The following is a 60948-nucleotide window of genomic DNA, read 5'->3' on the forward strand; positions in this document are numbered from 1 at the left end:
GAGAAGGTTGATGATTGAGATTCCAGAAGCATCACCCTGTTACCCGACCATCATCCAGTCAGAGAATTGCGCACGAGCTGATCAGGCACCCTGTAACCCACACCTCTAACCTTTAAAAACTTTCCACTGAGGGAGTTCCCACTGTGTCTCAGTGGGTTAAGACTCTGACATTGTGTCCGTGAGGATGGGGGTTTGATCCCCCCGGGCCTCACTCAGTGGGTTAAGGATCTGGTGTTGCTCAATCCGCAGCACAGGTTGCAGATGCATCTCAGATCCAGTGGTGCTGGGGCTGTGGCGCAGACTAAGACTTTCAGCTCTGAGTTGACCCCTAGCCCGGGAAATTTCGTATGCCGCAGGTATGGCCGTAAGAAGAAAAACAAACAACAGAACGCCCCCCCCCCCCCAAAAAAAAACCCTTTACTGAAAGCCAACTGGGAGTTCAGGTCTTTCGAGCACTAGCTGGCTGTTCTCGTAGCTTGGCACCCTGAAATAAACATTACCACAACCCAGTGTCAGTAGATGGGTTTTACTGCATGTGGGTGGGTGGATGCAAGTCTGGTTCAGTAACAAGGGCAAATGTTTATGGCCACTTAGTATGAAAAACAATTATAATTTTAAAAGTTTTTATCACAGCTTACGTGTTCCTTGAAAAATTTTTGTTAGTAATATGTAGTGTATGTTTTATCACATGCATCACACTTTACAGCTGTAGTATAGACACGTATCATATGCATGAATAGGAGTTCCCTGGCGACCTAGTGGTTAAGGAGATGTGGCTTGGGTTTGATCCCTGGCCCAGGAATTTCTGCATTCCGTGGGTGCAGCAAAAAAACAAACAAACAAACAAACAAAAAACATAAAAATAAGCAGGAGTTCCCGTCGTGGCGCAATGGTTAATGAATCCAACTAGGAACCATGAGGTTGCAGGTTCGATCCCTGGCACCACTCAGTGGGTTAAGGATCCGGCATTGCTGTGAGCTGTGGTGTAGGTTGCAGACGAGCCTTGGATCTTGCGTTGCTGTGGCTCTGGTGTAGGTCGGTGGCTACAGCTCTGACTCGACCCCTAGCCTGGGAACCTCCACATGCTGTGGATGCGGCCCTAGAAAAGGCAAAAAAAAAAAAAAAAAGTAAGCGGAAGTTCCCATTGTGGCTCAGTGGGTTAAGGATCCAACGTTGTCTCTATGAATATGTGGGCTTGATCCCTGGCCTGGCACAGTGGATTAAGCATCCTACATTGCTGTGGGTCATAGGTTTCAGATACGGCCCAGATCTGGTGATGTTGTGGCTGTGGCATAGCCTTGCAGCTGCAGCTATGACTTGACCCCTGGCCTGGGAATTTCCATATGCTGTGGGTGCAGTTTAAAAAAAAAAAAAAGTAAGTGTATAGGCCGTGAACATGCAAAACTTTTCTGATGGGGGTATAAGATGAAATGCTGTGATACCCAGTGGATGAGTGAGCCCTGTACCCTCTGCATATAGACTGGAACATAGCATTTCAACATGACAAAGTTGTGGGTGGAAACTCTTTGGAACACCACATGAGTGATTTAAGATAAAAGTAAGACAGTTTTGTTTGTTTGTTTCTCTTTGGCCACCCAGAAGCATATGGAGTTTCCAGGCCAAGGATCAGATTGGAGCCTCAGTTATACTTAAGCTGCAGCTGCAGCAACACCAGATCCTTAACCCACTGTGCAGGGCTGGGAATCGAACCTGTGTTCCAGCGCTGCAGAGATGCCACTGATTCCATTGTGCCACAGCGGGAGCTCAAGACAGTTTTGTTTTGATCAAAAAGATTCTCCCTTTTCATCACGAGGGACTAGCATGAGACTTATCCATGTACACTTTCTCAGACGTGTGAATTCACCCACGGCATCTACATTGTGTGAAGGTGTGTGTAGAACCATTTGGTGCAAGCCCTGGTTCTCTCACCCAGGGTTGTTCTGGGCTCTCAGTAGCAAGGGGATGGGAGCTAAAGGGATGGATTTGATTGATGCTGATAGTGAAAGAGCATTTAGGAGTTCCCGTCATGCCATAGCCGTTAACGAATCTGACTGGCATCCATGAAGATGCAGGTTTGCTCCCTGGCCTTGCTCAGTGGGTTAAGGATCCCGCATTGCCGTGAGCTGTGGTGTCGGTCGCAGATGCGGCTTGGATCCTGCATTGCTGTGGCTGTGGTACAGGCCGACAGCTATAACTCTGACTCTACCAAGCTAAAAGCACCCTCACTGATTGCCGCAATCAGAATTTTCAGACCGGAAGGATCGAGGACCTAGAGAACAGACCTGTGGTTGCCAGGGGGGAGGAGGAGGAATTGGGACGGAAGGGGAGTTTGGGGCTGGTAGATGCAAACTATTCCATGTAGAATGGATGGGCAATGAGGTCCTGCTGTCCAGCACAGGGAACTATATCCAATCTCTTGGGGTTAGAACATGATGGAAGATACTATGAGAAAAAGAATGCATATATAGGTCTGACTGGGTCAGTATGCTGTACAGCAGATATTGACACAACCCTGTAAATCACTCTACTCCAATAAACATTTTTTTAAAAAAAGTAAAGCCCAGATCTAACGCCAAAGTCATAGTCATTTTTTTTTTTTTTGTCTTTTTGCCATTTCTTGGGTTGCTCTCACGGCATATGGAGGTTCCCAGGCTAGGGGTCCAATTGGAGCTGTAGCTGCCGGCCTACACCAGAGCCACAGCAACTCGGGATCCAAGCCGCGTCTGCAACCTACATCACAGCTCACGGCAATGCTGGATCCTTAACCCACTGAGCAAGGCCAGGGATCGAACCTGCAATCTCATGGTTCCTAGTCGGATTTGTTAACCACTGAGCCACAACAGGAACTCCAAAGTCATAGTCATTTTTAACATCAAAGTCGCAGTCATTTTATTTAGTGACTCATGGGAGCTGGTTTTTACCTACCATCTGTTTTTTTTTACACAGGGAAGCAACAAGAGTTTATGAAAGACCTGAATAAAGCTGAACATGGTCATATTTAATTTCACCAATAATTTCATACCTACACATTCAGACTTTGTCATTGGTTGTTTGTGGATCCAGGCTGGCTGCTGACCAGAGAGGAAAGTGTGCAGGGATACTGATTATCAGCAATCTGGACACTGGCGGACAGAGCTGTGTGTGGTCCGCCATCTAGCAGCTAATGGGGAGAGGGGGTCACCCCAGGAAGTACAGGCTCAGGCTGTGTAGCGTGCAGGTCCATACCACCAGGGAGACGAAGCCTGAGAAGGCAGAGAAGGGTGTGCTCTGGGCTGGGGAGAGAGAATCAGTGGGAAGGCTTCAAGTCTGCTCTTTTTTTTTTTTTTTTTTTGGTTTATTTTATTTTATTTATTTATTTATTTATTTTTTTATTTTCCCACTGTACAGCAAGGGGGTCAGGTTATCCTTACATGTATACATTACAATTACAGTTTTTCCCCCACCCTTTCTTCTGTTGCAACATGAGCAAGTCTGCTCTTGATAAATTCCTAAGGAAATTCATTCTCCAAGGCAACGTACCCTTGAACTGAAATGCAGAAACGCAGGTGGGCTGGTGGGAGGATGTGGGGAAGTAGCCAGAATCTTGCAACTGAGATATGGTGAGCTCTGTGCTGATGGGACTGGCTCCTAGGATTGACGTTTGGAGGTCATGGATTTTAGAAAAAAGAATATTTGTTTCATCACTATGGGCTTAACTGATAGGGTTTGCCTTCCTACTCTGAGGATGGTCCTGAGAGAGAGAAAGGGAGAGAGGGAGAGGAAGAGGGAGAGGGAGAGAGAGAGAGAAAGAAGGAGGAAGTGGTGGAAAGGGAGGCTGGGGGAAGAAAAGAAGAGAGAGAAAGAAGGAGAAGGAGAAGAAGAAGAAAGATGAAGAAGCAGGAGGAGGAGGGGACAGAGAAGGAGGGGAGGGGGAGAGAAGGAAGAAGGGAAGGAGGAGGAAGAGGAAGGAAAGGAGGAAGGAAGGGAGGAAAAAAGAAAGAAGCAAAGGGCCAGCCGACCCTACTGACTACTGCAATTATCCTAGCCCTCCCAGTGCACATCACTACTTGGCCTTTGTGGCCATGTTTCTGCCACTGCCTTGGCTTTATCTCCCAATTCCAGTTTCAGGTTTGCCCCTTAGATTTAATGGTAGATCCGGCTTTTCTGGTCCTCCCCTTTGGTGCCCCCCAGAGCACCATCCGTTCCCATCCTGGAGCTCGTCCTGCTCTTGGCCTCTCACCCAGGTCTACCGTAATCTACGTGTACCATTGCTGAATTAGATAAAGGCTTCCTTTCTGTGTGAACACTCCTGGTTTGGCAAAGGGCACATAAACTGGTCTTTAGCTTTGATGTGACCCCACAGCTGGGTGCTCTTGTGCCTGGTGTGACTCTTACAACTGCGCCCCACAGCCTTAAGACAACCATGCAGCCTGCTCAAAGCCTGGGCCTTGGACCCCACCCAAGCCATGTGCCTAGATCGGCCCTCAAGTCAGCCAGGGTAAATAACTCTGAAGAATTTCACATTTCCAAACCAATCCTTGTGGTGCTGTTTATGGCAGACACATAGGAGGCACATAATAGGTTCTCAATAAAGGAATAACCTGGCTGCCTGAAATGAGCATGGTCACACAGCAAAAAAAAAAAAAAAAAAAAAAAAAAAAAAATGCTTTTTACTCCTTAGGAGGAGATACACTTGGGTACCTAGGAGAAGAACAGGAAACATGTAGGGGCAAGGTTGTTTATTTTTCGAACGAGAAGGGCGTAATCCCCCTTCATCTTAACCTTGGCACTGACTTCTTTGAAGGCAGTATGTCATTCCTACATTAACAAGCATGACACTTACAGGATTAGACATGAAACTTCTTTGTGAAAGAATTGTTGGTGACAACAGGGTACCGAGTGCAATTTTTGAATTAGGTCCAATATATAAGAGGCATTAAGTAAACAACTGAAGTGGTTTGACCCCACGAAGACTGATTTAATGTCAAGAGTTATTCTAGTTCTTCTTGGAACTAGACCAAGTGTCAAGGGTAGACCCAGAAAATGGTCTGTCATGTCCAGGTCACAGAGCTGCCCAGGGACCCAGCCAAGACTTTAGCGCTTTGCTCTCTCCTCGTTGCTCCTCTCTTTACAGAGGGCAGGGTATTTCCTGTTGGACAGAAAGCTGAACAAAGGTGACAAAGCAAGGTACACATTCCGGAAAGTTTGGGATTTTAGTCGAGAGCATCAGGGTGTGTCTAAAGAAACTTTTTCTTCCTCTCTAGTTAAGCTGCTGACTGATAAGAAATGAAGACTGATGAAAAGTGAACCTCTTGTTGAACTGAGGAGTCCTTTCAAACTCCTACAAATGGCATATCCCATTAAATAAGTTGACTGAAAGAAGCTAGCTCATGTTTATGCCTGTATTTTAAAAAATCCTGGACTTATATGTACATTTATAAAAGTATAAAACACTAGAAGTATATACATGTTAAATTCATGATTGTGTTTGTTTCTGGGAAGAAGGGATTGGAATGCCAATGGGTATGAAACACGAAGGAATTCTACTATCCTTGAGGCTAAGCTCTATGTCAAAGAACTTACTGCCTATGTTTTCTTTGAGGAGTAGTTTATTTTCAGGTCTTAAATTTAAGTCTTTTTTTTTATAATTTTCATTTTATTAAATCTATACTGGCCTTCATGACTCACCTATGTCAACAGAATGCATTGAAATGCTCTTACGTAATTTCTGCCTTGATCTCTTGGAATGCTTGCTCCTTTTTTTTTTTTTTTTTTGCCATTTCTTGGGCCGCTCCCACGGCATATGGAGGTTCCCAGGCTAGGGGTTGAATTGGAGCTGTAGCCACCGGCCTATGCCAGTGCCACAGCAACGTGGGATCCGAGCCGCATCTGCAACCTACACCACAGCTCACAGCAACGCCGGATCGTTAACCCACTGAGCAAGGGCAGGGACCGAACCTGCAACCTCATGGTTCCTAGTCAGATTCATTAACCACTGCGCCACAACGGGAACTCCCCCTAAATTTAAGTCTTAAATCCATCTTGAGTTTATTTTTATATAGGGTGTGGGAAAAAGTTTGAATTTGTTCTTTTACACACAGCAGTCCAGTTTTCCCAGCACCACTTACTGAAGAGACTGTCTTTTCTTCATTGTATATTCTTTTCTCCTTTGTTCTAGATTAATTGACCATATGTGTGGGGGTTTATTTCTAGTCCTTTTGTGTTCTAATGACAGGTACATGGAAGGATGCTCAAAATCACTAATTATCAGGGAAAAGTAAACCAAAACCACAATGAGATAGCATCACACACCTGTCAGAATGGTTATCATCAAAAAGATTAAAAATAACAAGTGTTGGTGAGGATGTAGAGAAATGTACACTGGTTCACTGTTGGTGGGAGTGTAAATTGGTGAAACCCCTATGGAAAATAGTAGGAATGCTTCTCAAAAAATAAGAGAGAGAATTGCTATATGATCCAGCAAGTCCACTCTGAGTATTATCCAAAGAAAAGAAAAACAGTAACTCAAAAAGACGTATACGCCCCAATATTCATCACAGCATTATTTACAATAGCCGAAATATGGAAGCAACCTGAGTGCCCATCAACAGATGAATGGATAAAGAAGGCGTGGAATACACACACACACACACACACACACACACACACACACACACAGTGGAATACTACTCAGCCACGTAAAAGAATGAGATCTTATCATTTACAACAACATGAATGGACCTGGAGGGTATTATGCTCAGTGAAATAAGTCAGGCAGAGAAAGACAAATACTGTACATATTTCACTTATACGTGGAACCTAAAAAAACAAAACAAATGAACAAATATAGCAAAACAGAAACAAGGTCACAGATACAGAGTATAAACTAGTGATTACCACAGGGAGAGGGGTGTGTGTTGGGGGGGACGGGCAAAAGAGGTGAAGGGAATTCAAGAGCTACAAACTAGCAGTTATAAAATGAATAAAATCACAGGGATGTCCTGTACGGCACAAGGAATATAATCAATATTTTATAATAATTTTGTATGGTGTATAATCTATAAAAATATCAAATCATCACATTGCACACCAGAAACTAATATGATCAAGCATACTTCAAGTAAAAAAAAAAAAAAGTGAGTGAGGAATGGTGGCAGAGACCCTACTCTTTTCTAGCTGACGTTTTGGATTGTATTGTACTGCAGGGAGTGGTCTCACATTCATTTATAATATTATTTATTCATTTAGTGAACAAATATTTGGTGTGCCCACCAAAGAGTAGCCACGGGATGTAGATTAGTGAATGAAGCAGCTTTGGTCTCTGTGGTCATGAAACTTACAATTACTTGGAGATATTCTTTCTTAAGACTTACCTTAAGACAAAGAGGCAGTTTTCTGTGGTTCCTACAAAAAAATCTGACATAGAGGAGAGGCTGAGTGTCAGAAGCAGACAGATCTGGGGTCAAATTCAAGCACTGCTTCTTCCAGGTAAACTGATTGACTCTCACAAGCCTCAGTTTCGTCGTGTACAAACTAAAGATAATACTACTTATTGCATATAGTTATCTTGCGCTATTGTATATGATATATGGTATATAGGTAACTTATTGCCTGTAGTTATTTTGAGTTAACCAAGAAAACACAAATAAAATGTCTAGTACGATACCTGGCCACGGGGAGGGGCTGATAATGTGCCCCCCTTGCCAAGACATGGTTATTGGATACATGATTTAAATCAGTACCATGTAGCTATAATCAGCTTCTGCATCAAACCATGTGTTTTGTTGAGTTGCTTCTGGTGAAGTCAGAACTGGGGCCAAGTTTGTGATTGTTTCTAAACGAAACAGCAGACGCTGTATGTGTAATATCATGTGGTGAACACTAGAGGCCGCCAGAACAGACAGCATGCCTAGGTTTTCAACCACCTGCTGTACCTACTCACCCAGTTCTTTCTTGAATACTAAGCATTCATTTAATAGGCACTTCAGTTTCCCCAATTAGGAATACCAGGATCTTTCTGTAAAGCAGTACCTGCTACACATCAAAATAAGTTCCTGGTATATAACAGCATTAAGTGTGAAGAGCACAACTATGAAAATTAGAAGAAAACAGAGTTAATAATTGTATAATTAGATGAGGAGAAACTTTCAAAGCATAAAAGCAGCAGAAAGGAAAAGATTGACAGGAGTGTCTACATAAAAAGACAATTCGGTGTGTAAAAATGCCATAGACAAAATTAAAAGGCAGTAATATGCTGGGACTAATTTTACAATATGTGTGAGTGACACAAAGATAAATTAATATAGTTAGCATAAAATAAGCTCATAAATAAGTTAGGAAAGATGAGTAGCTTAATGGAAAACCTGGCATGAACAAATGATTCCTAAAAGAAGAAAAAAGTGATCTACAAAACAAACTCACTAGTAATTAAATAAGTACAAAAAATAGTGCAATGAGATGTCATGATTGGCTTATCAAACTAACAGAGATTTAGTATTAGTCTTCCTCTTTATGGCTGCACCTACGGCATAAGGAAGGGGCCAGGGGTCAAGTCAGAGCTATAGCTGGAGGCCTACACCACCTGGATCCGAGTTGCATCTGCAACCTATGCCGCAGCTTGTGGCAATGCCATATCCTTATGCTAGTGAGCAAGGCCAAGGATTGAACCCACATCCTTACAGATACTATGTTGGGTTCTTAACTGGTTTAAAAATTTAAAAATATAACTGATATTGGTGAAGGCACTGTCAAATGGGTTCAAATGGGGAAAAGCTTTCTGAGAATTATTTTTCAATATTTTTTCATAGCCTTAATATTATTAATATACTGAAGATTCAATAATTACATTTCTAGGAATTTAGAGTCAGAAGGATGCATCAAGAGTCACATTTAAGGATATTCATCTCAGTGCTTTAAAAATTGAGATGTTGGTAACAGCTTAGAGAGTCAACAATAGGGAAGGTTTACATCAACTTGAAGATGTAAATTCTCACATTTTCCTAATACTTAACAGTTGACATATTCATGAGCATTTTCTCAGGTTGAACACAATATTCAGTATAAAAATCAATCTATACAGTATCATTTTAACTTTGTAAAAATACCTGTGGAAGGAAACCCGGAAGTACTCCCTGGTCTTTCTTCTGTGTTTTCTTTCACTGTTGCTCTTTCCTCTGGACGTGGGGCATCGGCGGGATAGCATTCTTATTGAGGAAGTGCAGAGAACAGGACTCAAGTCAGTGCTTAGCTTTTGCAGTTCAAAACAGACTTTTGGGGTGGAGGAAAGTGGGTGATGAGACAGAGACGATCTTGGGCCTCCCGGGTGGGGTGGTGGGTTCAGAACTCACAGAGAGCAGGGAGAACTTGAATATCCCAGTTGTCATCAGAGGGCGGATGGTGGCTGAGAATAAGGAAGGACATTTCCATGGATGCCTGCCATGAACCAGTTGTCACCCTCTTTGATACTATGATACTATTCAAGCCCCTCAAACTCAGATATAACCTCCAGATGAGGGATGGGAAGGAAGAAATTCAGAAAGATTTATGAGTTTAAACATAACTGATTTTTCTTCCCCCCTAAGTTGGACTGAAGTTTGAAATAGGTTTAAAGAGTCTTTTTTTTTTTTGCTTTTTAATGGTTGCACCTGCAGAACATGGAAGATCCCAGGCTAGGGGCTGAATCAGAGAAATAGCTGCTAGCCTATGCCACAGCTACAGCGACATAGCATCTGAGCCATATCTGCAATCTACACCGTAGCTCAGGGCAACCCTGGATCCTTAACGCACTGAGTGGGGTCAGAGATCGAATCTGCATCCTCATGGATACTAGTTGGGTCCATAACCACTGAGCAACAATGGGAACTCCAGATTTAAGCACTCTTAGAGAAAAACAGTTATATGTTTTTAATCTACTTTAGATTTTAATTTAGATTTAGGATTTAGAAGTTCATACTATATGTATATATTTCTGTATGTATATCTAGCTACATTCATATCAATATTTATATGCAAATCTTTAGAAAAAAAGCCCTAAAAAGGAAACTAAAATATTAGGAGTAAATGTCTTTGTTGTGGGGTTATAGGTGATTTTTATTTTCTTATCTTTAATTTTTTGTATTGACAAAAATTCCACAGTAAACAGATGTGAAATTTATAATGAAAACTCTATTATTATTATCACTAATACTATTATTATTTAAATATAGCATCAAAGGCTAATGACAACCTTAGCCTTTGGAGCTATATTTTTAACTCATAATATAGCAATATATTTGTAACTCATAATACAGCAAAGTTAGTATTTTCCACTTAACAAAGGATCCCTGTCAATCAAAGAGAAAGACCAACAATCCAATAGAAAAATGGACAATGGGAGTACCTGTTGTGGTGCAGCAGAAATGAATCCAACCGGTGTCCATAACGATGCAGGTTTGATCCCTGGCTTTACTCAGTGGGTCAGGGATCCAGCCCTGCTGTGAGCTGTGGCTGTGGCCAGGAGCTGTAGTTCTGATTAGACCCCTAGCCTGAGAACTTCCATATGCTGTGGGTGCAGCCCTTAAAAAAAAAAGATAATGAAAAGATAATTCACAAAAGAGGTAACATAAATAGCATTTCTGCATATGAAATCTTGCTTAATTCCATTCACCATAATAGAAAGGCAAATTAAAGCTATTCCAAGATCCTATCTTTCGCCTATCAGATTGGCAAGGGCACAAGCTTGGCTGATGCATTGTGTTGATAAAGCTTGAAGAGACAGGTACTCTCACACATTATTGATGCAAGTGTAAATTGGCACAACCTTAATGAAGGGTGATTTGGCAACACCCACCAAAATTATAGATGCAAAAGCTCATTGTTCCAGCAGTTTCTCTTCTAAGAGTTTATGGGACAGATATATCAGGATATGTAGAATTATGTAATAATAGCAGATGTGTGTAATTATATACAATATTATATAACAGCAAAATATTTCTAAATTAAAGTTTATAATAGCAAAATATTAGAAATACTAGAACCAAGTGTCTTTGGCCAGAAGATTGATTACAAAAATTATTGGCCCAAAGACTGCTATAAAGAAACTCTTTATGTGTTGATATGGAGTGGGCTCTAAGATACCTTGTTAAGAGGGAAAAGTGAGGGAGTTCCCACTGTGGCTCAGCAGAAACGAATCTAACTAGTAATCTATGAGGATGCAGGTTCGATTCCTGGCCTCGCTCAGTGGGTTGGGGATCCGGTGTTGCTGTGAGCTGTGGTGGAGGTCGCAGATGCAGTTTGGATCCCACATGGCTGTGGCTGTGGCGTAGGCTGGCAGCTGCAGCGCTGATTCGACCCCTAGCCTGGGAACCTCCATATGCTCTGGGTGTGGCCCTAAACAACAAAAATAAATAAATAGAAAAAGAGGGAAAAGTGAGTTAGGTATATACATTATGTATATTATGCTACTGTTTGTATAATGAACAAAAACGTAGCTATACATGTATCCTCGGGTGTATAAATAATATAACCCCCAATGCTTATCACATAAGACGTGGTCAGTCGTTGTCCTCAGTGCTTTACAAGTATATACACGAACTCATTCAATCTCACAATGGCCCTATGAGGTTGGCTCTATTATTGTCATAATTTCCATTTTATAGATGAGGCAATTCAGGCCCAGAGGAGTTAATACTGGAAGCAGAGGGGAAGGTAGGTGAGAGGCAAGAGAATGGACTGGTGGGACCCGGGAAGGGGAAAGGAGACGTCTCTGTCGACGCTTTTGTACTTTTCCCATGTGAATGCATCACCTGTCCTTAAAAAAAGGACTGAAAAGGATGTGCCTGCCGTGGACATTAGCGTATTGCTCTTACTCAGAGGTGCCCATCTGCAGGGATGGAGTGGCGGAAGGAACACTGGACCAGGAACAGAACATCTGGGTTATGGATCCAACCTATCACGAATGTGCCTTTTTGGGCCTTGGTGTCCCCCTTCTGCGGAAAAAAAGTGCTTGAGGGTGATGGTGGTGGTGGCACTACATTATATCAGCGTTTCCTAACGTATGTGATAATCTGAGTCACCTGGGAAACTTTAAAATAAAAACCTTTTCAGAGTTCCTATTGTGACTCAGTGGGTTAAGGGCCTGACATTGTCTCCATGAGGATGCAGGTTTGATTCCTGGCCTTGCTCAGTGGGTTAAGGATCTGGCATTGCTGCAAGATGTGGCTCTGATCCGGTGTTGCCATGGCTGTGGAACAGGGCTCAGCTGCGGCTCCGATTCAGCCCCTGGCCTGGGAACTTCCATATGAGACAAAAAGAAAAACAAACACACACACATAAGCCCCCAAACAAATTCTCAAATTTCCAAGAGAACATATTCTGATCTGACAGGACTGGGGTGCAGACAGGGTCTCTTGTATTTTTCAAAAGCCTCCACCTTAGGCAATTCTGATGCAAAACTGGGTTCAGAAACCCTGGACCACATGATCTTTTGGGGCTCCCCCAGTTCTAAAATGCCACATCCTGTGAAGTGCTGAGCGGAGCGAGCGCTATAGCAGATCCAAGTAACCCGTTCTCCCTCGCCCCCCTCCTCCCCCAGTTCTCAGTCCTTTAGCCCTTCTTGGAGACTGCCTCACCTTCAGCCTCGTCCTTTTCCAAAGGAGAGGAAAATTAAAAAGGAGATGCTGTGTCCTTGGACCCAGCTCTGCATACCCATGGGCACCTTCCATCCCCACCTCCCACTGCCCTTTCTCTAAGTGCCACCCACCAAAGGTGGAGTCTTCAGGCTCCAGGGCTGCCATTGTCATTCCAAGAGGATGACAAGGTACCAAAACTCAAGATGGAGACAAGGAATTTTGACTCATCTCAGAATTTACACATGGACCTGAATCCACCGTGGATTCTCGTCTCTTTCCAAAGGCATTTTCTTCTCCAGGATGATACTTCTGGGTGTTTTGTATGCTAACATCTTATTCTGCTAGATTGTCTATGAAGGTGGAGCTCTTACTAAAAGGGTACCTCATTCTTAAGGTGATGTTTTGGATATTCAATGATTGCTACTCCCTCCCTCCCTCCCTTCCTTCCTTCCTTCCTTCCCTCCCTCCCCCACCTCCACTGGCACCACCACCAGCATCACCTCCCCCTCCTTCTATCAAGGAGTGTTGCAGGCTCTACCCACTCGAACCCATTTGGAGGGAACTGTGAGCGTTCCTTTCCAGTGCAGCTCAGAGGGAACGGGGCTCCCCACCTCTGGCAGTTTTATGATGAGTCTCTCTTCATTTCATAGGGCAGTTATGGATGGTGATTGATACTCATCCACCAAGTCCAAACACACGTGCAGCCCACTCCACATACCACACACACACACACAAATATTTGCCTTGCTCCCGTGAGGATGCCATTTCCACCTGGGAGGAGACACGTGACCCGACCTTCCATTGCAGCCTCTGCCTGCGGCAGAAGGCACAGGGCATCCAGCTTTTCTGGTTCTGGTTTTCTAGGATGAGCATCCATGTCAAAAGGGTCCACTGCCAACTCGCCCCTAGAGAAGATGTGACAGAGCAGCACCCATTCGAGGAGCAGCGTCTAGGGCCAGCTTGCCCGCCTCTCTCCAACCTGGGCTAATGACAGCTGGCCCCTGTTTGGCCATGATGACAGGTGTCCTCCGAGATGTATTTTTACCCTCTGGACAAACAGCAGTTGGGAGGAGTGGGGCTTTTTTTTTTCTTTTATGAGTTGAGGTACTCAGAGCTGGAAAATAAACAGACCGGCTAATGAGACGCTCTTATGCAAACAAGCATAAATAACAACAAAGACAACATCCTGTCGCGGAGGCCAACACCCTCCTTGAGGGGATATAAAAGCTGCGGTCGGGCAGGCGACCGGCACATTTGGGGCACTCCGGTCGCGTTCCGACCCGCGACCTGACCTTCGGGGACCATGGGGTGCTGCCCGGGGGATTGCGTCACCTGCTGTCCTCAGGAGCAAGACTGCTGTGAGGTGTGCTGCTGCCAGCCCGCCTGCTGCGGTTGCTGCGACTGCTGCGCCTCCTGCTGTGGTTCCTGCTGTGGCTGCGGTGGCTGCGGAGGCTGCGGAGGCTGCGGAGACTGCGGAGGCTGCGGAGGCTGCGGGGGCGGCTGCTGCGGGTCTTCCTGCTGCGGATCGGGGTGCGGGGGTTGCGGGGGCTGTGGAGGCTGCGGAGGCTGCGGGGGCTGCTGTGGATCCGGTTGCTGCGGCCCTTCTGGGTGCTGCGGCCCGGTGTGCTGCCAGCCCACGCCTGTCTGCGATACCAAATGAAGATCTTTCGCCCACCTCTGCCCGGAGGCTGCCTCCATGTGCTCCAGGGGGAGAACCTTTGTCTCCAGGCTCTTCCCGGCCCCCGGGGACAGTGTCCTGCCTCTCGATGTCATTTGTAGCAGAAGACTTGTTCTCCAAAGCCTGCCTGGGGTTCGCAAGGCACTGAGAACCCAGAGCCAAGTGCTGGTGAGAAAGGAAGACGGGGTCTCATCTAAAATGGTACCCGAAGCTCAAAGGGTTGAATAATCCCCATGATTTTTTTTTTTTTTTTCAAGACGTTAAGAGAGCATCTTCTCATTCAAGGTGCCTTTAGGACTGACACCGCCTCCGCCCCCCCCCCCCATGCTTTCTGCTGCTTTTGAGATGCAAAAATTCCTCTTTGTTAACTTAATAAATGCAAGCATGCTGCCATAACTCAATTAGGCCTCCTGCCTCTTCCTTGGCGCCCTCTTGGGCCCTGAGCCAGGAATATTTACCCTGGCATCTACAATGGGGTTTTTGAAATGTGGTTTGTGGACCACCTGCATCAGAACCACCTGGGGGCTAGTTAGAACTGTGATTCCAGAGCTCTCTTTGGAGACAAGCAGGATCAGAATCCACTGGGGGTGGGGGTGTGGGTGTGGCCTGGCAATCTGTCTTTTAACAAGACCTGGAATATAGATGAAATCTCCTCTGATTGACCTGGGGAGGAAGGTCTTCAGGCTTCCCTGCCAGAGGTTTCATCCTTAACTCCAGAGTGGGAGGCCCTGGGACTTACCTTTTCAAAAGCTCCCAGGGAAATGCTAATACTGGCCAAGTTTCATCCCGAGTGAAGGCCCCTCTTCCTTCCGCATCCCGGTTCTGCAGGAAGACTTCAGGTTTGGGAGGGACTTTCTGGCTAAGTCAGGCAAGGAGGCTTTGGTAAAACCTGCATGGTTCTGAATGGAAGGGATTCCTGTGGCAAAACCTTATAAACAGACAGGTTCTAAGGATGTTCTGGAAAGTCCAGGACCTTCCTCCAGCCTCATGCTTTGGTGAAGTCTTCCTTCTCTGGGTTGGCTTTTCTTGTCCTGGAACCAGCTGTGGGTTTCTTTTGCTTGAGTCCTCAGTGTGAGAGGACTGAGTCTATATACGCTAGATAGGGCCTGACCCAGGTGTGTGAGAGACCCAGCTCGAAGGTTAAAATTCAAAAGATAGTTAATTCAGCTATTCGCACAACAGAATCTTAAACTGCCTGTGGAATAAAACTGATGCTATTCTTGCCTTGGGAGAACAATATTGATTTTCATTCCCACAAAGCAACATGTCTTTCATTCAACAAACAGGTTTTTTTTTCTCCTGATTGTAAGCATAGCAATGATCCCTAAAAATATGAAAAAAAATACAGAAAAATATAAAGAAGAAAAAAACGCCACCTGAATTATCACCCCTTAGAGTTTATTACTGACATACCTTTTCCCACACTCCTAAGCATATTTAAAAATAAAACTGGGATTATGATGTTTTTACTTTTTTGCTCCTTAAATTTTTGTTTCATTTTTTATAAGCCAACTTTGAGATACAGTTTACATATGGTAAAATACTCCCATTTTTAGTGTGCAGTTCAGTGAGATTTGATGATTGTATATACTTAAGTAACCACCATGGGACTCAAGATACAGAACTTCCTATCATCCCTCAAATTTCCCAGGGCTCCTTGGTAGGTAATTCTCCCCACTACCCACCCCAACCATAGGCAACCATCGATCTATGGCTTATATCATTTTATGTCACTATAAACTTTGCCATTTCTATAATTTTGTGTAAGTGAAATCATACAGGGTAAATTTTTTCACTTAGAATAACAATTTTTATATTCATCCATGCTGCTATACTATCAATGGTTTATTCCTTTTTATTGAATAGTATTGATTGCATTGTACAAATAAACTACATTAAAAATATTCCTCTACTGATGGGCATTTGGGTTGTCTTCAATTTATCTGCCATTATGAATAAAGCTGCAATGAACATTCATGTCCACATTTTATGTGGACATATATTTTCATTTATTTTGGATAAATAGCAATGTGTTGGACTTCTAGGTAAATAGTGAATATTCATCTTTCTAAGAAACTACCAATCTGTTTTAGCAGTCCTATACGTTGTGTATTCCCACCAGCAATGTTTGAGAGTTCCAGGTGCTCCATGCCCTTGTTAACGTTTGACATCGTCAGTCTTTTTATTTTTAGCCATTCTAGCTCAGTGTATAGTGGAGGCTCATTGTGTTTTTTTTCTTTCTATCTGTCCTTTTTTGTTTGTTTGTTTCATTAAAAAACCCAGCAGGATTGGAAGTGTCTTGATTTTGTAGAGAATTTGAGATTTGACTCTTCTGTGATTGAGTTTCAGATTGTATTATTTAGGTCATTTTGGATCTGGCTGAAAATTGACTCTTTAACCCCCAAGACAAAGTCAAAGCCAGAGCAGGAGTGTGGGACAAAGTTGCCAAGAACTCATTGGGTTTGCATTGAATGGTTGTGATTCACAGCGGCCAACTCTTCCCTTGATCATGGCCATCGTTTCCCAGATGGATGAGTAGAAGGTAGTAATTTCTTTGAATAATTGATGGAGAACTGACTGTCCTAGCTGTCCACAGAGGTCCTCATTCATTCATTCAATAAATATTAATTGTAACCCTCCTATGTATCAAACACTTCTCTGAATGATGGTTATACATTAGTGAGTAAACAAAATCCTTGCCCTCCTGGTGCTTAGATAATGTCAAAGAGGCAAGAGCTATAAAAAAGAATAAAGGAGAAATGGGCTAGATAGTTAAAGGAGTGTCTTATTTCTTTTAGCAGGGAAGCATTCTTTGAGGAGATGAAATTTTAGCAGAACAGATAATGCTGTGTAGGCTTCTTTACTGAGAGTTTGTCAGTCAGGGAGTTGTTGGGAGGAGGGCCAGGTCCACCTGGAATTTCACTGCTGGTTTAGCTGAGGAAGAGAAGGTGGATGAGGTGCAAATCAGGATCCTGGGGACTCCACCTCTGCTTACCTTTTGCAAAACTGTCCAAAAGTTCTCTTTCTTCACTGCCTGAGAGACACATCTCAAAGGATGGCACTTCCTATTCCTAATCTTGCACTTTCAACCACTAAATCCTGTAGATTCTGTTTCATATTGCTGTAGTTCCCAGGCACTGCCCACTTCTGGTTGTCATCATGAAGCTTTAGGATAATTGCTCTAGACCCTAATGGTCTCCTTACCTCCAGACTTGCCCTCCTTCTCCAGTCCCTTCTCCACGGAGAGAACTTTCTAAAGGGCAAAGCTAGTTAAGTTACTCCCTTACTTCAAACTCCCAAGGGTCAGCATAAAATCCAACATTAGATCATGATCCACAAGGCCTTTCATGAGTTCCTAGTTACCCCTCTAGTCTGGTCACTGTCCCTTTCTGCCCCCTTGTACTTCTCATTCTGGCTATAGAACACTTTGTTGCTCCTCAAATGTATCCCGCTCTTGTCTTTGGTTTCTGTAGCTGATTCTTTTGCTACCGCTACCATCCCCTTTTATCCTCCTTCCTTGAGGATTCAATTTGGTCATCCTATTACTTGAGAAATCTTCCCTAATTTTCCCCAAACCATGTTGGTATTTCTCCTGGGTGCCCTCATCACACCTCGTGCATCTATGTATTACAGCACTTGTACGTATACTGTACCATGATTATTTATGTATGTATCTGTCTTTCTTCTAAATTTGGGCTCCTTGTGGTAGGAATTTCAAGTCTCTCTTTTTGCATCCCTCACAGAGGATCCAATGATGGCTGAATTGAATGGATGAATAAAAGAAAAGTTGAGTGAAGGAGTGCATCAGTTAATAAATGAAGGGAGCGATGGTGAATGGTTGGTACAATGGTCCAGCTTTTCTAAAGGAGAGCTTGCCTTTTGCATTGATATTGAAAGCACATAGCAAAAGCAAGGTGAGTCCTTCATTCTGCAAGGATGCCAGGCCTTGGGGTTTAGAAACCTAAGGTTCATTTTTCACCTCAGGTCTGTCTCAAGTGGTAGCAATGACAAAATTCTTTGGGAAAGCCTTTGTGTTCTTCAGTTTTGTTCACTCTGTCTTTGTGAAAGATCTCTTATCTTTTATGTTTACCCTTTGGATCTTGTCTTTCTTTTAGTAGCTGTTAAAATCATCCAAGTCAAGAAGGACTCTGGAGGTCCACGGAGTGCTTGAGAAGGGGGTGGGTAGAAGAAAAGGAGGGAGGAAAAGCAGAGAGGACAGGTCAGGTGCTTTCCAGGGTCAGGTAGAGCCAGTGTTTTAGGGTAGGGCTGCTCACAGAACAGAATGGAGGAGAGCATTGTGGGCTGAGCCTGTGACATGTGGCTCTTGAGAAAGGTCTGTCCAGACAAGATGGTGAAGAGGAAGAAGAGCAGCCCTAGATGAGGAGGCAAGCAGTATGTGATCTTTAGCAGGTGACAAACTTTCTGATTCTAACCCCCTTTCTTTCTCTTCACCCATAGTGGGGGGAGATGAATCCCTGACTCACAGGACTTATGATAGTTTTAAGTGAGATTGTTGCTGTGAAGTGCAGTCATTTAAAATGCAGCCCAGAAGTTCCCTTGCGGCTGAGTGGGTTAAGGGTCCAGCTTTGTCACTACAGTGCTGCTGTGAGGTGGGTTTGATTCCCGCACTGGGAACTTCTGCATGCCATGGGTGTGGCCCCCCCAAAATGCAACCCAGATATCCCCTCTCCCACAGAGCACATCACTGCTCCTCTCTGCTATTCCCTTTAGTCTACTGTTGAGTTTATTGTTGCATTGCAATGAGTTTGCTTGCATGCTTGCCCAGCAGAGAGTGGGATCCATGGGAGTGAGTCGATCTTATTCGTGTGGGTGTCCTTTGTGTCCAGCCCAGGGCCCGGTGCAAAGGACGAGATGATGCTTAAATTAAACGTTCCTTTCCTCTCCCCTTGCTCCTGAGGCCCAGAAACACAGACCATTCAGCTTGGAGGCGATGGTACTTATTTCAAGATGACCTGTAGCTCTGAGGAGTCCCACTTTAGCAAGTCAGTAAACAAACAGCTCCCTTATGAGTAGATACAACTTCAAGATCAACAAACATGGACTTAATAAGCTGCTCCTCCGCAAACTGGCCCAAACAGCAATGAGGAAAAGATGCAGGGGCTCAAAACAGCACGTGCCAGGAAGTAGGGGTATAAAAGTGAGGGCCCTGGAGTGCTGCCCCAGTCAGGCAGCAACCTCTCAGCACTCACGAGGGGGCAGAGGTACCTTCACCATGTCTGGAAACTGCTGTTCTAGGAAATGCCCCTCTGTGCCAGCCATCTCCCTCTGCTCCACTGAGGTGAGCTGCAATGGGCCAATTTGCTTGCCCAGTTCCTGCCGGAGCCAGACGTGGCAGTTGGTGACTTGTCAAGATAGCTGTGGATCATCCAGCTGTGGCTCCCAGGGCTGTCAGCCTACCTGTTCTGTGAGCAGCTGTGTCCAGCCCGTGTGCTACGAGGCCACCATCTGTGAGCCCACCTGCCCCGTGAGCTGCTGTGTCCAGCCTGTGTGCTGTGAGGCCACCATCTGTGAGCCCACCTGTTCCGTGAGCAGCTGTGCCCAGCCCGTGTGCTATGAGGCCACCATCTGTGAGCCCACCTGCCCCGTGAGCTGCTGTGCCCAGCCCGTGTGCTGCGAGGCCACCATCTGTGAGCCCACCTGTTCTGTGAGCAGCTGTGCCCAGCCTGTGTGCTGCGAGGCCACCATCTGTGAGCCCACCTGTTCTGTGAGCAGCTGTGCCCAGCCCGTGTGCTGCAAGGCCACCATCTGTGAGCCCACCTGTTCTGTGAGCTGCTGTGCCCAGCCCGTGTGCTGCGAGGCCACCATCTGTGAACCCACCTGCCCTGTGAGCAGCTGTGCCCAGCCTCTGTGCTGTGAGGCCACCATCTGTGAGCCCACCTGTTCTGTGAGCAGCTGTGCCCAGCCTGTGTGCTGCAAAGCCCCTTCCTGCCAACCAGTCCTCTGTGTGCCCACTTCCTGCCAGACCATCCTCTGCAAACCCAGCTGCTGCCAGCCAGCTGTGTGCACTGTGCCTACTTCCTGCCAGCCAGTGATCTGTGAGCCTGCTTGCTGTCAGCCCGTGTGCCCCAGGCCGAGCTGCTCTCCATCTGTCTGCTCTGTGGCCAATAGCTGCCAGTCTGTCTGCTGTGACTCCAGTCCTTGTGAGCCATCCTGCTCGGAGCCCAGCATCTGCCAGCCAGCCACCGGCGTATCTCTGGTCTGTGAGCCTGTCTGTGTCCGCCCGGTCTGCTGTGTCCCAAGCCCTTGCGAGCCACCTTGTGTTTCCAGCACTTGCCAGGAGCCCTCTTGCTGCGTCTCCAGCATCTGCCAACCCATCTGCTCTGAGCCCAGCCCCTGCTTGCCAAAAGTCTGTGTGCCCAGGCCATGTCAGCCTACCTGCTACGTAGTTAAGCGTAGTCGGTCCATCTGCTGTGAGCCTGTTTCCTGCCAGTCTGCATCCTGCCGACCCCTCTGCAGCCGTCCGGGGTCTTCTGCATCTGCCATCTGCCAGCCAACTTGCTCTCGAACTTTCTACATACCCAGCTCTGGCAAACAACCTTGCACGACTTCCATTTCCTACCGCCCCATCTGCCGCCCGATCTGCTCTGGGCCCGTCACCTACAGGCAGCCATGCTTGACATCCATCTCCTACCGCCCGGCCTGCTACCGCCCATGTTACTCCTTCCTGCGCCGCCCGGCCTATGTCACCTCTGTCTCTTACCGCCCGGTCTGCTCCCGCCTATCTTGTGCTGAATCCTGCACACGGGATTGCAAAAAGTCCACTTCCAGTCAGCCGGATTGTGAGTCAATGCCCTGCAAGTCAGAGGTCTCAGATGCCAGTCCCTGCCAACCCACTGAGGCCAAGCCCACCAGCCCAACCACCCCTGAGGCTGCAGCCAGCCAACCTGCTGCTGCCAAGCCTGCCAACTGCTGACCTGGCCTTGGTCCACAAATTCCTGCCATTGGTACCTCCATGGAAAATTTGACCTCCATCCCGAAAGCTCATTCTGACTTAGAATCTCTTTCCTTTTGTACCATCACTCGCCATCTGCTTCAAATAACTCATCAGAAATGTCAGTGTCCCCACGGTCCAAATGAAAGCCTCCTGGGAGTGAGCCGGGGGACATTCTGGGATCCTGTCTGCTGCTGCCATCGAGCTGAGAAAGGTTGCTTTGCCACATCATCTCAAATCTCTTTCCTGGCATAATTTTTTTTTCTGTCCTCATGAAGATGCTTCCTTGCTGTGTGTGCTCCTCTTTCTTGGGAACCTCTTCCATGGCATAAAGATGTTTAACTGTCCAATAAACACATCCAAGCTGAAGTGACACGCTGTTCTCTTTGCTCTCTTGTTCACTTCTTATTCTCATCAGCTGACTTGCTTCATCTTGGAGGTCAGCATCATTCACTCATCCCTTTACCCATCCATCCATCCATCCTTCCATCCAACAAGATTTAGTAGAGACCTCTTAGGTGCCAGGGACTAGGTTGGGTTCTAGGTATGGGAAGCCAAACATTTCAACCCCACTCTCAGGAAGCTTACTCTCTGATGGGGAGACAGGCAGGGAGACAATGAGTCCCATTGTCCTGAGTCCTGGGTTAGAGGCAAGCATAGAGTGCTTTGAACTCAGCAGGGCATAGGGAGACAGGGAAGACTTCTTAGGGGAAGCTGAGTCTTGCAGCACAAGTAGGAATTAACCAGTTAGGAACCAGGAAGGAAGAGCTTACCAAGCAGAGGAAATATATATAATAGGGAGACAGGGAAGACTTCTTAGGGGAAGCTGAGTCTTGCAGCACAAGTAGGAATTAACCAGTTAGGAACCAGGAAGGAAGAGCTTACCAAGCAGAGGAAATATATACAAATAAATGGGACATATGAGCACACTGTTTAGCAGGCAAAGCTGGGGCAGAGGTGTTCTTAGAGAAGTGATGAACTCTGAGATCAGATAGGTAGACAGTGACCCACCCTCATCCTGCCTTGCATGCTAGACAGAGGCGTCTTGTACAGAGCTGACATGAAGGCATTGAGGGACCATATGCAGGGCAGTGACGTGACCACTGGGTTTTGGAACATCCCTCTGGCCTTGCTGTGGAATGCTGAATGGAGGTGCATGGACTTGGATATAGGGAGACTGAGGGGGATGCCAGTGGCTTCTGGGGCCACAATGGGATGAAAACAATGGGGGAGGTCATGCTTACTGTAAGAAAGGTAAGCTGGATTTCTTATGCAAGAGCTTTGATATGTTTTCTTAGTTCCTGTAGGACATACTCTTTGCATAAAGTCCGTACATATCCTCTTACAATATCCAAAGACAGGGTCTCTTCAAAGTAGTCACCCCTTGCACTTAGTGTGATAGATTGAATGGCTAGTCCTTGTCCTCAAAGTGCAGCTTGGGCTATCCCAATCACAAGAGAGAGTAGCCCAGAGCTTTTCAAATTTGGCGCCATTGACATTTGGGGCTGGGTAATTCTTTATGGTGGGGACTGTTCTTTGCATTGTAGGATATTTAGCAATATCTCTGGCCTCACCAGACTAGATGCTAGAAGCATCTCCTGAGTGTGTTGACCAAAAATATCTCCAGACATTGGCGAACATCCCCCTGGTGGGGGGAGGGTATAAATCATCCCTGTGGGAAAACCATTGGGTTAGGCAATTGGCAGAGGGAGAAAGTCAAAACTGAAACATCCTGCACATTGGCCTTGAAGTAACCATCTCACTAGGCCATTGGATTTAATCTCTATCTCCTTCCAGAGTCAAAAGATTTGTCCAGGTTTTTAAATCTCTGTGCCCAGCACAGACTCAGTGTTTCATGTAAATCACAGAAATTCTGTAAGGTATGATTTCTTTTTCTCCATTTTGTAGATGAAGAATAAACAAACAACTCAAAGGCCTATCAACAGAGATAAGAAAGTTGTGGTATATTCACTCACATAATAGAATATTATGTTGTAGTGAAAACAGCTGAACATTGGCTACATGCAACAAAATGGGTGAACCTTACCAATGTAATGTTTATTGATATAAACAAGGCCCAGAGATCATGTATGTGTTTAAAGTTCAAAAACCACACACGCATATGCATAATACACATATGTATGAATATACATACATGTATATATACATACAAAGACACACGTTATAAAATACATATTATATATATATCTAATGTGTAGATATCTGTAATTATCTGTCTGTCTGTCTCTCTATCTGTCTATCCACAAGGGAATGACAAACACAGAATTCAGGATAGTCACAGCTAGGACTAATATACAAATGACTAAAACCCTGTTTTGTCCAAGTTTGCGTTTTCATGCCATGACTTATTTCTTGGTGTGATCACAAGAGCTCTTGGTGATACACTAGATGTCTTGAGCGCCTTGAATCATGGCAAAAGGGAATTTTTTCTTTTTTTTTCAAGACAAATTTTTGTTTCTATTCAGAGATTTATCGCCCCCAGCTTTATACAGGGATAATTGACAAATAAAACTGTGAGATAAAGTATACATTGTGATGATTTGATATATATATATATACGGTGAAAGGATTCCACCCATCTAATTAATTAACACATACATCACCTCACATCATTTATCTTTTTTTTTTGTGTGTGTAAGGATATATAAGTCCTTTTAGCAAATTTCAATTATACAATACACATTATCAGCTGTGGTCACCAGGCTCTACATTAAATTCTCATCTTATTCATCTTAGAGCTGAAAGTTTGCACCTTTTCCCCAACCTATTGAGATGTTTCTTTAAGAGGAAAGGAGACAAGAGCAGAACAAGAGAAAAAAGGATGAAAAGATGAATTGCTTTGGGAGTTCCCGCTGTGGCTTGGTGGTAATGAACCTGACTCGTAACTGTGAGGAAGCAGGTTCGATCCCTGGTATCACTCAGTGGCTTAAGGATCCTGTGCTGCTGTGGCTGTGGTGTAGGCTGGCAGCTGCAGCTCTGATTCGACCTCTAACCTGGGAACTTCCATATGCTGCACAAGTGGCCTTAAAAAAAAAAAAAAAGATTGCTTTGAAACAATAAAATTGTAAGTATGGGTATAGGGCATTGGTATCGTTTTCAGATTGAAATTTACATTCTTTCTCTCCATCTCTCTCTCTCTCTCTTTTTTTTTTGGCTTTTTAGGGCCACACCTGCGGCATATGGTAGTTCCCAGGCTAGGGGTCAAATCTGAGCTTCAACTTCTGGCCTACATCACAGCCATAGCAATGTGGGAGCCGAGCTGCATCTGTGACCTACACTACAGCTCATGGCAATGCTGGATCCTTAACCCACTGAGGGAGGCCAGGGATGGAACCTGTGTCTTCATGGATCCTACTTGGGGCTCGTTACTGCTGAGCCACAATGGGAACTTCTGACACACTTTCTCAAACATGTTCCTGTTCCTGTTTTGACAGACCTATTTAGTAAGACCAAAAGCATTTCCTCTTGAGAGATGAGAGTTTTGGAATGTAGACTTTCAGGCATAAAACATACATGGTGCAGGGATCCCTGCACTTTGCAAGATGCTGAAATGAACAGCAATGACATGGAGGACAAAAGAAGTGATCAATGCCACGATGGGAAAAGCAGTGGTTGAGGAAAGGAATTTTAGGAACAAGGGTAAGGGTTTTTCAGGCATCGCTGTGAACAGAAAAATTTCTCTTCCTTTTAACACAAAAGCTAAGAGAAGGCATGTTGTCACTGATACTTTGGAACGTAACTTCTAGACTTTCTAGCCTTTTCAGTAACTGTTAGGCAGACCCTAATAGTAAAAATAACCTGAATCGTAGATCTGCAGTTGATAAACTCTCACTGCTTGGAACACTTGGGTAATGAGCTCACAGGCCCAACCGAGTGAGTTGGCCACAGGACCAGGAATGGAAACCACCCCTGTCTGTGTCCCAAGCCCACGATCGCTCCATTTCATGTATTTCCAGCGTGATCCAGGCCAGGACGTGGACTGGTGTGGGAGGCTGGAGTTGGTTGATGATGCAGAGCCAGGACCAGCCCAAAGGCAGAGAGGAAGACTCGGCAAAGCGCCTCATGAATCTCTCTTGGAAGCGGTTAACACAAAACCCACTTTGCAGCCAAGTCCTTATTTCACTTCTAGGTGTGTTTTATTTTTTCTTTTCTATGCACACACACACACACATGCATATATATATATATGTATTTATTTTGCTTTTTAGGGCCCCACCCATGGCATACAGAGGTTCCCAGGCTAGGGGTCAAATCAAAGCTACAGCTGCTGGCCTACGCCACAGGCACAGCACCACCAGATCTGAGCCGTGTCTTCGACCTACACCACATCTCATGGCAATGCTGGATCCTTAACCCACAGAACGAGGCCAGGGATGGAACGCGCAACCTCATGGTTCCTAGTCGGATTCGTTTCCACGGCGCCATGACAGAACTCCTCTCCTTACATATTTTTAAATCGAATTAATTTTTAATTATAGTTGATTTACATGGCAGCATCAGTTTCTGCTGTACAGCAAAGTGACCCAGTCGTACACACACACACACACACACACACATTCTTTTTCTTATAATATCTTCCATCATGTTCTATCCCAAGAGACTGGATATAGTGGCTTGTGCTGTGCAGCAGGACCTAATTGCTTATCCTTTCTTCTTTTTGCTGTCTTTTTTTTAGGACCACACCTGCGGCATATGGAAATTCCCAGGCTAGGGGTCGAATCGTAGCTGTAGCTGCTGACCTACCCCACAAGCCACAGCAATGCGGGATCCGAGCCACATTCGTGACCTACACCACAGCTCATGGCAACACTGGATCCTTAACCCACTGAGCAAGGATAGAGATGGAACCCGCATCCTCATGGATACTAGTCAGGTTCGTTGCTGCTGAGCCACAATGGGAAATCCCTGCTTATCCCATTCTAAATGGAATAGTTTGCATCTACCAACCCCAAACTCCCCATCCATCCCACTTCCTCCTCTCTCTCCCTTTGCAAACACAAGCCTGTTCTCGATGTCTGTAAGTTTCTGTTTTGTACATAGGTTCATATGTATTTACAGACTTCATACACTATTGACTCCATATTATGAGTTTCATTTTTTTTTTTCTTTTTCTTTTTATGGCCACACCTGCGACACATGGAAGTTCTGGGGTGAGGGGTCAAACTGGAGCTACAGCTGCCGGCCTACACCATAGCCATGGCAACGCCACATCTGAGACGCATCTGTGACCTACACTGTAGCTCGTGGCAATACCAGATCCTTAACCCACTGAGCAAGGCCAGAGATCAAACCCATATCCTCACAGAGGCTATGTCAGGTGCTTAACCCGCTGAACCACAATGGGAACTCCAGAGTTTAATCTTTCTTGAAGAAACATTTTGTGGTTTTAAATTTCCCAAAGAAAAGATTATCTTTGGGGGTACGGATACCAGTTTGATCTAGCTGAGGATTACAGCCCCTGAGGGGGCAAATGATCCCCAGCACAGGACCTGGACCACCTGCCAATGAACCAGTGTTGCTGTACAAATGTCAGCCTTTAATCACTACCTTAAATTCTCCCCCTCTACCTCCAAAGTCGGGAGGTCTCTGGAGGTGGTTGAGATCAGAGGTTTGGGGCTCTGGCCCACCTGGGTTTGAATTTTGTTTCCACCCCTCATTACTTACATAATTTGGGGACTATGATTTAAACGCTGAATTCGTTTTGCTACTCGACATAGTGGTGACAATATGGGCCTACTCAACTAGGATCACTGCCAAGATTCAGTGAAAAGATGGAATCAAGGACTTGGTACATAGTAAGGATGCTATAAATGGAAGCTAAAACGTAGTATTTGTGGTCCTAGTAAAGCTGAGCTTCAGGAAAACCAAACAGGAACGTTCTAGAAAGAGGTGGAGACACAGAAGTGTCCCTGGGATGCACTACCTGATTTTCTGTTTGCCGTCTCTGATACCATCCTCTCTGAACTGGGTCGGCGCTTCATTTCCTGGTTGTCTAAATGGTGCGGATCTGCATTCCTGGCGGAAGAGCGGGCTGCTTTGGCTGGGCTCTGGCCTCTTGATGAGAGGTTAGTGTGGGGAGAAGCCTGCTTCGGGGAGGCTGTTAAAAAACACAGCTTAGCCCAGAGCCGGAGCAGCGGCTAGGAGCCCACACTCAGCCACAAAACGCCCAACTCAACAGACGAGTTTTCAAACTGGAGACCCCTCCCAGGCTCCCGAAGCCTGCTAATCAGATGTTTGTATGCGAATGGGTGGAAACAATAACAGGGAAAGATGCTTTGCCCCGCCAACACCCCCAGCAAAGGACTATAAAAGCACCTACGGATTCGATGTCTTTCAGGCTCAGGTAGACGGAGATGCAGCCTCCTGGCAAGGTTAGCACCGGCACCATGGTGGACAACTGTTGCCCTGGAAACGCTGCTGCCATTCCAGCTGTGCCCACCATCTCCATCTGCCCAAAGGACGGCAGCTTCCGCGATGCTATCTGTTTGCCTAGTTCCTGTAGGAGCAGAACGTGGCAACTGGTTACATGCCAAGAAAACTGTCAGCCGTGCAGCAGTGCCCCCAGTGGCTGCGAACCTGCTGCTTGCCAGCCTCGCTGCCTTCCAGCAACTTCTTGTGTGGGCTTTGTATGCCAACCCATTTGCTCCTGTACTACCTGCTATGGATCTGGCACTGGTCAGTCTCCTTGTCCGGTTAGCTCGTGCCAGCCCTCCTGCTTGGAGTCCACCAGTAGTCCAGCAAAGGGCGGCGAAGCCAGTCCCTCCCAGCAAAGCTCCTGCCAGGAGCCTGTTTACCTGTCCGGATCGTGCCAGGCAGCTTGTGGCCAACTGGTCTGCTGTGACATTAGGTCCTGTGAGCCATCCCACTCTGAAGGAACCTCCTGTCCAGAAGCATCTTGCCCACCAACCATCTGTGCAGCAAGCCCATGCCAGCCAACCTGCTGCCAACCAGGTTCATGTCAACCCATTAGTGGTGAAGACCAGCCCTCTACCTCAATGTATTACCAACCTATCTGCTACATTTTCAAGCTTTGCCAATCAGTTCCCTGCCTGTCTATTCCCTGCCAGCTCTCTACTTGTGTGTTCAGTTCTTGCAACCATACTTGCTGGGCGTCCTCCCCTTGCCAGACCCTCCATTGCCAACCAGCTCCTTCCATATCCTTCATCTGCCAGCCAGTGGCTAACTGCCAGCCACCTTGTTCTGTCAAGAACCCTTACACACCAGCTTCCTGCGGCACTGTGCTTTCTGGCCAACCAACCTGTGGCGAACCCACTTCCTGCCATCAAAGAGGCTGCAAATCTCCTTCTTGCCAACCAGTCTGCTGTGTGACAGGTTTTGGCAAATCATCCAGTGGCGGCTCCAATTGCTTCCAACCCACTGCCCCAAGTCTCTGCAGAGCCAGCACCTGCTTGCCGACCTCCTGCCCACCCAGCCAGGACTCCAGCTTCTGTAAGGCCACGCTTCCTTGAGGGACATTCGTCACACCTCCTCTGAGGTATGATGGTGTCTACAAGTCCACTGCCACCCCGTATGCCTGCCTCCTGCCAAGCACAAATGCCGCTGCTTGCTAACTTTACTCCAAGTCCAGCCTCATATTCCCCCCAGGTGCTGATGGGGGAACGTATCCAGCCAACCCTAACCCTAACCCTATATATTATATACATATATATTCATTAAATGTATAAATAATATATATATTCGTTAAATATGTAAATAATAAATATATATATTCATTAAAAGGAATTAGGTCATGCGATTATGGAGGCTGGAAAGTCCACATCTGTAGTATGGATTGAACTACGGGCTGGCAGGCTGGGGACCCCGGAGAGAAGGTGGTGAAGGTGAGGTCTGAGGTCTGTCTGCTGGAGAATATGCACTAAACAGAGTAAAATAGGAGTTTCTGTTTGTAGCTCAGTGGGTTAAGAAAAGACATAGTGTCCATGAGAATATGAGTTCTATCCCTGGCCTTGCTCAGTAGGTTAAGGATCCAGCATTGCCATGAGATGTGATATAGGTTACAGATGAGGCTTGGATCCTGCCTTACTGTGGCTGTGGTGCAGGTCGGCAGCTTCAGCTCTGATTTGACCCCTAGCTGGTGTACTTCCATATGCTGCAGTTACAGCCATAGAAAGAAAAAACTAACAAACAAAAAACAGACTAAAGTAGCTGCCTATAGGAAGAGAACAGGGCATAAGGTGAGCAGGAATTAAATGTATCTGTAAGTACATAAAGAAAAAACACCTAGGAGTTCCCGTCGTGGCTCAGTGGTTAACGAATCTGATTAGGAACCATGAGGTTTCGGGTTCAATCCCTGGCCTTGCTCAGTGGGTTAAGAATCTGGTGTTGTCGTGAGCTGTGGTGTAGGTCAAAGATGCTGCTTGGATCCTGCGTTGCTGTGGCTCTGGCGTAGGCCGGTGGCTACAGCTCCGATTGGATCCCTAGCCTGGGAACCTCTGTATGCCGCAGGAGCGGCCCAAGAAATGGCAAAAAGACCAAAAAAAAAAAAAAAAAAAAAAAGAAAGAAAGAAAGAAAAAGAAAAAACACCTAAGAGGGCATTTGCAAGGACCCAAAATGATAATGTGCCACCTAAGAAATATAACTGATTGAATTATTTGCAGCTGAAATCCAAACAGAAAATTACAAAGAAGGAAAAAGGGGGAGAGGGCCCTCGCCATCACAAAAGAATTACCATGGATGGAATGTCTTCTAGAAATGATATTTTGATGGATACCCTATTTAAATTCTCTCTTCCACATCTTCCATGGAGATTCCTCTGGAGGTAGGGTGAGGCTCTGGACCGTGATGGCATCTAACCTCGGTCCTGAACGGAATTTCAACAAAGTCCCTTACATGGTAAATTTAAGGAGTTACAGCTCCTTAAATACTTTGCTTATCAAGCAAAGTATTTAAGTATTACAGCTCCTTAAATACTTTGCTTATCAATACTAGAATTGTTAACACACTGGAACTTCACATTTCATTCTGTAATGTTTTTTGCTTTTTTTTCCCTTTTTCAGGCCGCACCCTTGGCATATGAAAGTTCTCAGGCTAGGGGTCGAATCAGAGCTGCAGCTACCGGCCTACACCACAGCCACAGCAACACAAGCTGAGTCTGCAGTCTACACCACAGCTCACCGCAATGCCAGATCCTTACCCCATGGAGAGAGGCCAGGGAGCAAACCCACATCCTCACGGATCCTGGTTGAGTTCATTACTGCTGAGTCACGAAAGGAATTCCATCATCCTGCAATTTTTTTCTTTTATTTTCCTTTCTTTTTTTTTTTTGCTTTTTAGGGCCACACCCGTGGCATATGGAAGTTTCCAGGCCAGGGGTTGAATGGGAGCTACTTCTGAGGTGCATCTGTGACCTACACCACAGCTCGGGGCAACACAGGATCCTTAACCCACTGAACGAGGCCAGGGATCGAACCAGCAACCTCCTGGATCCTAGTCAGGTTTGTTAACCACTGAGCCATGAAGGGAACTCCCATTCTGGGGTTTGTTTAAGCCGTCTAAGTCTATCCTATTCTTTTTCTCGTTCAAGTTATGGATGTCTCCTTCATACTGGCAGGTGTTTTTCACTGGCCACTTGCCAACACCGCATGTTTTAAACATGTCGAGTGTAGAAGGTGTGTTCGGAAGCCTTGTATTTCCTCCTATGCTTGGCAACAGCTTAAATAACCAAGCATTTATTAGCTCCTTAGGTTTGCTGGAACTTGTTCCCCAAACATCTGAACCTCCTATTATAAACATTGTTCAGCTGAGCCTGAACATGCTTATAACTAAATCTTTATTTATATTTATGTCCTGGATATGGCACTAATTTTAAAAATACAGGAATGTTTTGAGAAAAATACAGACATGCCTTGTTTTATTACAGTTCACTTTAATGTGCTTCAAAGAGATAGCAATTTTTATAAACTGGAAGTTTGTGGCAGCCCTGTGTCAAGCAAGTCTATCAGGGCCAATTTTTATTTTATTTTATTTTTTTTGCTTTTTAGGGCCGCACCTGCGGCATATGGACGTTCCCAGACTAGGAGTCGAATCGGAGCCACAGCTGCCGGCCTGTACCACAGCTGCAACAACACAGGATCCAAGCTGTGTCTGTGACCTACACCGCAGTTCACAGCAACGCCGGATCCCTGACCCACTAAGCGAGGCCAGGGACTGAACCCACATCCTCAGGGACATTAATCAGATTTGTTTCTGCTGCGCTACAACGGGAACTCCTATCGGTGCCAATTTTTTTTTTTTCAAAAGCATTTGCTCATTTTGTGTCTTTATGTCACATTTTGTAATTCTTGCACTATTTCAAACTTTTTCATTATTGTAGTTGTGGGTGTGATCTATAATCAGTGATCTCTGATACTATTGTGATTGTTTTAGGGCACTACGAACTGCTTCCACGTGACAGTGAACTTAAGATGTATATGTTCTGACGAGTGGAGAAAGAAGATGTGATGTGTGTATATATAATGGAAAACCTTAAAAAAGCGTGAAATCATGCCACTTGTAGCAACATGGATGGACCTAGAGATTATCGTACTAAGTGAAGGAAGTCAGAAAGAGAAAGCCAAATATCATGATGCCATTTTCAGGTGGAATCTAAAGTATGATACAAATGCACTTATTTACGAAACAGAAACAGACTCACGAAGGTAGAAACCACCCCAGCTCCCTGCAACTCCAGATCCCCGACCCACTGAGCATCCTCGTGGATATGAGTCAGATTCGTTTCTGCTGAGCCACAACAGGAATCCTCACAGGCTTTGCACACAGAAGTCACTGGTCCCATTCTGAAATATAGTTGGGCAAACGTTGGGAGTTCCTTGATTAGGTTTCAATGCAATTTTCCATGGCTCTTGGCTCTGCCTTTGGGCTCTTGGCTCTGATCTCTGAATGATCCTTCCTTTTTCATGAAAAGTAGCATGGATTTATGGCTGAGCAGCAGTATCAGCCTTGTTTTTTGTTGTTGTTTTTTTCCTGCCAGCAGAATTCTGGAGGTTCAAAGCCTTCTCATTCCATAGTCTCTGTACCCTTTTGTTTGAGTTGGCAATGTTTTTGCATTTGGGATCTTTTAAGAAATGTGTGGCTCTCCTGCAAAACTTGTTGGTGTTTACTCCTTTAGACGAAGGTCACGCCTCCAAATCACTTTGAGATAAACCCTTTTCACCCTTGGGCCCCTGTTGGGTTAGCAGCAGTTAATGCCCTTAATGGAAAGGCATTGTTTTATCTGGAAGCTCCACTGTTTTTTCTGGGAGATCTGTGAATCCCTTCTGTATTATCTTTAGAGGGGCTTTTGTAGCCAGTTGTTCCCAATTTTTTCCATTTCTGAAATCAAAATTCCTTATGTCCCAACCTTAGACTTTCTCAGGTCTTAACAAAAGATCTTACCGTCACACCCGGGCCCTTCATCTTTTATACTACGCTTTTTTGGCAATACTTCGGATTTGATATTTTCTTAGATGTCATTTCTTTCTTTCTTTCTTTTTTCTTTTTTTTTTTTTGTCTTTTTGCCATTTCTTGGGCCACTCCCGCGGCATATGGAGGTTCCCAGGCTAGGGGTCGAATCGGAGCTGTAGCCACCGGCCTACGCCAGAGCCACAGCAATGTGGGATCCGAGCCGCGTCTGCAACCTACACCACAGCTCACGGCAACGTCGGGTCCTTAACCCACTGAGGAAGGGCAGGGATCGAACCCGCAACCTCATGGTTCCTAGTAGGATTCGTTAACCACTGAGCCACGACGGGAACTCCTAGATGTCATTTCTTAATTTTAGCATCATTTGCCATCTGGAGAAGCGGTGAATTTTCAAAACAGTCCAGTTCAGGATTCTTTTTATCAGCCTTTGATCCATTTCTCTCTCTCCTTTTTACATTTCACTATTAAAAAAAGAAAAAGAGGAAATCAAAGAACCCCTTCAACCTTTTATTTGGAAATGGTCTTAGTTAGATCACCCAGTTGATCAGGCAGCTTTTCTACTTTCCGCAGAACTGTAGGTGACACTGTTTCTAAACTTTCTGCCCATGCATGACCAAGACTCTCCTTTCTTCAGTTTCCCGTATATTCACGGAATCTGTGGATTAGGAATTCACCTAGCCATGATGGCTTGCCTATAATCTCTGCTGTCTAGGACTTCAGATGGAAATGTTTAAGTGGCTAGGGGCTAGAATCATCTAGAGCCTTCTTCACTTTCAGGCATGGTGTCTGGGCTTGACTTGAAAGCTGGGCTTAGCTGGGACTGTTAACCAGCATGCCTAAAGGTGGCATTTCTATGTAGATTCCACACCTCACAGTGTTGCAGAAACTGCAGAAACCGTGGCAGTAGCAGGAGACAGACAGCACTCGGAGATGCGGAAAAGCGAGGTTTATTCAGCACCGGTGCAGGCTCAGAGGAGTCACCTCCAGAATCTGAGCACCACCAGGTCTTTGTTCTCAGCAGCTTTTATACCATACAGGTTGTTTTTCCCATGTAAGCAGCCCAGACTCCCCCTTCCCCAAGCAGACAGTGTTCCTGCCTAAGAAACTGAGCAAGCCAGGTTACAGAAGCGAAACTGATAAGCAATGCTTGGAGCAGGATTAGCAGGGCTGCTGGCTTGGACATAGGGCATGTAGTTGCTGCATAATTACAAGAAGGATGGTATGAGGCGAGCAGAACTGAAAAGGCACACAGCTGCTTTTTCAGATGGGGGGCGAATTGTCAGTTAGCTCCCCTGCTGCAACAGAATGGCACCTTTTTTTTTTGGAGAGGGATTACCCCAAGAGGGAGCAGCAGATGCTGGGTCTGCAGTAAGTCGGGCAGCGAGTGGACCACTGCAAGTCGGCTGACAGCAAGTGGTCTTGGAACAGGTGGTCCTGCAGTAGGCAGGCTGGTAAAAAAGGGAGCAGCACCTCATGGTGTCAGGAGTAGAGGCTGGGCTTTTATGTAGAGAGAAGTTTCCCCAGATCTGAGAATGTGTTCTTCCTTGGTGTTTTTAATATACCTGTTTTATAAAAATTAATATCATTGAGAAAGAAAGACCTTTCCTGATAACTATGTATGGTATTTCTTATGACTTTGAAAGATGGCTTGGCAGGAAGTTGATTAAATGTTATAAAAAAGAAATAGACTGGGTGAGATGGGTGAAGGGAGTGAAAAGGTACAAACTTCCCGTTATAAAGTAAAGCCATGGAATGCAATTTACAGTATAGTAACTATAGTTAACAATATTCCATTGTATATTTGAAGGTTGCTAAGAGACTAGATCTATAAAGTTCTCATAATAAGAAAAAAATGTTTGCAACCCAGTGTGGTGATGGATGATAACTAGGCTTATGATGTTGGTCATTGCACAGTATATAAAAATGTTGAATCATTAGATTGTACACCTGAAATTAACATGATGTCCATCAATTATACTTAAAAAAAAAAGGTTGATTCCTTATTCAGATCTCATCAAGCGGCCTCTGTCTTTGGAATGATGCGGTTCAGGAAATTTTCCTGGTAGCGAGTGACTGATATGGAATGAAGATAAAGCTCATCACTAGTGAAGAAGTCAGGAACTGAGACGTCGAGATGTTCGATAAATTATTCTTATGAAAGTTGAGTTCACTAAACATAAACATTAAGCTATGGAGGAGGCGAGAAAGATAGGGATCTACAAATAAATAAGTGGAAGTCTCCGGAAACTGACAGAAAACAGCCAAAAGGAAGGGCAAGGGTAGTAAAATGTGATGGTGTGAACGTCTAAGCAACCAAAGATTTTGAAGGAGGAGAGGGGAGAACTTCTGAATGGCAGAGCCATTCTGAGCAGCAGATTTTCTGTCATGCCTCGCCTTCGTCAAAATTCAGGACAGTGAAGCCTGGATGATCACTGCCTTCATGAGATTTTAACAGCGTAAGGAATCTTGTAAATCGGTTGGCCAAATTACCCACTTATTTATGCAATCCTTATGTGATATCCATATTATTTTTATTTCAGTCTATGCTTGACCTTCTCCAGACGGTAGGACACTCCACCTCCTGAGGAAACCCTCTGCTTCTCTGGACAGCCCCAAGAAGGAGTTTTCACTTATTTTTGCCTAAATTAGCATCCATGGCTTCCATGATTGATCTTGTTTCTTGATGGCATAAAACCGCACAAGATACATTGAATCCATCTTCTGCAGATAGAAATCTCCCTATCTGGAGACACACTAGGGCATTCCCTTCCTTCAAAGGTCTTCTTTTCTCTTGGGTAATTGTCATTGGCCACCTCTGGTCTTCATTATGTGATTTGAATTCTGGTTTCACATCCAGAATCGTTGCTCTCCTCAAAGCACTTTCCAATGATTCAATATTCCTTTAAAAGGGACATCATCAGCACCTAACTCGAGATCTAGCTTTTTTAAAAATCAGTCTAAGATGTGTAATAGTCAGCTTCCTCTTTTGAGGATAGCCCATATTCCCCCCAGGCTATGTCTGCCTGATGATATAATTAAGTATTAGTCTTTAAGTTAGATATCTCAGCCTCATCAGGACATTTGCTGGGATTTAAATAAGTACCTATTTAGTGAAGTGACATGTGTTTCCTGGAGGGGTCATTTCCATCACTCCTCAAATGGTTTCCTGGTCGGTGTGTTGATACTGTTGGTTCCTATCTTTGCATGCCTGTTGCTGAGTTCATATTCCTACTCTAGCCATACTGATATCCTTATTGTTATTGTATGGAAGAGGGAGCTCTTTAGGTTCAGATTTAACCTCAACTTCAGATACGCGACTCTTTAATTTGAGTCTGAGTTAGCCACAGTGCTTCCTCCTTAGCAAACTCCAGATGATTTGAGTATCTGCAGAAAAGGCTACCTGCTGGACTTGCCCCAAGCTGTCTGTCTAACTTGTATATCTCTTGTTCAGCTTTTTAGGGTCAAGAATTTTCTATTATTGGGCGAAGTGAGATGCTATCATTGGAAATGAGACATGTCTTGGCAATTTTCATTGAACTCAGTCTGTATTTCTGCACCCTCATCATAAGATATCATGAGAGTCCTTTTTAATTATTCTGCTGAAATCCAGATTCATTTTCCACAGTATTTTGTGGATCAACTAACCTGGCAAAAGTAAAAAACTAAATGATTTGACAGGACTTGGTCGAAGTGGTCCCATGTTCTTTTTTATAGGGATTTGCAATGGTCTTTTTTTTTTTCCTTCGGCTGCACTCACAGCACATGGAAGTTCCCAGGCTAGGGGTCTAATCCAAGCTACTGCTGCTGGCCTGCACCACAGCCACAGCAACACCCGATCTGAGCCCGTCTGCAACCCACACCATAGCTCACGGCAACGCCGGATCCTTAAATCACTCAGCGAGGCCAGGGATTGAACCTGCAACCTCTTTGTTCCTAGTTGGATTTGTTTCCGCTGTGCCATGATGTGAACTCCTGCAATGGTCTTTTCAACAACCCATTCTATGAGTCACAGAAACTTGAAAATGGAATGACACTTGCTTGTCTCACCACATTCAGCATCTCTTGTGCTCTAAGATTTCTCAAAATTAATATTGGGAGACAGAGCTTTGGGAAAGATCCCCCGGTGTTCTCTTTACTTGCTGCAGGTAATAAATCCTTCCTTGTCCTGATTAAAAAAAAAATCAATATGTGGTTTCCTTCCAGTCTCTGAGTGCTCTGGGGCATAATGTGAACAGCATACAGTGATGAGTTTATTTTGAGAATCTAGGCATTTGTAAAGTCTATTCGTCCTTGTAAATGTTTAGTTACTTTTTCAATTTGACTGTTCTCCATTGTCTGAAAAAACCGACACCAAATAAGAGTCTCTCTAGCATAACTTTCACATTCTTTGTGCTACGGTCCACAGGGAGATCTCAGATCTTATCTCGTTCCAGGTCTCAGCATGAACTAAGCAGAACAGACATCTTTTAAAAGCCTGGGATTTTCGTTGCCAGATGCTGACATAGTGACAGCTCATAAATCTTGAGTTGGGTGAAGAGTGGAATGCAAATGCATCATGCAGGATCACACTGAGGCGTTTACTTCATATTAAATGTCTTGCGGTTATTTTGAAATAAAGTTTGATTTACTTATGTGAATCAAGAAGAGTTAAACTCTCTTGGTCACTGTTGCAGGTTTCCCCATTTAGTTCAGAAGGAAAATTACAATCTTCCTTTGCCTTTTATTATAAAAATACTCATGTTTGAGGTAGAAATCCATGTATGAACAAAAAATGGAAAGCCTTGGTTCACCAAAACTTTCCACAAATCCTGTTCCCTTGGGGCAAACCATTGGTTTCTATTTATTATGCCCCAACCTTGGGTTTCTTCTCTTTCCCTTTATAGATGGCAGGTTACTTTCCCTATTTGAAGGATAGAATAGAAATTAAAAAGGAGCATTGATTTCTATATCTCAGTAAAAACACAAGATTATCCACACAAAGTAATAGACTTTTGTCCTATTTGATGCCATCCTTACTCGGCTTATGATCATTTTATAAAAAAATATATTTTTCCATATGTTTTCTATTTTTTTTTCCTGTGTAAGCATCTAGAGCTCCCTTCATTTTTTTTCTCATGGCTGTGTACTGTTCCTGTTTAATGCCCATCCCATGAACTTTTCTGTTTAATTAAATTACTAAAAGTTAGTCCCCACCAAGAAATTTGCTGGGATTTGAATGTGGTGGCATCTGTCCTCCTGTAGGAGCTATTTCTGTCACTCCTCAGATATGCAATTATTTTTGATTCACAAAAATAAAAATTTCCTATAGTTCAAACTAACATATGGCCTACTTGGCTTCTCTTTTTATCAAGTCCTCATACACAACTCCTTGTAACTCTCTCTTGAATCTTTATATACTGGAAAGTATTTTAAAAGACATTAAGATAATAATTACACTCAGGAAAACATTTTTTAAAAGAATTAAGACAATTTAAGCCATTCTTTCTACCGGTGTCTTTCAGAATGAAATTTTGCCTGTCATTTTTTTCTGATTCTTTTGATATCCATTTAACAACTAAGGGAACACGTCAGACTTGTCCTGAGAAATTCCATTCTTGAAGAGCCAGTTTTTTTTTTTTTATTATTTATCTTATCTTCATAATCCCAAATGTGAGGCGGCATAATGGACTTTGGTAAAGATGATTAGGGGCAAAAGAATCTGTGTGATGATTGAGGCACCCTTACAAAGATCAATTTTGAAACTAAAGATCCATAGGGAGTTATTTCGGTGGCTATGAATAGGAAAATAGAATGGAAGGCAATGGAAATGACACAAAAGATACAGGTAAAAAAAATGCTATGGGTCCACACAACACGTAGAATGTTCCCATCTGTGTGATGCAAGGCATTTAGTGTTAGTTTTGTTGATCTCAGTTTGTCCATATAAACGGGTTCATCTTGTAATAATAGTCCCGGGACATCAGGAAGTCAATTTCCTCATATAATCCCCTTTCTCAGAAACTTCTGGGCAATGCCCTGAACTTGGCTGGAGCTGGAGAAATATTTGATGCTATATCGTCTAAAACGGTTACAGACAAAATCAGACAGCTGCTCTTTAGATGGGCTCCTTACTCATACTCTAAGGCAGCTCAGAGTGGAGGTCATAGTCTGAACCCCAAATCTTCACATTTGGCCTCTTGTCTTTGCGTGCAGGAATAGAGTGGAAGAATTTTCTGGAAAATACAAAATATCCTCTAAATCAAAGGGCTCATGAAAAACACCTTGCACACACCATCTAGGTACTGCAGGACATGCAAGATGAGTAAAGTTTATTATCTTAAAAATTGGTTGATTTTTCCACCTCTAAATTGTCTCTCTTTCACGCATCTTCGTCGTGCTTATAATTTGTTTTCTGCACACTGTGGTCATTTGAATGGTCTTCTTTGCAACAAAGGCATTTCCCAATGGATCAAATAAGACCATTCAAATGACCACGGTGAGTAGGAAACAAATTATAAGCACTTTTCAGAGGTGGAAAAATTAACCAATTTTTCAGATAAGCAGCAGGGGTGGAGGATACGATGGAGACCCTTAAGCCCATCCAATTTCAGACCCAAACTCTTGCTGGGTGCCATAAAGCCCAACTTTCTGACAAGGCCAATGAAGACTAATGTGTGCTTTCTTAAATCGAATCCTGCTTATTCCCCGATAATATCTTATTTCACCAGAGGAATAAATGTATGTAGTCTTTTTTACATGCATGTTAAACCGTCAGGAAAGGAGTTGACACTGTTGAACTGAACTATCAGGAAAGAGAGAGAAGGAAGAGTGTGTCACTCAGTGCAAGGAGGTCCAGCTGACGGTACACAGCAAGTTAATATTTACTGGTTTAGGAGTTCCCATCATGGCCCAGGGGAAATGAATCTAACTAGGAACCATGAGGTTGCAGGTGGGATCCCTGGCCTCGCTCAGTGGGTTAAGCATCTGGGATTACCGTGAGCTGTGGTGTAGATTGTAGATGTGGCTCAGATCCTGCATTGCTGTGAGCTGTGGTGTAGGCCAGCAGCTGTAGCTCCGATTCGACCCCTAGCCTGGGAACCTCCATATGCTGCAGGAACGGACATAAAAAGCAAAAAAAAAAAAAAAAAAAAAAATTTTTTTTTACTGGTTTAGAGCAAGAGGAAGAGGAGAAAGCAGCAATTCAGGCTCTAAACAGAATGAAGACTCAATGATTTGAAACACAGAAAATGCTGTAAATGCTATTACAAACAACAATGGCAATAATCATACATTCCACATTATATAATTGGTAATTGAGCAATAGCTGAGAGAGAGATTGTTTAACACCTTCATGGGGGAGTTCCTGTTGTGGCTCAATGGTTAAGGAATCCGACTAGGAACCATGAGGTTGCAGGTTCGATCCGTGGCCTCACGCAGTGCGTTAAGGATCCAGTGTTGCCGTGAGCTGTGGTGTGAGTTGCAGACACAGCTTAGATCCCCAGTTGCTGTGGCTGTGGTGTAGGCCGGTGGCTACAGCTCCGATTTGACCCCTAGCCTGGGCACCTCCATATGCCCACCCTAGAAAAAGACACGACACAACAACAACAACACAAGCCTTCATGGACATTGTTAATTATTTAGGGTCAGTGAGCAAAAAACAGCTCATGTAATTCAAATATCCTGGTATTTATTGCAAACACTGGGACACCCACTACTTCCTGAGAGAGTCTGTTTCTCATCTCAGCCAGTTCAGATGGTATGAAAATGATCTCTGATGCTGATACCCATCCGGTCTTTCTATGTCTTAGAGTCCCCATAGTTTTTCAGATTTTCAAATATCACCGACAAGGGTTCAGTGTTCTCACTTGAAAAGTATCTTAGTGTTTAAGAAGTAACTTGTCTAAGGACAGCAAATTTGTCTAAGGATAGTGTTTTGTCTAAAGATCCATTTAGAGAAACTAAATTTTCTCCACACCATTTATCCACATTGGGCGTTATGAATCACTCCTTTCAACTTTCTTTCTACGCCCTTCTGCTCAAGTATTATCCTTTACATATGTAAGTCATATTGAGAAGGCCTCAAGTCAAAATCATAATTTTATCAATGAATCGGAAAAGAAGTCTTATCCCATAATCACCTATTTGTATGGGAAAAATTACTTTTTGGGGGGCGGGGGCCTTGGTTGTTTTACATATTAGTTATGTTTATGCTTTGCTATAATCACTACTACTAGATGATTAAAGGGGGGGGTGCTTAGGGAGAACTGGCTTAACTTTGCTAGATATTAACCTTAAGAGGTAGAAGATCTTTTGCAATCTTAATCTTTGTTCCAAGTCAGAACCTGAACGAGGCTGAAGAGCTTGGCTTTTTATTATTCCCTTATCTCGGATAAGGACTGCTTTTGTTTGAAGGGGGTTTCGGAAGGCGTTCTGGTCGGACAGTTACAACCACGGTGAACACATGTGAAATAAAGGAGACGTGAGGCCACTTGCTCTCCGTGTCAAGGTTACACTCTCTGTGTGACTTAGACTTTTTGGATTTACGATTTGGGCATGGAGGGCGCGTCTGCTAATGGTCCCCAATGACGTTATAAATCAAGAGTCCTCAAAGGAGAAGAGGCCTGGGGAGAGAGAACACAGAGCTCCACCCCTCCTAGAAAGGCCTCGAACTGAGAGGTTTTCTTGGTGTCAAGAGAGCTTGAGGCATCTGTTGTGTCGGCTTTGAGATTGGGCAGAACCTGCCAGGGCCCTGTTTCCATGAACATTTGTAAATAGACATGTTTTAAAAACAGGCTCTTTAGATCGTCCCATAAGTTCTAGGAAATGGGATGGCTGGAGGAAAAAAGATGAGCATGACCTACGTTGTGGGTTTGATGGGCAGACGTCAAGGTGCACAGAAGCCTTGAGCGGCTCAGACAAGAGACTGGGGATCCAAGGTGTTAAAGGGTCCAGGAAAAGGGAGAGGAGTGACCTAAGGGCACAAATGCCAGAGGCTCAAAGGGGTCCGAGGATCAAAGGCCAAAGGCCTGTGTTTGAACCATGATATCCATTAAGAAACACCCCGGGTGTGCAATGGCGTCAGATTGATCAGTTGAGCATTTTAATTCCACTTAATTTAGTTCTTCCTTAGGAGTGATGATTGGGAGCTTAGTTTCATACCAAAAGGAACCCAAAGCCCAATGATCGGCCTTCTAACCAGAAGGCCCCCCCCCCCCATTGTTGCCTGAAGCTAGTGGGCAGGTGGTGAACTCCCATAAGGGAATGAGAGGACAATTCTGATAAAAATCTGTGATTGATCAGAGACAGGAACACATAAAACCTGGTTCAGGTAAGTTGTCCTATTATCACAGACGCCCTCAGATGGCCCTCCCAATCCAAACAAAGCTATTAACAAGGCCTCTGATCACAGGATGTGGGGAGATATTGGAAATGCTTTGAAAACATGCAAAATGCTTTCTTAAGGGCAATATTTAAAGGACTCAGGGCTCATATCAGAGTTTTTTTTTTTTTTTTTTTAAGATGCGTAGAGATTATTAGGTGATTAAACAGAAAGACCCTATTGCAGCTAGAAAGATTATTCAAAGTTACCATAAAAGGTAGGAAAAAAAATATAAGAATAATGAAGCAATTAGAGAATATGTTGCTATGTGGAAATATGGAGAAATCACAGTTACCAGGGCCTGAACAATCAGCCTTGAGGTCGTGGGTTGGTTTGTTTGAAATTTTACACCTTCCCCAAACTAGGTCCCCAGAGTTATTTCTACTTGCAGTAAAATCTGAATAAAAATGTCCTGGATTAAGAGTCAGAGCATCTGGATACTGGATTTAATCCTACCAATGACAACTTTTTTTTTTTTTTTTTTTTTTTTTGTCTTTTTGCCTTTTCTAGGGCCACTCCCGTGGCATATGGAGGTTCCCAGGCTAGGGAGACAATCGGAGCTGTAGCCGCTGGCCTACGCCAGAGCCACAGCAATGCGGGATCCGAGCCGCGTCTGCGACCTACACCACTGCTCACGGCAACGCCGGATCCTTAACCCACTGAGCAAGGCCAGGGATTGAACCCGCAACCTCATGGTTCCTAGTCGGATTCGTTAACCACTGCGCCATGACGGGAACTCCCAATGACAACTCTTTGACATGAGGCAAGTGACTTTTACCATTTTGTAAAGTGAAACTGATCATCCTTGCTGGGTCCTGCTGGTAGGGTTCCTGTGAGACTGGAAGAGATCATAAAAGATGCAATACACATGCAAGGACCTTGGAAGGGAACAGCTGTGAAAAACGAAACCTCGATGTGTGGTCCACTATTCGGAAGGTAATTCTTAGCGATCGTAATAGTGAGGAGCAGGACACAAGGGCAACAAGCAAACTGATACAACATGGTTGACACTGATCATTTCAGAGATATCGATCAGTTGCAGAGAATAAGCCTAAGAATTTGCTTTTGAAGATTCTTAGAAGAGTTCCCGTTGTGGCACAGCAGAAACAAATCTGACTAGGAAGCATGAGGTTGTGGGTTCGATCCCTGGCCTTGCTCAGTGGGTTAAGGATCCGGCATTGCCGTGAGCTGTGGTGTAGATTGTAGATGTGGCTCGGATCCTGCATTGTTGTGGCTCTGGTGTAGGCCAGCAGCTATAGCTCTGATTAGACCCCTAGCCTGGGAACCTCCACATGCCATGGGTGTGGCTTTAGAAAGAAAAAAGAAAAAAAGAAAAGATTCTTAAAAAAAGGGAATGATCCCTTTTACAAGGCTAAGATCATGATTTTTTGTCAGGAGTAGATGAAGGAGAAGACCAGCAAGCAGGGGGCACACTGATCTACCTGAAATAAGGAAGACAGGCATCGAAGAGAAGGTGCCTCTTCTCCACTAAGAGGACTCACGAGTTAAAAAGATAATCAACAGCATGTTTGGTTGTCAGTAAAACTGGGGGAGTGAGTGTATTGGCAAGTTTGAGTGACACGTCTGTCATTTAGGAGAAAATACCCATTTGCTTTTCTCTCTTTCTTTCTTTTCTTTCCTTTCTTTCTTTCTTTTCTTTCCTTTCTTCCTTCCTTCCTTCCTTTCTTTTTTTCTTCCTTCCTTTCTTCCTTCCTTTCTTTCTTTCTTTCTTTCTTTCTTTCTTTCTTTCTTTCTTTCTTTCTTTCTTTCTTTCTTTCTTTCTTTCTTTCTTTCTTCTTTCTTTCTTTCTTTCCTTCTCTCTTTCTTTTCTCCCCAATTTGGTTTCTAAAGATTTATACCCCCCTCCACCCCACTCCAACAGGCAAGAGAGTCCACGGATCACATGGTCCCTAATTGTCAGACTTCTCAATTGTCTTCCAGACTTAAAACTGATTTCCAAATCAGTGGTACCAACTAGACCCTAGTTGAGGTGTTGATTTGCCTTTTCTGGATTACTTAGGATTTCGGGTATTTTTTTTCACATGTTTATTGGCTCTTTCTTCTAAGATAAAATTTCTATCCACATTTTTCACCCAAGTTTCCATTCAGTTACTTATGCTCACTTATTTATAGGAGTTATTTTTTTATTTCCTTTTAGGGCTGCACCTGCGGCATCTGGCTGGGGGGTTGAATGGGAGCCACAGCTGAGGCCTACACCCCAGCTTGCTACAACGTGGGGTCCTTAACCCACTGATTCAGGCCAGGGAGTGAACATTATCCTCACAGACACTATGTTGGTTCTTAACCCACTGAGCCACAACAGGAACTCCTGTGGGAGTTATTTTTATGTTCTTGAGACCAATCCTTTACCCCTTGTATGTACTGTGACCGTCTTCTCTAAGTCTGGACCAGATGGGACAAAAGAAGTGACCTTCATCAGACTGTGAAACATGAGATACAGTAAATAGCTGTACTTTAAATGATAAATACCTTGTTATACAGCAACGAATCATTACTATAATTTTTACTATGTTAAATGTCTATAATCTATATTTTATACCTAAATTTTCTTTTATAATATGATTTAATTTTGTCTTGTTTCTTTTTAGTGGTTCAATATTCCCAGAGTTTTCCATCTTGCTCACTTATTTAAAAGACTGAACTTTTGGCTTTGTTGCGCTTCACTGTTTTTCCTTTAGTTTCTGTTTTATTAATCTCCACTCTTTGAGTGTTTGTTTTCTTTTCTGTGGTTTGTGGGCAATACTGCTGTTTTCCCGTAATTTCTTAAGCTGAGGTATTCAATGCATTAATTCTGAGGTCTTCCTCTTCTCTGATCCAAAGATTTCAACATATAAATTGTCCTCAAGACTTTGCTTTTGTTGCATCCGATGAGTTTGGATGTCATGCTTTATAATTCTCTAATTCCGTGCATTTGACAATTCCACTATAGATTCCATTCTTGCATATTGACAATTTATCTACCCCTTCCCCCACCGCCACCTTAGCTTCATATGACACAACAAGGAAGGGAGGCTACTGGCACCTAGAGGCCAGGATGTTGCTTCTCCCATGCTCACTGCACGGCCCCTCCACCCTGCCAACAAAGAATCATCTGGCCCCAAATGTCAACAGTCCAAGCTTGAGATTTAGATGAACTTGTCGTAGTAATTAACAGATACTCTTACCTCACCCTGTCTCCTTCCCCTGTTATGAACTAGGCAGTGTCTTCAGGGAATCCCAGACACGTCTGAATTTGATTCATGATTCAGTTTCATGTCATAAACCTCAGGATGATGTTTTATAGAGACTGGATGGCTCAACGGCAGAATTCCCATGGTGTGGTTGGCTCAATTCCCAGTTCCCCGTCCAGCCGTAATTTCCTTGATAGTATTCTGGTTTAGAGAAAAAAAAAAAAAAAAGAACTGAAGTTTAGAGGTACCTGATGAGCGTGTGTTTCACTTGATTCTTTTTTTTTTTTTTAGTTTTTTTGCTATTTCTTTGGGGCCGCTCCCACGGCATATGGAGTTTCCCAGGCTAGGGGTCGAATCGGAGCTGTAGCCACCGGCCTACGCCAGAGCCACAGCAACACAGGATCCCAGCCATGTCTGCAACCTACACCACAGCTCACGGCAATGCCGGATCCTTAACCCACTGAGCAAGGGCAAGGATCGAACCCGCAACCTCATGTTTCCTAGTCAGATTCGTTAACCACTGCGCCACCACGGGAGCTCCCACTTGATTCTTTTTTTATTTTTTCAAATGATTTTTATTTTTCCATTATAGCTGGTTTGCAGAGTTCTGTCAATTTTCGACTGGGCAGCAAAGTGACCCAGTCACCCATACATATGTATGTTCTTTTTCTCACATTATCTTCCATCATGCTCCATCATAAGTGATTAGATATAGTTCCCAGTGCTATATAGCAGGCTCTCATTGCTTATCTATTCCAAAGGCAATAGTTTGCATCTATTAACCCCAGATTCCTAGTCCATCTCACTCCCTCCCCCTCCCCCTTGGCAACCACAAGTCTGTTCTCCAAGTCTATGAGTTTCTTTTCTGTGGAAAAGTTCATTTGTGCCATATATTAGATTCCAGATTACAAGTGATAACTTGATTCATTTTTAATATCCCACACTCTAAGTATCCAGATGAAAGAACAGGTGTCTTGAGATGAGCTTCTGGCTTAAACATGCCAGCACAGTGCCAGAAATACAACTGATGCTTCAACACTGTGGATGGCTTTTAAAACCAGGCTATTGGCCTTATGCGTGCAAGTAGTCATTGAAGTTTTGGAAATCGGTGGGAGAAAACATGTTTAAACAGAAAAACAATCAGCATATGGAAACGTTTAGAATCAGTGGTACACAGGCAATCCAAAGGGCACGTTTCCCCAGTGCTCAGACCACTGTTTTCCTTGTGCTTGTAGTAAGATGTTACTGTATGACTCTGGAGCCAGAACCAGAGGCCCTAGCCCTTAGCTAAATTCTATCCCTGAGTAACCAAGCGAACCTTATTGGTTAATAAGAGGGAGGCAATCATTTTGGTGCTGCCAGTTGAAGGGTCCTGGCCAGACTCAGAACGGGTCGTACTTGTGAAAGGAAATATGAACGCGAGGCCTTAAAAGGAAATGCTGCCCAAAACTTCAAATCGCATTATATAGTGGAAGACAAAAAAGGCTTTATTGGGAAGGAATCAGAGAAGCTTGTTCACAGCTGGGAAGGTAACACAGGGTAATTAACAAGACGAGGAAGTAAAACAGAAGAATCAGGACTCCATTAGAGAAAAAAATGATAAGGAAACAGTAAACCTGGAAGAAACCTAAGAAAACTATCCCAAGGATGCATTTAGATTACTCAGGACAAGGGGTGATCATTTTCGCAAGGATAACACAATGACTGTAGGTCGAGGAGACCAAAGACTTGCTGGTAGCACAGAGGTCAACAGCAACTAAAGACAAAGAAAGTCAGGCTCGGGTTGCTTGAATGTTACCACGCCATCTCACAGAGCCTTGTAATCAGGCATATGACTAATAGAAAGATGGTGGCGACATGCTGGAGCCTAGTAAAGCCTAGGGATGAAGCTTGCGGCTGGAGCAGTCACAGGTTAGTTGTCTAAAGGTTGTTCTCTGTCCCCTGATTCCATGGTGGGAGGATCAGCAGCAGGAGGGCTGGCAGCAGGTGGACACACAGCGAGGGCGGCAGCAGGGGGTCTGACAGCAGACAGGGCGGCAGCAAGGCTGGCAGCAGCTGGACTCACAGCTCTGGGCTAGGCAGCCCGGCAGGCAGAAGCACGTGGGGTGGTAGCAGGTTCTGCGGCAGTACACAGCGGCACTGCAAGCCGGCTGGTAGCGGGGCTGGCAGCAGGGCTGGCAGCAGCTGGACCCACTGCAGGTTTGTCCACAGCTGCTGGACTCACAGCACGTGGGCTGGCAGCAGGTGGTCACACAAGTCGGTTTGCAGCAAGTGGTCCTGCAGCAGGTGGTTGGACAGCGAAGGGGCTGGCAGCAGGGCTGGCAGCAGCTGGACTCACAGCAGGTGGGCTGGCAGCAGGTGGTCACACAAGTCGGTTTGCGGCAGGTGGTCCTACAGCAAGTCGTTTGGGTGGCCTCATAGCAAACTGGGGGGCAGCAAGGCTGGCAGCAGCTGGACTCACAGCACGTGGGCTGGCAGCAAGGAGAGCAGCAAGAGTGGGTCATGGTAGCAGTGGTGGAGGGCGAGCCTCTGTTTAGTGTTGAGTTTTGCAGAATCTGATGACTCTTTCTGTTCTGGACTTTTTATACAGGTGGACCTCAAAGTTGGGGCCAATGAGCAGAACTTTCCTTGTTGTTGTTTACATTGTTCTTCGTAGTCACTGAGGGAATTTGAAAAAGAGGAAGTCATCTCCTATATGCTATGAGTCTTTAGACAATAAGTGTTTAGCGTGTTTCTTAATTGACAATAATTCATTGAAACTTTCAGGAAAAAGAAGGAAGTCCCATCGTCAGCATAACTTTTTGTTTTTTCTCTCCATCAGGATTGTTTTTGCTTTGATCGTGATCTCATCACATGATGTAGCTCCTGAGGGCATCATGAAAGTCATGTGTGGGTCTCTCCTCAAATGTATTCCTTTGGTCGTATTAGGACGTATCTCTGGGCTGAGGGACATGATGCTGATACTTCACAGTGACAAACTGGATCCCTGTGTGAGTCTAAGTCTGTTTTCCCACAAACATCTAATTCAAGACTACTACAGGTAGCCCTAGGTATCACCCTACCTGCCCTGTGTATCCCAGTTCTAACAAAGACACTTGGGATGAGGTGTGGGGCCCCATGTCTTTCAAAGGGCAAAGAAGAACCAGAGCAGGTCGGTAGAGGTAGAAGCGGTGACTGGGAATAAGAAAGCATCAGTCAATTGACAACCTGGGGTGACCAGTAGTCCTAATGGTCCCAGGACTGTGGGTTTTACCAGGATGAGAGACTTTCAAGTGATACAACTAGGGAAGTTTGGGATAATCAGGAAGAGCCAGTGCCTCTGGTCCTTACCTTGTTTATCAGCCAAGACAGTGACCTCATGTGATTGAACGTATATATACATATATATATTTTAAAATTATAGTTGATTTACAATGTCGTGCCAATGTCTGTTGTACATCAAGTGACTCATGTTGTACATCAAAGTGACTCAGTCAAATATATATTCATATATATATTCATATATGTAAATGAATATACACATTCTTTTTTAAAGTATTATTTTCCATCGTGGTTGATCCCAGGAGATTGGATGTAGTGGTGTGCAGTTGGACCTTATTTTCTATCATTCTAAATGTAAGAGTTTGCATCTATTAACCCCCAACTCCCAGTCTATTCCACTTCGCCCTCCCCCACTTGGCCACCACAGGTCCATTCTCCACGTCTGTGTGTCTCTTTCTGTTTTGTGGATAGGGTCATTTGTGCCATGTTTTAGATTCCATGTATAAGTGATATCATATGGTATTTGTCCTTCTCTTTCTGACTTACTTCACTTATGATAATCTCTAGTTGCATCCAGGTTGCTGCAAATGGCATTATTTTGTTCTTTTGTTGGCTGAGTAGTACTGCATCTTTAATCCATCACGTGTTGATGGGCATGTATGTTGTTTCCATGTCTTGGCTGTTGAGAATAATACTTCTATGCACCTAGGAGTGCATGTATCCTTTTCCAGTATAGTTTTCTCTGGGTATATGCTCAGGAGTAGAATTGTTTGATCATAGGCAGTTCTATATTTAGTTTTCTGAGGAACCTTGATCCTCTTCTCCATGGTGGTTGTACCAATTTACATTCCCACCAACAGTGTAGGAGGGTTCCCTTTTCTGCACACCTTCTCTAGCATTGGTTATTTGTAGACTTATTAATGATGGTGATTCTGACCAGTGTGTGGTGGTACCTCATTGTCGTTTTGATTTGCATTTCTCTAATAATTTGTAATGTTAAGTACATTTTTCACATGCCTACTGGCTATTCATATGTCTTCTTTGAAGAAATGTCTATTTAGGTCTTCCGTCCTTTTTTGATTAGGTTATTATTATTATTATTATTATTTTTGATATTGAGTTTTAAGAGTTGTTTGTATATTTAGGAGATTAAGCCCTTGTTGGTTGCATCATTTACAACTATTTTCTCCCATTCTGTAGGTTGTCCTTTTTTTTTTTTTAATGCTTTCATTACTGTGCAAAAGCTTGTAAATTTGATTAGGTCTCATTGGTTTCATTTGTTTTTATTTCTATTGCCTTGGGAGACTTACCTAAGAAAGTCTAGTTGATGTCAGAGAATGTTTTGCCTATGTTCTCTTCTAGGAGTTTTATGATGTCTTGTATTATGTTTAAGCCTTTAAGCTGTTTTGAGTTTATTTTTGTGCATGGTGTGAGGGTGTGTTCTAGTTTAATTGACTTAATATGCAGCTGTCCATTTTTCCCAGCACCCTTTATTGAAGAGATTGTCTTATTTTATTTTATATTATTGCTTCCTTTATTGATGATTAATTGACTGTAGGTGTCTGGATTTATTTCTGGGCACTCTATTTTTTTCCATTGATCCATATATCTGTTTTTGTACCAATATCACACTGTTTTGATTACTGTAACTTTGTCATATTTTCTGAAATCTGGGAGAGTTATACCTCCTGCTTTGTTTTTTTTTCCCCCTCAGGATTTTTTTTGGCAATTCTGGGTCTTTTATGTTTCCATATACATTTTTTATTATTTTTTTCTACTTCTGTGAAAAATGTCATGGGTAATTTGATAGGAATGGCATTAAATCTGCAGATTGCTTTGGGTAGTATGGCCATTCTAACAATTTTAATTCTTCTGATCCAGGATCATGGGATATCTTTCCATTTCTTTGAGTCTTCTTTAATTTCCTTGATTAATGTTTTATAGTTCTCAGCGTATAAGTCTTTCACCTCTTGGTCAGGTTTATTCCTAGGTACGTATTAGGCTGTTTCCCCTCCCTCCCTCCCTTTCTTTTTTTCTTCTTCTGTCATAACTTCCTCTTTCCTCTCTCTTCCCTCTTTCCTCATCCCTCCTCCTTCTCCATCTCTTTCCTCTTCCTCTAGTATTTGTCTGTCCATCACGTCAAATTAGCAGATACTGGAGTGGTAAATTTTGTACATTGCATATGATGTTTTAAATATCCTATGCATCTATGTGGATCATAGTGTGTCAGGCCAATTTCCATCTGCCTGATCTATATCTATACCTAAGGACTCTTTTCACCAAACTGCAGAAAGTCACACTGCCTCTGTTGCCACATTGAAAAAAACAAATGTCGGTGAGAATATGGAGAAAAGGGAACATTTGTGTGCTATTGCTGGGGGTGTAAATTGGTGCAGCCACTGTGAAAAATATTATGCGTTTTCCTCAAAAACTAAAAGCAGAACTACCGTAGGATCCAGCAATTCTACTTCCAGGTATTTACCTGAGGAAAACAAAGCACTAACTCAAAAAGATATATACATCCCCATATTCATTGCAGCATTATTTACGATTGGCAGGATATGGAAACAACCCAAGTGTCAACCAATGAATGACAGAACAAAATGTGATGGAACCTTAATAGGTTGATACTGATACTGTTATTCTGCTTTGGGGCTGATTTTCATCTGAAAAACATTGTGCAAACCATCATCTAGCTCAATGTCTCTGCTAAAATTGGGAAATAGTTGAGAAAGTTTCCATGGAGAGACATATGTACCATAGTCTTGAACCAGACTTTCTTTTTTCTTTTCCCTTTCTTTCTTTCATTCTCTTCTCTTTCTTTTCCTCTTTCTTTCTTTCTTTCTTCCTTTCTTTCTTTCTTTCTTTCTTTCTTTCTTTCTTTCTTTCTTTCTTTCTTTCTTTCTTTCTTTCTTTCTTTCTTTCTCTCTCTCTCTCTCTCTTTCTTCCTCTCTTTTTCTTTCTTTCTGGCTGCAACCACAGTACATCGAAGTTCCCAGGCTAGGGGTCAAATTGAAACTGCAGCCGCTGGACTAAGCCATACCCACAGCAACGACAGACCCAAGCCACGTCTGCGACCTACACTATAGCTCATGGCAGGCAACGCTGGATCCTTAGCCCACTGAGTGAGACCAGGGATCAAACCTGTGTCCTCACCTATTCAAGTTGGGTTCATTACTGCTGAGCCATGACAGGAACTCTTTGAACCACACTTTCTAGGGGATCAGCCATGGATGCAAGCAGGGCTGCCATCATCACGGAGGGCATCAGCATCCTGACCCTCTCCGCGCACTGCCCATCTAAGGACGGCCAGAGGAACAAAGCCGAGAAGGGAGAGCTAGACTGACTTCCACAGAGCCAGCCAGAGCCAGGAGCTCTATCCCAGGACCAGATGATGTCACAGGACCAGATGATCCCTGACTCTCTCGCCTCTGAAACCGGTTCCTAGGAGGCAGCCCCAATTAAGGAAAAGATCAAAGGGCCATTGACAGAGGAGGATGTCCTCCTGGACCATTTCCCCATGCCTACACAAACAACCCACACGGCAAGGAAAGTCCTGCTCATTGGTCCGAAGAGTGGGGGTCCAGGGTATAAAAGGCCCAGAACGGAAGGAGTGATCCACATCTGAGAAACGCCCCTGGGAACAGGAATCCAGCCTCCACCGCTGACACCATGACCCAGTCGTGCTGCTCCCCTTGCTGCCAGCCCACGTGCTGTGAGTCCAGCTGCTGCCAGCCCTGCTGCCAGCCCCTTCGCTGTCAAACCACCTGCTGCAGGACCACCTGCCTCAAACCCACCTGTGTGACCCCCTGCTGCCAGCCCACGTGCTGTGAGTCCAGCAGCTGTGGGCAAACCTGTGGCGGGTCCAGCTGTGGCCAGCCCTGCTGCCAGCCGGCTTGCGGTGCCGCCGTGTACTGCCGCAGAACCTGCTACCACCCCACGTGCTTCTGCCTGCCGGGCTGCCTAGCCCAGAGCTGTGAGTCCAGCTGCTGCCAGCCTTGCTGCCGCCCTGTCTGCTGTCAGACCCCCTGCTGCCGCCCTCGCTGTGTGTCCACCTGCTGCCAGCCCTCCTGCTGCTGATCCCCTGGCCTAAGAACCCCTCTCTCACAAACCAACCTTCTCATCACCTGCCTTGGCAGTTGAGACAAGTTTCACTTCCACACGTTGCTGAAAGCCTGCGTTCCATCACCCAGTTTTTGGTTATTCGTCTGCCTCTTTGGAAGCTTGTGAATCAGCTTGATGGCGTGTGAGGACCCCTCATCCTCTTCTTCCTGTGTGTGGGGGTCATGCGCCAGCTTCCTGCATCTTTGATAGGAAGCGTTGGTCTCTGCCTTGAAATCACAAGCTTCCCCTTCTCGCTCTCTGGGTAACTTAGGAAAGCAAATCCTCTTGACTTCTTCTCTCGGTGCTGCTACTTCTCTTCATAAAAATCTTCATAATCATGTTTCTTCCTCAATGTCCTCATCGTTCTTGCGTCCTGCTTTCTTCCTTTCATGGTCACTGTGAGCTGTTGACATAGAGAAAGGGAGTCTTACCCCCATTTCTAAATAAATCTTGTGCCATCATTCATCTCATATGGTGTCTTGTGTTTTGTACAGCATTTACGATGCAGGGATTTATACACACGGCACATGACAGGCATTTTCACTCTGAGCTTTATAGTCACCCTCAGGCTATTAGCTTGGCGTTCCCATCGTGGCTCAGTGGTTAATGAACCTGACTAGGAACCATGGGGTTGCGGGTTTGATCCTGGCCCTCGCTCAGTGGGTTAAGGATCCGGCATTGCCGTGAGCTGTGGTATAGGTTGCAGATGTGGCTCGGATCCTGTGTTTGCTGTGGCTGTGGCGTAGGCCAGCAGCTACAGCTCCACTTGAACCCCTAGCCTGGGAACCTCCATATGCCACAGGAGCGGCCGTAGAAAAGGCCAAAAGACCAAAAAAAAAAAAAAAAAAAAAAAAAAAGAAAAAGAAAAAGAAAAAAGAAAATGTCCAACTTGGTAGATTATCTCAAAGTGAACCCACCCATGTCACTATCACTGGGCTAAGAAATAGAACCTGAAGGGGTTCCCGTCGTGGCCCAGCAGAAACGAATCTGACTAGCATCCATGAGGACAAGGTTTTGATCCCTGGCGTCGATCAGTGGTTAAGCATCTGGTGTTGCTGTGGGCTGTGGTGGTTGCAGATGTGGCTTGGACCCTGTGTTGCTGTGGTATAGGCTGGCGGCTACAGCTCCAATTCCACCCCAGCCTGGGAACTTCCCTATGCTGCGGGTGTGGCATTAAAGGTAAAAATATAAAAAATAAAATAAAATAAAACTTCTCTGGCTTATATGGTTGTTTAAAAAAAAATAAAAGAAAGAAAGAAATAGTGGAGTTCCCATCATGGCTCATCGGAAACGATTCTGACTAGCATCCATGAGGCCGCGGGTTTGAGCCCTGGCCTCACTCAGGGGGTTAAGGATCCTGTGTTGCTGCAAGCTGTGGTGTAGGTCCCAGATGCGGCTCAAATCCTGAGTTGCTGTGGCTGTGGTGTAGGCCGGTGGCTACAGCTTCAATTCGACCCCTCGCCTGGGAACTTCCACATGCCCTGAGTGTGGCCCTAAAGAAAGACAACAACAACAACAACAACAACAACAACAAAAAAAAAAAAAAAAAAAAAGGAGAGAAAGAAAGAAATAGAACTTGCTGTCAAACCCTTCCAATTATATCTCTCACTGATTGCCAAAGGGAGGCAAGCTTGGGCTCTTTCAAAACTTGATGTAAATGAGAAACAATAGAACGGACCACTTTCTCTTTATGATTGTGGGACTCGACCATGTGATTATCTGTAGTTCGTTCATTCTCCTTGCTGTAATATCTTCCACTGAATGACTATGACACATTTTATTTATTTACTGTTGATATACCTCTGGCTTGTTTGCAGTTTGGGGCTAATAAAAATACTGCTGTTATGAATGTTTTTGGTACACTTAAGAAATATCTCTGTTGGATAAAAATCTACAAGTAGAATTACTTGATCAAAATGTTTATACTGTCCTCTGTAGAGATCTCCCCCCCCGTTTTTTTTTTGGTCTTTTTGTCTTTTCTAGGGCCATACCCACAGCATATGGAAGTTCCCAGGCTAGGGAGACAATCGGAACTATAGTGCCAGCCTACACCACAGCCACAGCAACGTGGGATCCGAGCAGAGTCTGCGACCTATACCATAGCTCACGGCAACGCCAGATCCTTAACCCACTGGGCGAGGCCAGGGATCGAACCCACAACCTCACCGTTCCTAGTCGGATTCATTAACCTCTGAGCCACGATGAGAATTCCTCTTTCCCATTCTTATTAGATTTATTTCTAGATATTTTATGTCTTATGCTATTCTAGGTTACCACTTAAAATTTTAATTTCTCAACATTTCTGACATTCTGAAAGTCACATTGATGTATGTTGATCTGATAAGCAAACTCTCTTATTATTTCTAAGAGTTTATCAACAGGCAGCTTTGGGGTAGGATCCTGTTTACATAGTCATAGGCAAACTGGATTGCCTTTCTAGGTTAAACTTATAGATACAAAACTAGAACCCATTTAAGCAAAGTCACAAAGTGTGATATCAGGAAGAGCACAATCTCCTCTAGCCTAAATGAGGATTTGAAAAATCAACGTGTGTTTCTTAAATGGGGTTGGGGTAGTCAGCCATGGAAGTTCCGGGTCAGAGGAGGCACAAGTGCCAAGGTTGGCACATAAGACAGGGACAAGGCACATGGGACTTCTAGTCCCTTAGGAAAGACCACATGTTTGACATGAATGCATGAGATGTCACTCAACAAATACTTCTTCTCACTCTTGGCTCACAGAATAACCTGATTATTGCTTAACTTCTATTTTAGGTATTCATGCATGGAGGAATGACTATGAAACCATAGTTATCACAATTATACTTGTGATTAATAAATTGACATATTAGTTTATGGAATGGATAAAATTGTCATTCCCCAAGAGAGGGGCTAATCCTTTATATGTATAGAGGTATAGATTCCTGAGTCTGCAAGTATCCATTCAGGCACTCGTAGAATTGTCAAAATAATCAAGATCAATTTGAAAGCATTTCGAGGGAGAACTTCTTTTGCCAAATACGATGGATAGCATAATTTCATGGTGCTATGTATTTTGAATGTTATGCCTTCGAGTAGTTGCAGGCTTCAGTGAATCACAGCAATGTCAGCCATCCGTCATGTAGAGTGCTTGAACAAGACAGAGAATTTAGGGACCTCGAAGCTATTCCGTGGTGGATAGGACACTTACAATCCTCTGATAGTAGTCACTCACAGAGGCTGCGCATCAAAGATACAATGTCCAGTCTGCTGTTTCGTTGTCTTTGGTACCTTCAGGCACGTGACTTCCCATTTCATTTTTGGGCATCTCCCTATGTAGACAACTATTCCCTCCAGGTCTCCCGAATATTTTTCTCATTGGGATCACTTATTAGAGAATTAGAAGAGCATTGCCGAGCAGTTCCTCTTCCCAGGAGAAGGTGTCCATGCTACAAAATCACATTCATTTCACTCTAATCCCTGACATGTACATTCCCACCCGGTGGGATCCTGTGCACAGCATTTCCCTATCGACTGAAAAATTTTAAGAGGCTCATTTCCCCCCGGAGGCTCCTGTCACTAACTTTCCAGCCAGATCTGCCTGGTTAAGATTGTGGCAAAATAGTTGCTCTAACTATGTGAGATGTTACTGGATTCTGGTCTAATGGGATGAAATATATAGACACATGGATAAAATGTATGTACATAGGTTATCATTCTTATTACTTGTATCTATGCCAGTTTTGTAAGATGCTTCTAGTTTGCATTATCCATTTTCTGCACTGAGCTCCCTCATAGAGTATGCATGTATTTATCTCCAATTTTGTCTTTGACCATCAGGTCTCTATGGTGGAAGAAGATAAGAGTGCTTAGTTATGGGTATTAAAATCTTATGGCAGAGTATTCAAATTCTAGTTCTATCACTCATAGCGTTGATTAGGAGAACATACAGACTATTTTTCAGTCACCCCAGGAATCATTCTCATATATAAAGTGTTATCATCCTTTAAATATCTATTTTCCCACCGCTTTCTTCCATATTATGTCCACTTATGGATCTAGAAATGTTTCTTTCTCCCCCACTTCTTTAATAGGATTGGCCAGTCTATACACAGATATCCTTTGAAAGGATCACAAGTCTTATATTTTTAAGGATAGCACGGAAACAAATCTATTCGTCATCCTTATGTGCAGAGAATTTTTTTGTTTCCCTCATTGTTTCACAATCATCTATGATTTTGTCTTGTTTGTTTATCTCTGTGATGATTAACACAAGCTAATTTCACATTTACTAATTATAGATTTCCAAGCCAAGGCATTACTGGGAAGCTATAGCAGATCCATGGAGAACAGCAGAATTTAGTACTGCCCTCAATGACTAAAGAATCCATGCGTAATAATTACCAGTACAATTCGATTCCTGCACAATCAAACTGATTATAATACATGAGCATGCAACACCTTAATCTTCATCAATCAGCAGCCCCAACAGACTCTTTTATGCCTGATGGAGAATTTTGACTACAATGGATAACATGTCTGTTATCCAAAGGCAGTGGAGAGAGAAAATAGAATGAACAGGGAGCAATAATACATGGCCATTATATCTATTTCTTTTCGGAGAAAAAGTGGCCTGAGGACATGAGGTTCGTTGGCTATTTGCAAGTGATGGAAGTCCTTTCTGATTAGATTAAGCCATGGGAGGAACAAGATTGGAACATAAGGAGATTTGGAGAAGAATTATTTGGATGGATATAGGTATGTGGCAGAAAGGGTTTCTTCCTTCCACTGACCACCAGAAAGGGCCCACCCCTCAGGAGGCACTGGGCAACTACAAGTCAGGGATAAGTCATCTCATCTTCCGAAGCATCAGTCCTTGCAGAAGAGAGCATGAACAAAGTGGCCATGGTGGCAGGGATAGAGGATTCGTGTGGACCCAGCAGCACAGGCTCCCTCTCACCATGGCTGCCTCTGCTGTCTGTGCTGTAAGAAGCAGAAATGTTGAGCCCTACTGGGAGTAAATCTATACATCCCACGTGAAGACAACTTTTCCTCTCAGATGATTCACACATGGAAAAGGAAGCAGTTTTTTATTAAAATTGCACATTCTAAATACGGATTCGTCTTCCCTATTGGCAGTAATATCCAGCCACTTAGAGTGTTATTGTCATCACTTTGGACCAAGGGACCACTTTATAATGAACAAGGTCAACAACATGGAACATAAGCATGGGATCTACTTATTCTCCCATCCATCACATGACAGAGACGGCTGCTCCCAAGGAAAACCAGAATGGTCTGTTATACGTGCAGCAAAGACACCAACGTGGAGGTGGCAGCCTGAGGCACTGAAACAGAGTCTTACGGTGTGGTGTATACCCTGACCCAAGAGCCGTTAAATGATTCACGCGTAGGTAGCAGCACATATACCCACAAGAGGTAGTATGTGTGGTTTCAGAACGGGATGGGTGGATGCACACAGGACTGAAGCCTCTCACTTGAACTCTCAGGGACATGCTTTGGAAGCGGTGCTGCTCATCTCCCTGGATGGAGGCACTCCCGGACGAAAGGGTTTGGGCCTATGAAAGCCACAGTTCTGTCAGGGGGCACAGTCTAGTTTTACAAGCTCCCTCTGGTGGGTTTAGACGCCTCGTGTCAGGACATCAGCAGGAAACAGGGCAGTGACTCTTTAGTAAGGGATAGCTATCACGAAGGGAGAGGGACGGGGGAAGCACATCTGATCACAGGCTCTCCCTGGAGTGTCTCACGGTGTGTCCGTGCCCAGCGGTGACCACACGAGCAATGGCCGCCGCCACATCTTGCCAAGGGCACAGTCACGGAGGCTCAGACATCTATGTCCTTGGGACGTAGATGTAGGTGCCTGGGAGCCGGCACAGAAGACTCATCCGGGCTGAGTCTGCTTGCCATTAGCTACATGACATCCCCCAACAAAATGGTTTTCTGAAAACGGGGATAACACTTAGGTTCTGGGGCCACTATGCTGCTCAGAATGGACAACGCAGAGAGGAGGTAACATGGATACAAAATCCCTATTTCAGGAATGACGTGCAATAGACCAGACCCAATATGAGATGAGTTGGACAGAATTTATTGAGGAGCACAAAGGTAAGACTCTCTTTCTCTATGTCGACAGCTCACAGTGACCATGAAAGGAAGAAAGCAGGACGCAAGAACGATGAGGACATTGAGGAAGAAACATGATTATGAAGATTTTTATGAAGAGAAGTAGCAGCACCGAGAGAAGAAGTCGAGAGGATTTGCTTTCCTAAGTTACCCAGAGAGCGAGAAGGGGAAGCTTGTGATTTCAAGGCAGAGACCAACGCTTCCTATCAAAGATGCAGGAAGCTGGCGCATGACCCCCACACACAGGAAGAAGAGGATGAGGGGTCCTCACACGCCATCAAGCTGATTCACAAGCTTCCAAAGAGGCAGACGAATAACCAAAAACTGGGTGATGGAACGCAGGCTTTCAGCAACGTGTGGAAGTGAAACTTGTCTCAACTGCCAAGGCAGGTGATGAGAAGGTTGGTTTGTGAGAGAGGGGTTCTTAGGCCAGGGGATCAGCAGCAGGAGGGCTGGCAGCAGGTGGACACACAGCGAGGGCGGCAGCAGGGGGTCTGACAGCAGACAGGGCGGCAGCAAGGCTGGCAGCAGCTGGAGCCACAGTTCTGGGCTAGGCAGCCCGGCAGGCAGAAGCACGTGGGGTGGTAGCAGGTTCTGCGGCAGTACACGGCGGCACCGCAAGCCGGCTGGCAGCAGGGCTGGCCACAGCTGGACCCGCCGCAGGTTTGCCCACAGCTGCTGGACTCACAGCACGTGGGCTGGCAGCAGGGGGTCACACAGGTGGGTTTGAGGCAGGTGGTCCTGCAGCAGGTGGTTTGACAGCGAACGGGCTGGCAGCAGCTGGACTCACAGCAGGTGGGCTGGCAGCAGGTGGTCACACAAGTCGGTTTGCAGCAAGTGGTCCTGCAGCAGGTGGTTGGACAGCGAAGGGGCTGGCAGCAGGGCTGGCAGCAGGGCTGGCAGCAGGGCTGTCCGCAGCTGGACCCGCAGCAGGTTTGTCCACAGCTGCTGGACTCACAGCACGTGGGCTGGCAGCAGGGGGTCACACAGGTGGGTTTGAGGCAGGTGGTCCTGCAGCAGGTGGTTTGACAGCGAACAGGCTGGCAGCAGGGCTGGCAGCAGCTGGACTCACAGCACGTGGGCTGGCAGCAGGTGGTCACACAAGTCGGTTTGCGGCAGGTGGTCCTACAGCAAGTCGTTTGGGTGGCCTCATAGCAAACTGGGGGGCAGCAAGGCCGGCAGCAGCTGGACTCACAGCACGTGGGCTGGCAGCAAGGGGAGCAGCACGACTGGGTCATGGTGTCAGCGGTGGAGGCTGGATTCCTGTTCCCAGGGGCGTTTCTCAGATGTGGATCACTCCTTCCGTTCTGGGCCTTTTATACCCTGGACCCCCACTCTTCGGACCAATGAGCAGGACTTTCCTTGCCGTGTGGGTTGTTTGTGTAGGCATGGGGAAATGGTCCAGGAGGACATCCTCCTCCGTCAATGGCCCTTTGATCTTTTCCTTAATTGGGGCTGCCTCCTAGGAACCGGTTTCAGAGGCGAGAGAGTCAGGGATCATCTGGTCCTGTGACATCATCTGGTCCTGGGATAGAGCTCCTGGCTCTGGCTGGCTCTGTGGAAGTCAGTCTAGCTCTCCCTTCTCGGCTTTGTTCCTCTGGCCGTCCTTAGATGGGCAGTGCGCGGAGAGGGTCAGGATGCTGATGCCCTCTGTGATGATGGCAGCCCTGCTTGCATCCACGGCTGATCCCCTAGAAAGCTGATTCAAGCCTACCTTCTTTCCTGCGTCTACTCTCTGGCAAGGCACTTGAAAAATGTCCTAGTTTTGTCGGATACATTTAGGTAGGGGATGCTGGGCACATTGTTTTTCACTAGCAAATCACCACCAAAGCTGGACTATAAGCCGAAGCTGTACCCTGTTTACAGACAACATCGACTCATTGATGTCCCATTAATTTCACTAATCTCATAGGGAAAGCCTATGGTCAACAGCTGTAGAAAGAATAAAATGGTGTTTCCATATTTCACTACAGTCATGTCATCTGCTCTCCCTGATATTGTGAGACTTCTGAATTTTACTGGTGTGTATCTATCATTTTTCTCTAAAATCAAATTATCATTGACATACCGTTGTATTATTTATGTGTTCAGCATAATAATTTGATATTCATAGATACAGCAATATAATTGCTGCAAAAAGTCTAGTCAATATGTCTCTCAATTCCTACTGTGCTAAGGAGGCGGGTTCTCTCAATTCCTAGTTACAAAATCTTTTTTCTTGTAATGAGCACTTTTAATATCTACTCTCTTAG

General features: G+C 44.6%; 6 protein-coding genes across 7 annotated transcripts; 4 read left to right on the top strand and 2 right to left on the bottom strand.

Annotated features, from left to right (window-relative positions):
* The first annotated feature begins 13890 nt into the window (after positions 1-13890).
* Positions 13891-14247, top strand: KRTAP17-1 (keratin associated protein 17-1). Its single transcript, XM_003131435.5, has one exon. It carries the CDS (start codon positions 13891-13893, stop codon positions 14245-14247), a length of 357 nt encoding a protein of 118 aa, XP_003131483.3.
* Positions 14248-19454: 5207 nt separating this feature from the next.
* Positions 19455-21586, top strand: KRTAP16-1 (keratin associated protein 16-1). 2 transcript variants are annotated; one of them, XM_084983003.1, is made up of 2 exons: positions 19499-19690; positions 19859-21199. In XM_084983003.1, the coding sequence occupies exons 1-2, from the start codon at positions 19499-19501 to the stop codon at positions 21197-21199; spliced, it is 1533 nt and encodes a 510-aa protein (XP_084839129.1). The 2 variants fall into 2 exon arrangements, with proteins under 2 accessions (XP_020922662.2, XP_084839129.1); XM_021067003.2 differs by having other exon boundaries at positions 19455-21586.
* A 6038-nt stretch (positions 21587-27624) lies between these two features.
* On the top strand, positions 27625-28707 carry KRTAP29-1 (keratin associated like protein 29-1). Its single transcript, XM_021066321.2, has one exon. It carries the CDS (start codon positions 27625-27627, stop codon positions 28705-28707), a length of 1083 nt encoding a protein of 360 aa, XP_020921980.2.
* A 17968-nt stretch (positions 28708-46675) lies between these two features.
* Positions 46676-47762, bottom strand: LOC100517674 (uncharacterized). Its single transcript, XM_021067005.2, has one exon. It carries the CDS (start codon positions 47711-47713, stop codon positions 47171-47173), a length of 543 nt encoding a protein of 180 aa, XP_020922664.2. The 5' UTR covers positions 47714-47762; the 3' UTR covers positions 46676-47170.
* Positions 47763-52097: 4335 nt separating this feature from the next.
* On the top strand, positions 52098-53044 carry LOC146398128 (uncharacterized). The gene has a single exon (XM_084983064.1). It carries the CDS (start codon positions 52143-52145, stop codon positions 52548-52550), a length of 408 nt encoding a protein of 135 aa, XP_084839190.1. The 5' UTR covers positions 52098-52142; the 3' UTR covers positions 52551-53044.
* A 6034-nt stretch (positions 53045-59078) lies between these two features.
* On the bottom strand, positions 59079-59969 carry LOC146398129 (uncharacterized). Its single transcript, XM_021067004.2, has one exon. It carries the CDS (start codon positions 59932-59934, stop codon positions 59134-59136), a length of 801 nt encoding a protein of 266 aa, XP_020922663.1. The 5' UTR covers positions 59935-59969; the 3' UTR covers positions 59079-59133.
* Positions 59970-60948: the final 979 nt, after the last annotated feature.

Source organism: Sus scrofa, chromosome 12, assembly GCF_054392235.1.
Source record: "Sus scrofa isolate SSC_HxYL_T2T_F1_AM1 chromosome 12, Sscrofa_HxYL_maternal_Yorkshire_Landrace_v2.0, whole genome shotgun sequence".
Lineage (NCBI taxonomy): Eukaryota > Metazoa > Chordata > Mammalia > Artiodactyla > Suidae > Sus > Sus scrofa.

Coding starts and splice junctions, on each gene's coding strand:
- KRTAP17-1 (XM_003131435.5), top strand. CDS start 13,891: ATGGGGTGCTGCCCGGGGGATTGCGTCACCTGCTGTCCTCAGGAGCAA.
- KRTAP16-1 (XM_021067003.2), top strand. CDS start 19,499: ATGTCTGGAAACTGCTGTTCTAGGAAATGCCCCTCTGTGCCAGCCATC.
- KRTAP29-1 (XM_021066321.2), top strand. CDS start 27,625: ATGGTGGACAACTGTTGCCCTGGAAACGCTGCTGCCATTCCAGCTGTG.
- LOC100517674 (XM_021067005.2), bottom strand. CDS start 47,713: ATGACCCACTCTTGCTGCTCTCCTTGCTGCCAGCCCACGTGCTGTGAG.
- LOC146398128 (XM_084983064.1), top strand. CDS start 52,143: ATGACCCAGTCGTGCTGCTCCCCTTGCTGCCAGCCCACGTGCTGTGAG.
- LOC146398129 (XM_021067004.2), bottom strand. CDS start 59,934: ATGACCCAGTCGTGCTGCTCCCCTTGCTGCCAGCCCACGTGCTGTGAG.